The following is a 72,089-nucleotide window of genomic DNA, read 5'->3' on the forward strand; positions in this document are numbered from 1 at the left end:
TGACAGGGAAAGCCTCAACCCATTTACTGAAGGCACAAATGACCACAAGGACATATTTTAAACTATTGCACCGCTCCATCTCAATAAAATCAAAATGAATCACTTCAAACGGCACAGAAGGAGGCCCAAAGCTACCCCTTGGAGTTACCGTCGCCTTCCCCACATTGTGCTGTAGGCAAATCATGCAATTTTGGACATAATGCTGAGCAATTTTCGAAATCTTATCATTTACCCAGACTTTCTGTAACATTTTCGTAATCTGTTGAGCACACACATGTGTGGGACCGTGTGCCATAGTAAGCATCATGACTATGTAGGCATTAGGAAGTAACCATTTCCCTTCAACTGTGTCCACCCAACACCCGTCATCATCTAATTTCCCCAAGCCTTCAGCCCATTTCTTAGATTCTTCCATTGTGGCATCAGCTTGGATATCCCGCACAGACCCAATATCCTCGTCCATTACATAGACATCCCTAGTTTCTCTTAGAGCATACATTTCTGTGTGAAGATCTGTGGCAGTTTGTCTGGCTATCTGATCAGCGAAAGCATTCCCTTTTCCTACATCGTCTGTGATCTTGCGATGCGCTGCGCATTTCATGATCGCTAACTGACTAGGGAGCGCGAACTCCGTGAGCAATTGTACTATCAGGGGGCCATGCTAAATCTTGGTCCCATGTGAAGTTAGAAACCCTCTTTCTGACCAAAGTCTCCCAAAGTTGTGAGCCACCCCAAAAGCATACTGACTGTCAGTATATATATTCACTGTTAGCCCTTCGGAAAGCTCACAATCTCGGGTTAATGCTATAATCTCTGCGGCCTGCGCGGAGTTATGTGTAATTCGTTTGGTCTCTACGACCGTGCTCAATGTAGTGACTGCATAAGCAGCTGTGGATGTACCATCCGGAAGTTTGAAACAGGAGCCATCACGAAATAGCTCCCCTTGCGCATTGTCCAAAGGAGTGTCCTTAAGATCAATTCTGCCCTTCGTTTCTTGTTCAGTAGCATACAGGCAGTCATGTGACTCATCATCACCGCAAACAGTAGTTTGCGGGAAAGGTAGGAGTTCAGCCGGATTAAGAACACAACACCTCCTAATTTGTATGTGGGGAGCAAACAAAATTAATTCATATCTCGTCAATCGTGCGGAAGTGAGGTGTTGCGTTTGGGTTTTGTTCAATAGAACATCTACAGAGTGAGGCACCATCAGGGTTAAATCATGGCCTAGGACCATTCCCTCACTCTGTTTTACAGATGCGGCAGCAGCAGCGACAGCTCGCAAACATCTTGGCAAAGCGCATGCGACAGGATCAAGGGCGGAAGAGTAGTAACCGCACGGCCTATTCTTCCCTCCATGTTCCTGCATTAATACAGCAAAATCACATTCATGCACAAACAACACAAAGGCGTTGTTGTAATTTGGTGTACCCAAAACCGGTGCAGAGCATAATACAGTCTTGAGAAGCTCAAATGATTGTTGATGTTCCGATTTCCATGGCAATGGCGAAGAAATGCCCTTCTTTGTCAAATGTTTTATCACTAGTGAAAAGTTTGGGATCCATAACCTACAGTAAGAAGCCATACCTATTAAGGCTCTGACTTCCTTCTGTGTATTTGGGACAGACATGCCAGAAATGTGTTTTATTCTTTCAGGTGTCAATCTTCTTCTCTCCTTTGACAGGAGGTAGCCTAAATAGGCAACACTATTGAAACTTTTTAAGCAAAGCTTTGTGACCATGCTCAGCTAGATGGATGGGCAACAATACAGTGCCCTTTTTACAAGAGCTCTCAGAATCTGCTTCCAAAAGCAAGATGTCAACGTAATGAAGCAGCGTACAAGTAGGGGGTAATTCAAGAGTATCAAGCTGTTCTTTCAAGGCCCCACTGTAAATGCTAGGACTCTCGGTGTAACCTTGAGGTGCACGAGTAAATGTGAATGAGCGTCCTCCTAAGGTGAACGCGAACAAATATCTACTGTTCTTGTGTATAGGAATACTGAAGAAAGCATTCTTCAGGTCCACAACACTAAAGTAAGTAGCCATAGCTGGAATCATAGTTAATATTGTCGTCACATCAGGCACAATTGGAAATTGAGGAGCGACAACTCTATTAATGGCTCGCAAATCAATTATAAAACGAAAAGGAATAGCATTATCGCCTTTTTTGTACACAGGTAGGATCGGACTTTTGCACAAACTTCCTGTAATCTCCTCAATCACCCCATGTGCACAAAATCGGAAACAATGCTCTTCAAAGCTCGCTCACCTTCAACCGAGATCTTATACTGCGGAATACGTGGCAGCTTAATACCATGTTTCAAGACTATTCTAACAGGCTCAATCTGTAGAACACCGACATCATTGTCATCAGCCGCCCACAAACACTCCGGGACATTACTGAATTCTGGTGGCAAAGGTCTAGTCAAAAATTGTGAAACAGAAAACTGCTGTGGTGAAATCGTCAAACGCACTCCATCAGATGAACAATGAATTACTGCATTTAATTCCTTCAACCGATTCAACCCAACAAATTCTCTCCACAATTTGAAGTCAAAAGAAAGGGTCAATGGTCTGTAAAGGGACCCAAAGAAATAGGTACCGGCGAAGAAACCAGACAAATGACTGGTGTGCCAGAAAATGCTACGGAGACATTGGTTTGCCCTGAAAGTGGAATGTTTGGAACCCGAGAATGATCAATGGAGCACTTCTGTGCTCCAGTGTCTATCAAGAACTGATGTTTCCTATTTCCCACTACCATTTCAACGAAGGGACCTTTCTGACTAACGGCAATAGGTGTTGGTTCCAAACCCGGCTTCGGGCAATCCTAATGAAACAGAATATCATCAGAAGGAAGCTCCTCAGAGAGGTAAGCAGCAGAAGGGTGATCGAATATGTTTCTAGTATCCACACTGGAAGTCTGATTGTCCTGTGAAAAAGGTTGCTGAGGATCCTGCGAAAACTGACCTCTACCAGGGCCCCCCACCCCGGGGCGACCTCTGGGTCATCTACCCATACTCCCAAATGTGTTATTCGACCTCTGTCGAAGGACGGGCATTGTGCACACCAATGACCCTCCTGGCGACAATAGGCACACTGGTTAATGTTCACAGGACCCAAGGGCACATTCCCTTGTGGAACATACTGACCTCTAATCTGCGAACTACCCCCTCTGGGGCCTCTAACAATTTGTTGTAACAATACTTTAGTCTTTAAGTCTCCTTTTCTCTTTTCTACTCTATCTTTTTCGTTATTGACACGGTTCTCGTAGTACTGACCATGTGCACTACTTCTGATTGGGATTTCGCCTGCCAAGCGCTCTCGGAAGACATAATCTGTGACTGGATGTCAGGCAGCAGTCCACGCACAAATTTGTCAACAAATAACCTTTTCCCAGATTCTGTGCCTAAATACTGTCCACTGAAGTCCGAGAATACTTGTTCGAACCAATTAAAGAACTCGGTGGCACCCTCAGATTTTCCTTGGACACAGGCCGTAAGCTTGTCCCAAATAATTCTTTTTTCGGGAATTATAGTTTTTAATTTCGCAATGATTCTGTCAGGCAAAGTGAGTATCACCTGAGGCGGTCTCTCACCAGCTGGCCTTTCCCCGTTAAACCTAGTTATATTAGACCACGTATCTCCCAACCCAGGTGCATCATCTATTGTTCTAACCTGCTTCCACAAATCTACGGGCAGGAGTACAGGGAATAACAAGTCAATATCGCCTAGGGTGAACACTGAAGACTGCAAGACGGACTCTTTCTCTTTATAGAATCCTGTCGGATTATTCCTAATGTCGGGAATAGATTGCCTAATAGTGTTCACTTCCTGTTGTGAAAACGGGACGTGAACAAACTGTGATACATAATGTGCAGGAATGTCCACAGCAGCTATACCTGCTGCAGCATCAGCGGGAATCTCAACTTTTGGGACAAATGTCGGAGGTACCTCTCTCATAGGCAACTGAGATATAGGCAACTCCCAACGCTTACTAAGCAACAGAGCTAAGTCGAGTGCTAAAGCAGTTGAAGAAGTGTCAAGTGAAAAAGCTCTCTTATAAATACCCAGTAACTCTGTGGGACAACTAACCTTCTTCCTCACACATTCATCCTGCAGGTGCTCTACCATTACCTGAATCACCTTCCTCTGCATTTCTAGCGTATATTGACTATATGTGTCATATACCTCAACCGGAGTTATCGATAAATCCGAAATCCATCTAATCGCATCTCTTGTACAAATTTGTGCTTCCTCAGATGCCCATTTACGACACGGAAGAAATCGTTTCTGTACATACATACTCTCCTCTTCGTCATCCTCATTCAGTAACTTCTCCAATCTCTCCTATGCTCAAACAACCTCTCGACATGCTCATGTACTTTCTCCACAGTATCTCTTGATAGTGCTAAAGTATTCAGATCCCTCAGCCCTTGTGGGAGATCCACATTATTTAATTTACCCCACATTATGCACAAATTAATCCCTAAACCTTCAATAAAAACATTTTTCTCAGGAAAATTATCCATATTAGACAGTGTGGCAAAAACATTAGCTCAATCATCTCTCTCCATACAATGCTTAGCCCATGCAAACAAATCCCATCTGCCCCCAGGGGTCTCCATACCTGTGGCCCCATCCTTTGGGGCCTCGGGGTGGAGTGGGCCACTTACCTAGTAAGCAGTACCCCCTGTCCATGCATGAAAAACGGATCCCTGGTGGTCGAGTATCATTGCTGGCCATGTATCGAGTGCTCTGCGCCCGATCCATGACCAGCAATGCTTTCACAAAGGGTGTCGTTTGAAAGGGGAGAGTCCCCCCTTTCCAACAACACCTCACTTGATCTCTGGCTTTAAATACAGCCTGAGATCAAGGGCAAGGGAGAAGGGCACTCACCTTCTCTCTTCACTGCGGCAGCCGAAATGGCTGCCGCAGTGAAAATACTTTAACTTTCATGTCGGCGTGCATTACACACGCTGATGTGAAACTGAAGGTAATCCAGCCCCCGGGCAGTGAGGAGGGACCTCCTCCTCACATAGCCAGGGGGTTGGATTACTGTTTTGGGAAATCCCTGCTTTGCAGAGATCGCTCAAATCAAGGTGCCAAAAAGGACGAGCTATCTCGTCCTTGGCACCCGGGAGGGAATTCCAAGGATGAGATACCTCGTCCTTAGCACCTAAGAGTTTAATGTACTATTATCAATATCTGCTTTATCCGTAGTGAATGTGGAGAGATCTTTCCAGGAATCTAATAGATTAAAGGCATTTTTGTTCATGGTAAGTGAAATTGCTAGTATTAAAGTTGCCTCTAAAGATTCTAGCATTAAGCACTTCATATATAACGGTAAAAGATTGCTGCATACTATTGCCTTGAACAAAATTAAACCTAGTTCATGTTGAATAATGGTGATGGGGAAGCTTTTCGGCACTGGTGTTTCCAAAACAGATCCTCTAGGTAATCCCAAACAGGATGATTTTCAGGGAATTTTGATTGGGAACCATGCTTATTGTTGGTATAACTTTTTGTTTGTACTATATTAATAAGGGGAGATAGGAAAATGTACCATATTTACAAGGATTGCATTTTGTGTTTCATTTCAAGTTTGTATGGTATTTCAAATCTATTGTTGTTGATATTTAGCCCCAGGTTTTTGCACTCATGAATGATGGCAAGTGAGTTTGAGCCTATGGGCCACTTAAACTTGATGGTTTTGTTTATCAAACCCATGCTATACATTTTCAGAATGTTGGTTTTATCAGTGTTGATTGATAGTTTATTCTCCAATGCCTATATTTGAAGTGCACCAAGTTGCCTCTGTTGGCAAATTGGGGTTTGGTCAACCAGCACCAAATCATCAGCATAGAGAAGTCAAGCTATTGAATAAGGTCTTAATTTCGGCAGAAAGGCTCTGGCACTTCTGAGATGTGTGCGAATATCACTGATGTAGAAGTTAAACAAGGTGATGCAAGTATGCATCTTTGTTTGAGCCTGCGATATGTCTTGATAGGGTAGGACAATAGCCCTTCCTGATAAAGCTTGACTCAAATAGATGTGTCAGTGTAAAATAGTTGCAGGAAGTTCAATATATAAGTTGGGCAACCTGCTTTTATTAATTTTTGCCATAGTAAAGTGCAGGAAATTGAATCAATAGCTTGCTTGAAATCAATAAAAGCAAGATATATTGGTTGCTTAGAAGCAGTAGCTTGCTTGCAAAGGTTCTCCAGTTTCACTTCACTGCCATTCTCACGGTTGGATCTGAATACAATGCCCGAATTCTATTATTGGTGTTCTGCCCAAAACTGTACCAGTCTAGAAATGCATACAGAAATGCCCAATGGGCTCTGTCAAAGGCCTTCTCTGCATCCAAGGCGAGAAGCGTTGAATTGCCCCTTTTCCCCCTGAGCTGCATCCGTAAAATGCAAGGTCTTCGACAGCGTGTCCACTCCCTGTCTTCCCTTAATGTTAATGTTAATGTTAATGTTAATGTTAAATGTTAATGTTAAAGGACATTCGTAAAGCGTACTATCACGAACGGAGTGGTCCCCTGGTGCTCTGGCGGCTCTGAAAAAGGAGGGGAGGTTGAGTTAGTGGGACGAAGCAGGAAAAGTGCAAGAGAGCAGTGATGTGATGTTGACGGCCTCAGCCCGGTGGGTCCATTGGCTGGGCCTGGGATGTTTGCGGCCGGTAGTCATCGTGTACTGTTGTGCGAGTCTATGTGCCTTTTTGTTTTGTTGTTGCAATGTAGTGAAGTTTGAGCGGTTTGTTGTGCTGTAGGTTTGGTCGTGTTTGGTTTGGAGTTTGAGAGGTGTATGCAGAGGGGACATTGTTAGTGGAGTTGGTTAGTTGGCATCTCTATCCTGAATTGAAGCGCTAGGCTTGCGTAGTCTCCTATGATTCGGCTCTGTCCTGATCTGCGTCCATCTGACATTTCGAGGTTCCTTACTTCTCTGGCCCCCACTTCTATCCGGCTCGCTCATATCCCCCCCTGTCCTCCCTTCATACTCCTGTGGCCAGTGCACCTGTTGATGTCCAGAAGTCAGGCAGTGTAGTAAATTGCCAATATCTTGACAATTCCACAACACTGTGGTATCTTGGTGGTAACTAAGGGGCGGGTGGAGATGTTAGGTGGGATTGGCTGGGGTAGTTGACTCGGTCTCCGTGCGTGTCCCCTGTGTTCCAGTCTATCCGGTGTCACCCGTCCGGGTACGTACCGTGGGAGCTTCCTTGTCATTTCTGAGGCTGTCTGTGTCCTTTTCAGTTTAGTCATCCTTTTTCTCTTTTTTTCAGTTTGAGTCTGAGGTGTTGAAGAGCCATGTTTTTAGTGATTTCCTAAATTTTAGGTGATCTTCGGTGTTTCTTATTTCTTTTGGGATGTTGTTCCAGGTTTTTGCGGCTAGGTGGTAGAAGGAGGTGCCTCCAAGTTTTTCTTAAGATATGGTTTGAGTTCCAGGCGGACTTCGTTGCTTGATCGGAGGGGTCTCGTTGGTTTGTAGATTGTTATTTTGTTTTGTAGGAATTCTGATCCTTGTCCGCTGATTGCCCTGTGTGTTATGCACATTGTTTTGAAGGTGATGCAATGTTTTACTGGGAGCCAGTATAGTGTTTTTAGGGCTGGAGTGATGTGGTCTCTTCTGGATAGTTTGAGGAGTAGTCTTGCTTGGTAGTATTTCTTATGGCGGTGAAAAGTGAAATCTCCAATTGGATCATTTAACATATAGGGCACTTTAGGGGGTCAATGACAAGCAGCCAATCAACATGTTAAAATTATTTTAATTGTTCCATGGAGCTGCCTGTTTTTTTCCCAGCTGTTTTTGTTCAATACAACTTGTATTTTTCCTTACAACTCATACACTCAATTTTTGACTACTTTTGGATTACCTTGGAGGACTGCACCTTTACATTTGGAGGCCCCAGTGAGATCTCCAGTTCCCCGACGAGGCTGGTGGGTCGCTGCTGCACACCTTGTGGCCACGCCATGGCCTACAGAGACCAGATTGAGCGCAATAAACATAGAGGTTTTGCAGACGCCAAGTTTCCCGAATGTCTGCCTGATCTTGTGGGCTGACCGTGATCTGGATGGTGCACACAGTTGAGAGGGGAGACTCAGCATCAAGGGTACTCAGAGTTCTTAGTGCACAAAAGTGTACAAGTGCATGAAAATATAACATTGTGCATGTTTGTGTTGATTATTATATTGATTGTTAGAGTGGATTGAAGGGGATCTCCTCCATTGAAGGGAAAGACGGCACCATGTAGTATTGTAAGTGTTTTGATGATATATTGAAGGGAGCTCGTCCAATTGAGAGGAAAGAAGGCATCTTAAGTAGGATAGAATTGTGAATTGTATTGGGAACCCCTCTCAGGAGAGGAAAGACGGTGCTGTGCAGAGGTATAAATTGTGTTTTTGCCGGCCCAATGTGTGGGGCGAGAAGATATTATTGATGTACATAGGAGGTTCTAGGAGTATAGTGGATTTGCTGAAGTGTTGTAAGATTGTATTGTAGTTGTTAAGGTGATGTGTGTATAAGTGTGTTGGAGTGAGTGAGGATTGTTTTGGTTGGTGTGAGAAGTTGGAAATGTGCATGGTGATTGGAGCGTGAGGTGTGAGTGGTGGCACTATGAAGAGAAAAAAGCGTTTGAAAATTGGAGGTTTTCAAAATTGTTTTTGGGAATTGGGGGACTGTTGTAATACAATTGAAGTTTTTTCCAAATTGAGTTATTACAGTTCTGCAGAAGCATGAGGATTAACAACCCTGTTTGAACAGTGTTGGTGACCACGCAGCGGTTGGGGTTAATAGGTGTTATGGAAACTCTGTTTGAGCATTTATGCAGTAAATTTCCACAGTTTAGAGACAAAATAATAAAGTATGGCATGGAGTGGGTGAAAGACATTGCAGGAAACATTTTCAAATTGTAGCCCAGAGAGGGTATGCTTGAAAGGGAGATTGTAGAGAACATGTACTCATATTTATTGGCCACACACAATGGGAAAAAACCTGAAGAGTAGACAAAGCATATTAGAGTTGTGGAAAATGTTTGAAGTAGAGGAGGAATATCCCGCCAAAATGGCAGCCAACAGTAATGACAAGGTTACCGTACAATTAGCCTTGCCCCTTCATGGGTTCTATCCGACATTGCAATCCACTAGAGGCAACACCCCCTCCGTCATGTACCTCCAGCTGATGATCAAAAAGGGGAAACCAAGAGTATGACTACCTCAGCGGGCACCTTTAGTAACAGAAATTCCAAGTCTGGCTGTCCAGTAAAAAAGTGTAGCTATTCATGGATAGCAGAACTTTACCGGATCGCCCGACTACTGGTTTGTGGATGGGTCACATGGGTTGCCTCCAGGCACCCTACCGTCAGAAATAGCCCTCATTACTGATGCCTGCAATGACAACAGATCCCCTCATGGAGTCCCATAGGACTCCATGAATCGTGATTTACACCATCATTCTGGTACTTGGATTCCGGCTGCATTGCTATCAGAATGAGTGCTGGAAACAGTAAGAACATTTGCCGGTATCCTGGTGGCTCTACTGCCAAGATAAGGCAAGTTCACAATGAGGCCCATTGTTAGGAGCCCTTCAGGAATAGGGCAGGGCACACAACAACAAAAAGAGGATGTATTGAAAGAAACAGAGGGCCGCATGGGATCAGGAGGAGGAGGGGTATGCCACAATCAAACGGTCACTTGGATGACAGGGAAAATGATGTTCTAATTGAACAGTAAAACAAGTTCAGAAGTGGAACCCGCCACTTTAGAACAAGTGGATAGTGACTCGACAGATGATGATTGCCAAATAGAGGAGGACGGAGGGCAGGCGGAAGCAGGAGGAGAAATATTTTGGGCAAGTGATAGTGATAGGGAAAGGGCTAGAGATAGGGAGCGAGAGAGGAAATAGAGAGAGAGAGAGAGAGAGACAGAGAGAGAGAGAGAGAGGGGGGCAAGATTGGTCCAAGCAAGTTAGGAAGAGGCAACCAAGGATATCAGTATCAAGTAACACAAAGGGGGGCAGCACTTCACACCCTCAGAAGCAGTTTCCCCTATTGCTGAACAGTCGAGGGAGACCACAGTGTATAGCAAGGCCAAATATGGATAAAGACAACTTACTAAACAGCTTGCTGTCCCTTACAGCAGGGACAGGCAAATAGATCTACGCCATCAAGAAAGAGTCAGCAGGGGTTACCCTGGCTATTGGTGCTATGAAAAGCTTATTCACCTCTTTAAGGGGCAAGCAGGCAAACAGAATTTGGAAAGTGCTAAAACAAACTATCAGAAGGTATTCTGTTTTAAGTAAATGAACAAATAATTTCTAAAGATTAGAATGTGAATAAGGTTTAGCTTGATTATTTGTTTTTTATTGTGTTTTCATAATGTCATATGCAAAGCCACTTCACGGCTGTATGCATATTATTATTAAATACATTAATTTGGAAAAAGGCAGGATATGACGGGGTGATGTTGAGTGGTAATGCCCATGATGGCATGCCATTTAATAACTATCGAGCACATATATGCAAAGTGTCAAGGAATATCCTACTGGACATTCAGAAAAGCGCTAAAAACCTGGCTGTTCACCTAAGCCAACTGTAAGCAAGGCATGCTATCAACATTAAGACAGACACAAGTGACCACAGTTCAAGGGTGTTTATTGAACTTCCACAAAGGTTTGATAAATACATATCTAAAACTAAATCTAAAGGGGAGCAAGCTACGAACGTCAAAATAATAATAATGCAGACCTAGCGGTGTCTTGTCAAAATAAAAGTTCCTATACTAAAAATATCTATTGCCAATCCTTACCTGTAATTTACAAAAAATCTAGGGTTATGTTCCCAAAAAAAAGAAAGAAGTCTTCACAAAATGATAAGTCAGGATGTCTCGGACATTGGCCTCCACATTTTCAGCATGGGGCAAGGTGGGTCACTCGAGCAAAGCACACACTCTTGCTTCTGTGGCATGAGGATACAGTTAGTTTTTCACAGTTCAGGACCTTCTGTGTCCAAGTCTCTTTACTTCTCGCAAGTCTCTTGACTCAGAAGGCCTGGTGTACAAACGAGCAATAACATGCAAATGTTCCTTTTGTTTTCATGTGTTCAATTTGGGTATTCACCCTGGATCCCCCTCAGCAGGGCTCAGATCCCTTTCAAAACATTAGTTCAATGTTGAATCCCCCTCTTCTGGGCTCATATCCCTTTCAAACCAAAACGTTCAATGTTTGATCCCCCTCTTCTGGGTTCAGATCCCTTTTACTCACTCAATTAGTCTCCCTTAGCCGGGCTTGGACCAATTATGATGTCCATTAAACTATCGAAGACTTTCAAATGTGCTCAGGGATTGGCTTGACCCGCTGCATGACCACTTCGATCTTAATATTCCTTTTTCTCACACTCAGCATCAGTCGGATATCTGATAGAGACTTTCAAATGAGTGCCCACACAGCATCGGACCATGCTGTGTATGGTTTCTCTTCTTAGCCTCCCAAAGTTCATTTACAAAGTTCAGCTACTCCTTTTGTTTTCAAATGATTTGTGTTGCTCCTTACAAATGCCTAACATACTGTTCACTTCATAGAAGGTTGCCACTTTCAACCTTGGTTCAATAGACAAGCTGGTTTGATATCAGTCTCTGTGACTCACCGGCTGTGCTGTCCTTTCTGACGCTGCTTTGTTGTAGGAGCCAAGGACAGTACCAAGATGGTAATCGCTCCTCCATGCCTTGGTTATCGACACAGTAGAGCCCCGGGTACCTCATTTGTTGGAAGAGGTACATAGACAACATTTTGATTATTTGGGATGGCACCGGTTCTTCCTTTGATGAATTTGTGACATATGCAAACAATAACAAGTTTGCTATACCTTTGAAAGGACACTCTAATCCCACGACAATTACTTTCCTAGACTTAGAAATGTTTGTTCAACACAATATATTAGAGACTAGGACTTTTAGAAAGCCAAATGCTGTCAATGCTATTTTACATGCTAATAGCTGTCACCAAAAAGCAACCATCCTCAACATCCCAGAGGGTGAATTTTACAGAGCACGCAGAAATTGTTCTAGAAAGGAAGATTATGAAACAGAATGCATCCATTGACTAACCGCTTCAAACAAAGAGGCTACCCCGAAACTGCAGTATTACAAAATATTCACAAATCAACTGCAGTTAATTATTAGTTGCCAAGCCAGTCCCACAAACTCCAGGACCATGTAGTAGACCCATTTCTATCATTACTCAGTTCTCTTGAGATTCCTCAATCTTATACAAATTGGTAGCCAGACTTTGGCATTTGCTACATCTGGGCCAAGACCTTGCGCCTTATATCACAGAGAAACCCAAATTCACCTATACTAAAGCTAACACTTCGCGAAACCACCTCAGTCCCTCCTTTTTTGATGGCACACACACAAATAACCCTCCCACATGGTTGAAACAACCAGTTGGTTTCATAAATGTGGTATGTGCAACCAATGCCAATATGCTCCTGTCAATTGTCAAAAATGTACAGACAATTATGGAAGAAAATTCAAATTAAAAGATTTTATCAATTGCAAATCTAAATTTGTGGTGTATGCTATCATCTGCGTGTGTCACAAAATATTTATAGGCAGCACCATTAGGCAATTAAGAGTACGTATCTGAGAACATCTCCTGAGCCCCGGGAAACAGCACACAAACCTACCCTTGGCGCTCCATTGGCAAACTGAACACCAAATGGATAATCAAGCAGATATACACTTCATTGGTCTGATCAGAGCAAAGTGTGGTAAACGAGGAGGCAATATCAGCCTCAAACTTATACAACTTGAATCCAAATGCATTTGCGGTTTTTGCTGTACTAGCACAGGTCTTAACACAGACCATGAAATGCATGTATTCCTATAATAATGTGCACATCAATTATATAATTCAGAATTGAATATTGTGTATGTATATTTCAGATTTACTATAATGTGCTCAAGTATACTGTACATGTATAGGCACTTATGCTCATCATCTGTTTACGTATTTATCTTTTGCTCTACCATAGCCATTGTAATTAGCAATGTTATGAGTTCTTAACTTTCGCACTGCCCAAACATGCAACCCAATATCTATACAATTAGGACAGGTTTTTGCTCAAGATGTACTCCTATGTCTATTTTGGTTCATCACAATGTGTTCATGTACATTGCATACTAATATATTACCCATCTTCATTTTTTTGCTCCATCCGAGACTTTGAAATCAGCAACAATACAATTTTGTAACTTTCCCTTTTTGCCTTATCAGCCAACCACCAATCTAATCAATATGAAATGTTGGTATTCAACCCTAATGGATAATACCTTAACTATTTATTTGACCGGCTGCCTCCCCCGTATCTTATCTTCCACCCTAAATCTGGCATTATCAGCCAATTTCACTACAGTTAAGAGAGCATCCCATCTGGCCCCCCACAACCATTTCTATTCACACCCTATGCTAAATTACTGCAGCTCACAACTGCTATAAGTTTAATATACTAGCAGTTTTCCTTTACTCTCATTCTTTCTGCCTAAACATCACTCACTAGATACTTCTATTTCATTCTTCACTTGTATTTACATTAGTACGGTACAACGCATTACTAGATATGATTTTTGTTTACTTTTCTCGGGCGCTAGCTATGTCCTTGCGCGTGATGTCACGCGCACGTCTCGCGTCTGACGTCAGAGGGCTAGGTGCTCCTACTCATACTCTTTCCATCCAGCTTCCTGCTCAGACAGAATCCAGCCACATCTTATGCTGCATTGGGGGTTAATCCCCTAACATTGTCACATTGGATTATCCTCTTTACGCAGGTATGCCATTTTATACAAATCTCGTGCTGTTTTTGCACAGTTATATCATTAGCAGTCACATGGTCCGTTAATATAACAACCTCTATTTTAATATTTGTCATTGCAGACTCTTCTTAATGATATCCACTATATTTGGAGAGAATACTTATCCTTGTTACTGAACCCAAAGGGTAAGCGCATACCCGTTAATATAGCACACTCTACTACAATGGTGTACCTTATTCCCCTACCAGTTACTATCTTATGCTTGTTTGCATCTGCTTTTCCCACATAGGTTGATAACCCTATTATCTTTGAGACAACTTTTCCATTTACTCAGGACCATTGATATGTTTTTTGGCCCCCGCTGTTTGACTCTTCCAACTCATCACTCTATACTTTCTGTATCAGTATTGATCTTCTTCATCATAGCTCACGTCAGTGATTTATTTTTACATTGCTCTCTTTGGGCATTATGCCTGACTCTGGCAGCACATATTTATTCCTCTTCTAACCACGGGTGGCCCATGAGATGCTCCCACTGTTTAATACTTTACAAAAGCGCAATATGAGCAATCTTCTAATTTACTTTTATTTTTCACCACAATTATTTCACTACCATGGATGCATTATAACATCATCAATTGCTTACATCATTCTACGTGCAAATGAAACATGGTATGGCTACTTACCTGATATTATCTTTTAATAACGTTGCACCCATAATATGCAAATCTATGATGCTTGCATATTAATTGTCAAATATTGAAACAATTTATTTTTCTCTGTTGTTATTTAAAGGGATGGTCTAGTAAAAATGTTTATTTAAAAAATAGATAGGCCACATAAAAAAAAACTATACTAGCATCCTCCGTTTTAAAACTTCCTATGTAAAATTTTGAGCTATTCAAGCTCAAAATTCGAAAAAGCAAGCACAGGGGCGCAGCCATTTTGTGAAATGGAGGCCCTCATGTGCTGGCTTTTGCTTTTGCGGCACTAATGAAGGACAAGCCAGCCAGCTGTAGTAAACAAAGTCTACCGCTGGGTGGCTTTCCCTTCATTAGTGCCGGGACTCGGAGGACGCGGACTGGAGACCAGAGCAGGAAAGCTGCAGCTGAATCTCGGTAAGTGCTATTTATTTTTTTTACAAAAAATAAGCACTAGCTGCGTTTTTTTTTCTAAGTTTTCCGGGCTGGAGGAGCTCGGAAAACTTAGAAATAAAACCGCAGCTTTAAAAACGTATTTATTTTTGCGGTCGCTTTTGTAGCGACCGCAAACATAAATACAACGTTATTGTGTTGGAAAACGCTGCGGTTTTAAAACCGCAACGTTTTCCAACACAACCGCGTTGTGTCTGCCTGAATCAGCTTTACCACAATGCTGTTGCGTAATAGTGCTCTGCAAAGCACTATTACGCAACAGCAGTAGCCTCTATACCCACATCTGAACACCCTCCAAGCACATGCACAAAAAACAAACATGCACAAAAAACAAACATCGGCCCAGCCATGGGACAATAATTTGTTGCCCCAGAATGCAGTACCATATTGCCACTCTCAACTTTGCTCTGTCGTCAAACACTCCTCTGACATCTGCCGCCTCATGGAAGAATTTGACCTTGATGTCCTCGGTCTCACCGAGACATGATTCGAAGCCAGCTCTGTCATGAGCTTTTACACTCTCCTACTTGATGGCTACAAGATCCTTGACGCGCCCAAATTCAACTGTTCCGGCGGGGGTGTAGCTTTGATTTTACCAGAGTGGATTTCTGCCTATGTCATTCCTATGCAGTTCTACTCCTCTTTTGAATGCCCTGTCTGCAGGCTTTCTCTCTCCCTTGGCCACTCTCTTACCATGGCTACTATCTAATGGCCACCTGGTCAGATTACCTCCTTCCTCACTGAGTGAGCGGACGTCTCCTCCTCCATCCTGGCCTGAACCACTCAACTCCTCCTCCTTGGAGACTTCAACATCCACCTGGATGTTTTCTGTCCCTCCTTGGGCCTCTTTCTTGACCTCTGTAACTCTCTCTCTCTCTATTCTCCCCTCTGGCCTGACTCACTCTGCAGGACACACTCTGAATGGTCTGATCTCCTCAGACCTCCCCCTCTCTATCCATCTCACCACTCCTCCCTCCTGGTGTAATCACTACTTTCTCCTCTCCTCCCATTGCTCCCTCTGTACCCCTCAGGCCAAGCCAACTCCAGCACTGCCACCTACCTTCTCGGTCATCCGACCCATGAAGTGTGTGTCAGTTGAGGCTTTCGCCACCACTTTCTCTTCCCCTCCTCCACCTCTGGCTGACTCAAATCCTGACACAGCTCTTTCAATGCTCCACTCTTCTATCTCTGATACTCTCAATGTTCTTGCCCTGTCATGAGGATCCGCTTGAAGCCCAATGGCAAGTGTAACTCCTGGTACGATTCCGACCTCATCACTCTTATACACAAGTGCAGGGTGGCTGAGAGGAAATGGCTAGCATCTTGTACATCCTCTGACAAACTGGCCTGCTGCCTGCGCCAAAGGCAATACCGGTGCTCGGTATGCACTAAGAAGATAGCCCACATCCAAGCCCGGATCTCTGCGGCATCTAACAATTCGGCCAAACTCTTTAAAATCTGCAAGGAGCTGGCCAATCCTGCTAAAGTCTCTACCTCTCCTGCCCCCTCCCAGGCCCTCTCCTAAGTCCTGGATTTTCATTTCATCTCTAAAACTCTGGATATCCTGTCCACCCTCTCGTCTTCTCCTCCTCCTCACTCTACTCTCTCCTCTACCTCTAGCCCCCCTGTGGTCACCTCTCCTCATTCTTTCTCTTCCTTTCCTCTGTTTTCCCCTGACTAGGTTTCTAGACATGTTTGTTCAATGAAAGTGTCATCAAAACAGGTTCTTCCATGTTCTTTGAAAACCATCAAGGACCACATTGACACCCTCGCCCCTGCCCTGGCTGAATTCTGCAATCACTCCTTCATCACTGGAGCCATCCCTTCCCCCCTGAAGCACTGTCTTGGGTGCCCTCTTCTCAATTAACATCCTACCCGACTCCTTCTGCCCAGCTAACTATCACCTGATCTCCATCACTAATTTCCTTGTCAAACAGCTTAATCTTCACACTGAATTTGTTGGTTGTCTCCGTAACCATCATTCTGGCTTCAGAGCATCCAGAAGCATGTACACTGCTTTCCTGTACATCCGTGAAGACCTGCTCTATAACCTTGATTCTAATCTCCCCTCTGTCCTCTTACTCAATCTCTCTTCTGCCTTTGACACGGTCAACAAAGCCATCCTGCTCAACCGTCTCCGTGATAACTAGGGTATCACTGATCAGGCTCTGGCCTGGCTGACCCCTTTCCTCTCTGATCGACCCTCCCAGGTTCAACTTGGGTCCTTCCGTTCCTCTATCTCACTCTCTACCTGTGGTGTTCCCCAGGGGTGTAACCTTTCTCCCTGGCTCTTCAACCAATACCTGGCACCTTTGCCCACAACATTGCCACTCTCTGCTCCAGCTTTCAGTGCTATGCAGATGACACTTGTTTTCAGGCTCCCCTCTGCCACCTCTTCTCCTTCTCTCATCTCTGACTGTCTGCTATCCAGGAGTGGTGTGCCGCCAATGATCTATGCCTTAATGCCAGTAAAACAGAGATTCTACTCATCGGCACATCTGCAACCTCCTTTCCTGTCACACTCTGGCCGCCGGCTGCCCTTGGCCTTCTTCTTGCTACCACCTGTGAGGCTAAGAACCTCTGGTCACCTTCGACTCCACACTCTCATTTTTACTCACATATCTGACATCACTAAGAAGTCAAACTACCAACTGCACCTCTTCAGAGGTATTCTGCCTTTCCTCTCCTTCCACCAGAAGCTCACTGTTGTCTCTAGAGATCTGGTTCTTTCTAGACAGGACTACTGTAACAACCTCTTTTTAAATCTGCCTGCTTCTACTCTCCGCCCTCTGCAATTCCTCCAGAACAGAACTGCAAAACTTGTCCTTGGCCTCAAGCCCAGGGATCATATCTCTCCAGCACTGAAATTGCTTCCTTAAGTCCCAGTGGTTGCAAGGATTAAGGTCAAGACCCTCTGCATTGTCCACAAGGCCTTCTGGGGCCTGGGGCCTCAATACCTCCAAATCTTTCTTCGAAATACCTTCCTACTCGATCTCTTCGATACTCCAGCTCTAACTCCCTCAGGGTCAGATGCTTCTCCAAGAAATGAGTTGGTGGTAGATCTCTTTCATTGGCTGGTGCCTCCCTCTGGAACAGCCTCCCTGCCTCTCTGAAATGTGAGGAGAACCATCTCCAGTTTCGGAAGTACCTCAAGACCTTCCTCTTTGCTTCTGCCTTCTCTCTTCCTCTCCCCTGCTGATCTCCTGTCTGATACTGCACTGGTCACCTGGCTACCCTCTGATTTTGGGCCCAGATCTCTGCCCACCCGGTTGCAGACATGTACTGTCTCCAGGCAACCTTTGGACTTGGGTCTGTTCTGTAACACTACAGTCCCCTACCTGAACTTATTGAACACCTGCTGCCTGCCACCTGCTGGCCGCGCTTCTTGTTTTTGTTTTGATCCCATTTACAGCACTGCCCTCCTCCCCCTCCAATGGCACTTCACCCCTCCCCTACCCTGTCCCCTGCACTTGCACAATCTTAATGTCACTTGGCCTAGAAAGGTTGTTGTCTCTGTTTTCCCTTTGTTCCCCTTCCCTTGCCTCATTGCACCTTGTAACACTTGTGCATAGATGCGTTATAAATGACATATCATATCATATCATCATATATCATACGACATTACACAGGAACAAAAGTGTTCAGGGGAAGCCCTTTTCCATTCCCAGCGGCATCCTCTACCTCCAATTAGGACAGCCCACAGAGAGCTCTGACATGTCTTTAGGGAATAAAAAGAGAATGTTTTCCTAATAGGAAAGCTTCGTCCCCTGCACACTATCTGGAAGGCCACAGCCTAATGGTGATTAGAGAGTTAGGTGGTATGTAAGACAGGTTACCACCCTTATTTAGCAGAGATGAAAAGCCTTTTTAGGCATCTTAGATATATACGATTTTTCACCAATGAATTAAATTTGACAACTTGGAAGATAAATTCAAAAACAATACAATTTATTATTCATACAGAATATTTGGCCCAACGCGTTTCGAGTTCCAAAGACTCTTCATCAGGGGCAGGTTTTCTTTATCAATAACATTTCTATAAAGAAAAGAGAAATTTTTAATTTAAACAATATATTACATTTTTCTAATCAAGAAGCAACTTCAAAAAACAGCTGCATCATAGCCTGCATCATAGCAGCTTCCACCCGAAACATCTGAAGGAGAATCTCCCCTACAGCCAACTTTTGAGAGTGAAACGAATTACATCTGATACAGCCACATTGCAAATGGAATATGAAATCATGCGGAATCGATTCATTGAAAGAGGTTATCCAGGTGAAACCATACAGAAAGCCATAACAAGAACTGAATCACAGGAAAGAAAATAACTCCTAGTTAGCAACAGCAAACCAGATCCCAAAAACCTGATACATTCATTGAAATATTCTAGACAAAGTTTTCAGGTCAAAAGAATAATGCATAAAAACTGGGACCTGATTAAGTCAGATAAAACCCTACAAGAATTGTTTCCGGATCCTCCAATGATGGCATACAAACAGGGAAAAAACATGTGGGTCCAACTGATTAAAGCAGAAAGGCCAAAAAAAAGAAACCACTACAAACAAAATTCATCAAGCAAAAAGCAGGCACATACCCATGCCTCCTTTGCCAACATTGTAATAACATCATTAAAGGAGACTATGTACAACATCCCAATACAGGCAAACAAATCATCCTGAGACACTATGCTACATGTGACAGCATAAATGTTATCTATGCCATCCGTTACCCATGCAGAGTCTACTATATAGGAAAAACCAACAGAAAGGCCAAAGAAAGATGGACAGAGCTTAAGTCTTCCATTAGAACAAGGAATATCAAATCTCCTGTATTTAGACATTTCAGAGACCACAACCACAACATTTCACAAATGAAAAGGATTATATTGGAAGTACTGCACCCACTTCCAAGAGGGGGTGACCTACAAAAACAACTTTCACAAAGAGAGCTATTTTGGATCCAACGGCGTGACGCCATGACCCCATTAGGCATGAACGAAGACTATTACCTTGGACCATTCCTCTAAATTTTGAACAACTACAAAATAAAACTTATCGCTTTTATCTGGTTAACTATTTAGGCTATTATTGCTCCTTTGTTTTTAAATTCTCCCATCAAATACACCTTATCCTTACAGGGTTAACACAGGTTAGAACAAAAACCTCAATTAGTCCTACTCGATTGGGGGATTAGCCACATTGTCTATTGCCAATATTCTTGGGATTTATTCTCATGAGATTGCTTTTTAGATGCTTTTTACGAAGATTGTACACCCATGTAGTTGGGATAGTAATAACATAATGCTCTAAGATTGTCAAATAGGCTCAGAGTACGAGTCATTTGGATGTTGACCATGAAAAAAAATGAAAAATTGTTTATATCAAGATATCTAATTTGAAATATTCTTACGTACAGGCATTTACTTAGTGGTGACTCTAACTGTGACTGCATGATACTTTACTTATTATTGGGCAAGCACCCATATTTATGCAGGCAATTCTGCCGATTTGTAACAGCCCGCTTTAACATAACAGATCAACATGTGTACTTGATGTCAAGCGTTCAATATTAGATTCCAGCTAGATACTGGCTGCCAAGTGTACCCTATGCCATAACTGTTCTACTTACAATAGTATGCGTATGGGGAGACAAAGTTGTAAAGCAGGTACTAGAGGTGTGTGGTGTAAACACTCTCAGTAAAACATTAGGAGGGACCAAAAAAGGTTAAAAAAGCCAATATCAAATTTTAATAATCAACAGTCCGTCAAGATTAAAACATCAATTAAATAAATAGATCAAAAATGCAGACATTGTCAAGTCCCATGTAGAAAGCAGCAATAGGAAATACATAACCGGCTCTGAAGGCCAGATGAAAGTGGTGTTACATCAAAAATACGACCACTGAGGGTACTTTTCAACCTAAATAACAAGGTACCCTTCCAAATATGGATAAATGTGTCATAAATTATAATCTCTGTTTACAGTTCAGAGATACGTCTCGACATGTTTCTGTTCCTAGAGAGCAAGGTGTGGAACATTCATCAGGAGGGAGTACATTACAGTATATCCTATTTGACAATTATGATGAACAACAATAATGCCACTACATTATCATAGCACCTGCAAGAAATAAAAAACAGCAAACATCAAAGGTTAACTATTAAATAGTTATATACTTTGGAAAGTTCAAAATATGAACCGGGCAACTTATGAGGGAAGATAGTTACCTTATAGTGTGCCTGTGGGTGCTCTCTACTAACATTAGTAGGTATAGGGTGGTCAAAATCACGGCCCTAAAGAAGAGAGGGAAATAATACCCAAAGTATCAGCTATTACATAGCCTAGTAGTACAGAAAACAAAACAGCGAACAGTGTGAAAGAAGACCCCCACTATGCGAATAAGCATAAAAACGTGTCAACATTGGAAGGGGGAACCATAGCTGGTGATTCCCACATATAAAAAGGGTCATAGACACGACAGCGGTGGCTCAGCGGGACGTGCTACACAACAATGTAGGTAGTGTCAAAGTACAAACGGTGTAAGGACATCCGGACACGGCATATTAAAGATAACAATCCACTATGTCACAGTGCATCTGGAGGAGAAGCATGGAGTCGGTGTTTTACTAACAAGTTGGGCGAACAACACAGGGCAGGGAAACCTTGCTGTGAAAGCCGAGATAGTGATAAAGGTCGGGTGCGCCCATAACCCCATCAACGCCCGGAGGCATCCTACCTTGGTAAGACCACAGGGAGGTCATCAGGGGCAAATCCCAGGTATCCGCACTGTAGATGCAGTAAATATAACAAAGTAGTGCAGTCAGATAAGGGGAAATACGATCAAATTGCAACAACGGTCAATGAAGAAGAATCAATGTGAGGGCAGCACAGTGCTGATCGTCAATCGGCAAAGTGACTTACCCCGTACGGGAGAGTAAGTGGCAGAAAGGTGTATCGCCTTTGATGGTCTAAACAAAGTATCCACAAGTAGCGCGATGCGGCCGATGCAGGTTAGTAGTCAAGGAAACCACAAGTTAGTCCTACTATTATGTTCGTGTCTCTTAAGAAGAGTGCCTTGAGTGTGTGAAACCCGGGGGACATCTTAACAGGGAATGGAAGGGAAAGAAAGTGAGGAAGATAGAGGTACAGCCACCTCCAAGTCTGTAAAACATGCCTTAATCAGTAGGGGGAACAACAAAGACTCGAGAGGGTCTAAGAACATCAATATGGGCAAGAGCTATGTTGGGAAAACTAAAGGAGCACGAAATCTAAACCTTAGAGTTTCACGGTAGAATTGCCAACATTAACATCAAAAAATTGGTAATTAAATTGTAGCAATGAGTATACCGTTATTTACAAGGCCGCTATATATTATGCCAATCAATCGACTCGTTAAGTCCAGTAACATCACTGTGTAGGGTGAAAATCATCTTTTGTTCCATTTTCAACAGTTTCGTTTCGCGTGCTGTGTTATTTGATCCTTTCAAAACCAGTAGAACCGTCCAGGTAAAATCTTCATATTTGTGCTTCAAAAGGTTGAAGTGTTTGACAAGTGGAGCATTCTCAGTTCTGTTCTTCAGACAGCTCCGATGTTCCATTATGCGGGTTTTTACTTTTCTGATAGTCTTGCCAACATAGTGCAATCCACATCTACAGGTAATCATATATACAACAAAGTCAGTGTTGCAATTAGTTAGGTTCTTTTGGGTCCAGGGTTTTGAAAGGCCAACATCAACTTCTTTAGTTCTCGCAGTAAGTTTGCATACGCCACATGAGCCGCAAGGATAGTGTCCCGTGGCTTCTGGGAGACCCCAAAGGGAGGTTAGTTTGGGTTCAGAAATATTGACCGATTTCAATTTACTTTTACTAACTATATTGCCAATGGTGGTACTTCTTTTATAGGCGAATATAGGCAAAGGAATCGATTGAGTTGCGGTTCTGAAGATTTTCCAGTTTTTCTTTATGATGTTGGTGATTTCAAAACTCTGGTCCGTAAAAGTGTTCACACAGACAATGCGATCCTCTTTAGGTTTCTGAGGCTTGGGTTCCAACAACGCCCCTCGGTTATTGTTAAATGCCCTTTTGGCTGATCTTTTTATTAACTTTTTAGGATAGCCTCTCTGTCTAAGCTTCTTACTGAGTGTGGAAGCCTCTGCTTCATAAGTTTCTTTATCCGAACTATTCCTCTTAAGACGGAGAAATTGTCCAAAGGGGAGATTGTCGCGTAGATGTTTAATATGGTGGCTAGAGTAATCCAGGAGGGAGTTCTTATCAGTTGGTTTATGATAAGGTTTTATTTTTAAGACCCAGTTGAGGGGGTACATGGTTAAATCCAAAAAGTTAGTGGACTCATTACTAGAAGTCATCGTGAATTGTAGATGGGGGTTAAGACCGTTTAGCCAGGTGAAGAAATTGTTGGCGTCGTCCTGTGACCCCTTCCACACTACCAGGATATCGTCAATGTAGCGACTCCATTTAGTAATATTGTTAGCAAAAGGATTACTACTGTTGTAAATATGTGATTTCTCGAACGTTTCGACATAAAGGTTTGCCACGCTAGGAGCCATGGTGGCCCCCATAGCTGTGCCTTCAATTTGTTGATAAAATTTACCATTGAACTCGAAGTAGTTACGTTTCAAAGCGAGTTCTACACACCAGAAGATAAATGAGGTGGGTACTGGGTCATTATCCTCTCGGGTAAGTAGTATTTCTTCTATAGTATCAAGTGACATCGATTCTTCTTCATTGACCGTTGTTGCAATTTGATCGTATTTCCCCTTATCTGACTGCACTACTTTGTTATATTTACTGCCTCTACAGTGCGGATACCTGGGATTTGCCCCTGATGACCTCCCTGTGGTCTTACCAAGGTAGGATGCCTCCGGGCGTTGATGTGGTTATGGGCGCACCCGACCTTTATCACTATCTCGGCTTTCACAGCAAGGTTTCCCTGCCCCGTGTTGTTCGCCCAACTTGTTAGTAAAACACCGACTCCATGCTTCTCCTCCAGATGCACTGTGACATAGTGGATTGTTATCTTTAATATGCCGTGTCCGGATGTCCTTACACCATTTGTACTTTGACACTACCTACATTGTTGTGTAGCACGTCCCACTGAGCCACCGCTGTCGTGTCTATGACCCTTTTTATATGTGGGAATCACCAGCTATGGTTCCCCCTTCCAATGTTGACACGTTTTTACGCTTATTCGCATAGTGGGGGTCTTCTTTCACACTGTTCGCTGTTTTGTTTTCTGTACTACTAGGCTATGTAATAGCTGATACTTTGAGTATTTTTTCCCTCTCTTCTTTGGGGCCGTGATTTTGACCACCCTACACCTACTAATGTTAGTAGAGAGCACCCACAGGCACACTATAAGGTAACTATCTTCCCTTATAAATTGCCCGGTTCATATTTTGAACTTTCCAAAGTATATAACTATTTAATAGTTAACCTTTGATGTTTGCTGTTTTTTATTTCTTGCAGGTGCTATGATAATGTAGTGGCATTATTGTTGTTCATCATAATTGTCAAATAGGATATACTGTAATGTACTCCCTCCTGATGAATGTTCCACACCTTGCTCTCTAGGAACAGAAACATGTCGAGACTATCTCTGAACTGTAAACAGAGATTATAATTTATGACACATTTATCCATATTTGGAAGGGTACCTTGTTATTAAGGTTGAAAAGTACCCTCAGTGGTCGTATTTTTGATGTAACACCACTTTCATCTGGCCTTCAGAGCCGGTTATGTATTTCCTATTGCTGCTTTCTACATGGGACTTGACAATGTCTGTATTTTTGATCTATTTATTTAATTGATGTTTTAATCTTGACGGACTGTTGATTATTAAAATTTGATATTGGCTTTTTTAACCTTTTTTGGTCCCTCCTAATGTTTTACTGAGAGTGTTTACACCACACACCTCTAGTACCTGCTTTACAACTTTGTCTCCCCATACGCATATCACTTTCCTCCCGGATATAGACAAAGTATACACTGCTAATTGTGATTAGACAGTAGTATACCGGGTTTCCTCTCCTTGTAAATAACTACTTACAATAGTGCCATCTCACTCCTCCACGAGTGACATACACATTCATAAATAAACCTTGATGACGTAGCTCGCACATGCGCGAATGATGTCACATAGTCAGAATAATTAGCAAATGCGGCACGTATTTTTTCCATTCAATCGTAGTAGTTTTCATAAATTCACGAGCTACGTAACACACAGAGGTATGATACCATCCTTCTCTGTTAGCTACACCTTAATATGACACACATTTTCTTGCTTCCATAACAATACTACAGCGTTGCTTGCGCGTGCGCGAACAACGTCACATACCCAAAAGAATGACAGGGATGTCACTCGCGCATGCGCGAGTTACGTCAGACGGTACAAACGTACATAAAGACACTTGTGGTTCCAAAATGGCAGACGCCTCCCCAGCCTTTGTCTGACTGAAAGCCGCTCCGCATTGGGATCTAGAAAATAGAAACAGAAGTAAGTTTATTTGACATAACCTACCTATAACTTGCACTTTTCTTTTGTATAGAAGTAAAATATCATACTCAACTATTCTCTCCTGCGCTACATAGCCTAATTTGCATTATGGCCAAAAACTTTGCTAGAAAATTTGTAACTACTCAATACTTACCTCCACCACCTTGGCTCCATAGCGTATCCTCCTTGGAAACAGACTGTTTACGTATATTTTTCTCCAACGGGCTTTACACCAGATAGGATATTCAGTGGCATCTGACTAGTTACTCCAACTACTGGATTACTATAAAGACCCATTACTTGTAAGTGTTTTTCACTTGTACTAAGGCTTGACAACTAGCAACAAATATTATTTGTATTTAGATAGCAATTCTCTCTTTTTGTAACTATAGTTATCCAGACCAGGACTCTCCCCTGGTCAAGAATAAGTGAAAAGCTTTGAGACATTACCACAAGACAAATACCATCTATGGCCATACAAGACATTCCATCTTCTTTGGCTATTTTTAATGGGGTAAGATTTTATAACAGCTTATTATATATATAAGAAGATCCCTATGTGACAATGGAACTTTATCTCTGGTGCTTACATTCTCTACTAACCTTTTGTTTTAGATTAATAAGGCGTATGTCATCTAAATTCTTCAGCCTTGAGTGGTGCAAATAGTTAAAAAGCACCAGTGAGTTAAATAATTAGGATTGTGAGATTTCTTTCCTGATTGATACAGATTAGGAAGCCAAACTCTGCACAATCTATCAAAACAAATACACTCAAATGGTATGTTATCCTTGTTCATGAGAAATTCTAAATTATGATGTCCATAAGAACTAGGTATTGCACACTTTAAGTCTATGCATTGGGTGTCATCATGTAAGTCTGAGATGTCTTCAAATTTGAGTTGTTTTTTGAAGTTGCTTCTTGATTAGAAAAATGTAATATATTGTTTAAATTAAAAATGTTTCTTTTCTTTATAGAAATGTTATTGATAAAGAAAACATGCCCCTGATGAAGAGTCTTTGCAACTCGAAACGTGTTGGGCCAACTATTCTGTATGAATAATAAATTGTATTGTTTTTGAATTTATCTTCCAAGTTGTCAAATTTAATTCATTGATGAAAATCCGAATATATCTAAGATGCCTAAAAAGGCTTTTCATCTCTGCTAAATAAGGGTGGTAACCTGTCTTACATACCACCTAACTCTCTAATCACCATTAGGCTGTGGCCTTCCAGATAGTGTGCAGGGGACGAAGCTTTCCTATTAGGAAAACATTCTCTTTTTGTCCTTTATCTCCAGCCTAGGTAACAAGGCTGAGCACCTCTCCCCCGCACCTTTACTTTGCTCAACACTGGTTACAATCTATTGATAAAATATATATGACTAATACGCAATAAGATTATCCAAAACAGGGTGTGCTCAGTGTGTTGTCCACTTTTTCATGTCTTTAGGGAATCACAGGGCTTTAGTAGGGAACTGCGCTCTAGTGGACCATTGAAGAATGTTTCAGTCTTTCAGCCTAAGACAGTAACCCAAGTTTCGGGTTTCACTTCTAAACTCCATTCCACCTCACCTCTTTAACTCATTCTCTGAGAATTTTGAAAGACATCCAGTCTGAGTTAGCTCAAATGGTCACAACAGCAATCAATGCATCTTTTTGCACTGGTTACATTCCACCATCTTTGTAGTATGCCCTTATACGCTGCTCCTCTGAACAAATTTGTCCCTGCCATTTTTCGGCCAATATCCCTTCTGAAGTTTCTTATGAAGATGCTTCATGCAATTGTCACTCTGAATATTAGAGACTTTTTGGAAAAAGAGTCTGTACTCGATCATCATTAGTCTGGTTTCGGGCCTTGTATGAGTAGAGAATTGGTACTGTTGGCAGTTACTGGCAATTTGACCAGGCTAGTTGATTGGTCTCCAATAGCAGTATTGAGACTTCTAGACCTGTCAGCAGCATTTGACACTATTGACTTGACCTCCTTTCCCAACGCCTACAGGACAGTGTGATTTCTAGTTTGTCCCTGAATTGGTGAAAGTATTCTCTTTCCAACCATTCACAGGTGCTCTACCTCCCCCCTTTAAGGTGGAAGAGGTTCATTTAGGGTGGGACAGCTCTCAGTTTTTCCGCCCTATTAACAATTGTAGTCAATATTTTCATAAAACCTCTGATGGCCATCATTCATTCTTTTGGCTGCTTCTACTACTCACACGCAGACGATACACACATTTTTCGTATTGATCAAGACCCTACTGAATCAGTCTCATGTCTCAGAAACTGTCTATCCGCAAATAGCCATTGGATCAACCATCATTGGATTAAGTTAAATCGGGATAAGATCGAGGATTTGGTAATTGCCGTTTCTCTGCTAAATATCTTTGGACCCCGGTTTTATTTGTAGCAGAATTTGGCCCTCTACCTTCCTGTTGACAATAGAGTTAAATGTAAAACTCTTTGCCTCATACAACAGGCTTTCTATGGCAAAGTGGATGTGTACCTCCAGGAAAGGCTCTGTAAATGGAAACCCTTGCATGCTCTCCATTCTGCTGATAGTCTCCTCCTGATTGTACAGAAAATTCAAAAGAGCATGGTGGGCAGGTTTGCCTTTTTGGTGGCTGTGCCGAAGCTTTGGAACAGTCTTCCGGTGGCCCTTAGAGTAAATGAATGTCATCTGAGTTTTAGGAAGTCACTTTTATGTTTCCATTCAGTGAATAACTTTGCTGTTGTGTATTCCTTTTCTCTGTTGATTGCTTCCTCTTTTTTATCTTTCTACTTGCTCAGTGCACCCTTCTTGGTTCATAGTTTGCATTATACAAGGGTACCCAAAGAGACAGGGCCGAGATTACGAGAAGGTTTATAGAGGTGGATAGAGGAGGATAGATACAGTGGTGCCTTATCGTGGACAGAACTGTGAACCAGGAGAAGACATTTAAATCTGTCCCTGTTTTGCATCATCAGCCATCCAGCCTGGTGAAGGTATGAGGAAGTAGGGGTGAAGTGAGGCAGTTCAAAGAGTCCTGGTAGCAAAGTTAATTATCTTGTTTACTGTGTCACAGTTTGTTGGAGAGAGCAGTCTCACTACCATTTAACCCTGCAATGCTGGAAAATTGGTAATTGGCCTGGGATCCTTTAAGGAACTACTTCATCAACTGCCTTCAATCGTGAAGCGTTGTGAAGTGTGGCAAAGTGTATTTACTGTGTTTAGCTGTGGGCAGGTGGGGTGGACTCCCTTCTCGTGCTTAACTTGCTATCTAGGGCATGCACATGGACTCCACTCCTTTCATTGGTTTGCCTGCCCAGACATACATTACAGCTTCTAACACCACCGCTGTGAGTAGTTTGTCTCATATTACCTATTTTGCTTATATTGACTTGCGTTGGTGCCACTATGAAAACCAGTAAACAACGTAAATATACCTTAGGTAGCTCAACAAGAAGTGGGGGCAAGCACATTTGCAGTCTAAACACAGTTGACTGCGTCTCTGAACTCCCAAAGCCAAAACAAGCAAGCTGGCCACTCCCAATGAGAAACAACCTAAAATCTCTGGTTTTCCTTTTGCTCCAAAAAATGGGCCGGAATGTGGTACTGTTTTCATTGAGCTGCCTGCAATCTCTATTTATCTCACTCAGGAGTTTGTTATAGAAAAATCCTAGTATTATAAATAGGGCAAAGCACTGTCCGAAATAACTCTTCTCTCAAAAGAGGGAGTAACCTTTTCTGTACTGTCTGGTTCACAATAGAAGTATATATATATAAAGAAAAGGAAAGACTGGGCTGGAACCTTTCAGAAATAATTTAGCCTTTCTCAGACCTCACCAGTGTGTGTACAGGAGTACTTAGGACACGGCCGGTGTTCGAGAAGTATTTAAAAGCTCCCTGGTGGTGTTTTTCTGCTTTGTAAGTGTCTGAGGTTTTTGGCCAGTGGAGGCCAGCTCATTTATTTATCAATTACAATCCTATCAATGAGGGCATTGCTTTGCATTTTTGCAGTTTCGGAGGAAATCATGTGTCGTAAACAGTTTTGAAAGATACTCATGGAATGATAGTTACGTTGTGGAGACCATTTTGACCCACATATCAAAAACTTTGCTATTCCGGGTTGGATAGCCCCTGATGCATGTCCCAGTAATTATTCGTATAGGGACTGAAACATGTTGGGCTGACTATGTAACCACATAATGTGGACTATTATACATTTGTTTCGGAGACCAAGTGTGGATGTGTCAAATTGTACAAGTGTATTTTTCCTTTATGTATTGTACCATGAATGTGTAGTGTGTAGTGGGTTTTATGTAGTTCTACAATGTTTTTTACATTTATTGTGTAATACATTGAATTTTCTGGTTTGTGATTGTATTACTAGACTTACTTTAAGTAGGTGTTTGTTAGGTTTTAGTAGTCAAAACATTTTGAGTCACCGTGATTGTGAGGTTTAATTACTGTGGAAAAATCATGCCTTGGCTCCTTCGCCACTGATAACAACAATTCTCTGTTTAATTTGTGTTTGGGCCTCCAGAGGGACTCACTAGGCGGTTTGTCAGCACCCACAAACAGCACTCTTGTCTTTGACAACATTATAGGCTCCAAACTAACAGCTAGTCCGGACCTTCAAAGGTTGATCTCTTCATTGGATTCTTCAGATTCATTTAGTGACAATGAGAGTGTCTTACTATCTGAGTTTGCATCTTTATGAAACCTTCCAATGACCTGCCTTCCCCACTTCTGTGAATAATGTCATGGCCAAATGCGTCATTCAAATTATGTTCTGGAATTGCTGAAGAACAGCGCAAATTAAAGTATATATTGGCCAAAGTAGTTGATGTTATCCTGGACTGCCAAAATAAAACTCCACAAGATGGCATTGCACCTGTGGCTGCAATGGTGGCTGATGAAGTCATTACAATCACAGCTTCTACTTCTGTACCTCTTAGTTTGCCTTAGTGCAAAGATTTCCATCAAGTGACTAACCAAAATGGTCTTTCAGGCGACACCTCTTTATCTGCAATTGATTTAATATCTTATTCTCCTGCAGAGGAAATTGTTCTCCTAAGTCTCGTAGGAGGAAGCTCACAAAGCATGCTCTAAAGCATGTCAGGGAGCGGCCAGGAGTCACATTTGGTTCTACTACGACCGACATGCTGCAACCAAAACTTTCTTTCATCTGTAATTCCACTTTAACAACGAAAACATAAATTATGAAAGATCAAGGAAATGGCACAGTGTGACAGGCTTTGTTGCATAGCCCTTTGGACAAATGGTTGACTTCTAATGAGTCTCCCCGTGTAGAGACAAAGCCTGGATTATGCATAACAGGGAACACTGAAGTACCTTATACCATCACAGAATAAAATGCTTCTTTTGATACTATTAGTCAAAATTCTACCCACCCCTTGTAGCCTAAATCTTTTAATGCTGAGTCAGTTCCATCTATCTGCTAATCTTATAAATAATCCCACCATTTTCTCTGTAATCAATATACCTTCACCTAAGACTCATGGAGGCCCGCTGCCCATTGGTAAATGGGTCAAATTGATTATTCCTCCATATGATAGTCCATTCCTAAACCTTACTTTTATAATGGATTTGTGGCCTCAAATACCATGTCTTGTCAACATTAGTTCAAATGACATGTTACATATTGAATTACTAACTGTTGATAGTCGATCTAATTGGGTTTTAATTTACTTTATATCACCAGCTCTTGCATTATTGCTATGTTCCCGTACTATTACATTATATGATATAGGTTTGGAACTCACTGTTTGTAGGAAATCTATCACCAAAACTACCAGTAGCATTGGTTCCAATTCCATGACTGCAAAACTTGTATCTGCCATTGCTCCTGAAGTTTCAGCCTCGGAAATATCTAGTCTTAGGGCCTCTTTCGTGTTCTCTAAGCCACCTACATTGCCTCATCAAGAAACGATTCAGTGGTTTCCCGATATGCTAAGGGTGAATGGCAATTTGCTTACTACTAATTTGAAACACAGAACACCAGAGGGTACAGGTCTTTCCTAAAGCATCCTGAGGGCCTCCCTCATATACATAACAGTGAGATATTTCTATTGCATGAAACATGGCTTGCAGATTGTTTTCAGCTTGAGTTGTATCAAATATAATGTCGTAAAGCCACTCGGTGAGCTAGAGGACATCCCAAGGGTGGATTTGCTATTGGAGCTTGATCCCATCTTCACATAAAAACCTATTCCCCAAGTCCCTTATGTATTACTTGCTGTGGTCTCTTTTCCAGAGAATGAATACCAGCCTATATTGATACTAAATGTATACATGCCTGCAGCTTTCGCAAAGGCACTCCACAACATACTTTCTCCCTCACAGTTGTCCTCCCTCTCCCTTTATCGACCTCTTCATCCCCCACAACCTAGCCCCTCCGGGACTCACCCTGCTGCTGAGACTTTAACTCCAGAGAGACCACGAATAACGAGACCATGCCGTCCACACACATTAGACAAAGAAAAAGAATGCTGCAGCTGAAGTACAACAAAGCATATGGTACTTATACCTTACAGAACGTCTATGCACACAGGCCTCAGCAACTGCCATCCATCCATGCACCGTAGAATACAGCTATGGCTATGCCATTCCGTTCTAGCAGTGCACATAGCCGTCCACATTGTAAACCCTGACTTACCTCAAAACCTCTGCCACTTGTGGGATGTTTTTATCCATGCATCCAAGCCCTACCTCAAAACTGTGCAGTAGTGACATGGAAAACATCATGACGGCCAGAGCTTCCCAGAAAATGTACAGGGAAATGCATGAAGAATAGGCTGCCACTCTTTTTGCCGATGTTATGGGCACAGAAGGGCACTGCCTAAAACCACCATTGGACTACCCACACAGTAGTCTGAAACCATTGGGAATGGCAATGCTGATTGCCAAAAGCAACCTAGAATTGTGGGGAATTCATTTTCTTAAATCCCAAAAAGGGGTGCAGTACCAGTACTCACCACTATCAGAAAGACGGTGTTTTAAAACCACCAGATTTTGTTTAAAACTGAATAAATGAACCCAAGGCAAGCCAAAGAAAGATTTACTGAGAGGTGGATACAATCTAAAGTTATATTCTGAAGTGACTTGAAGGTTTATAACAAGACTGGCTGAGCTGTGGATGTCAGCAGTTTAAGTAAATTTGGACTGAAAGACACTAAAAATCTAAATGTTTAAAAGAAATGAGTGACCTACTTTTGAGTGTCACATAGGTTGCAATTGTTTAAATGTCATAGTTTTAAACTTAGAATCAGCATTCTAGCTGCATATGTAAACATTGTCTTGGCTTAAACTGGGTAACAAAAAGTGACATTAGCTGGGGCCTGGCTTAAGGAACTGAATTCTGCCCACCAGCTACCCCCGACAGGAGTTGAGACTTGCACAACAGCTGTGTTCCCAGGCCTAGCTGCCCTTTTGCTGCTCCCACCAAAAGGGATATGACACTTCCCTGATTGAATTACCTGGGCTCTGCAGGAAATTGAACAAAGCCCTGTCCTGACACAGGCAAATGTTTTACTATGGGGGCCGTAAAAAGTGGCTTCCTCTTGAAAGAAAGGGGAGGAGCACTGCCTTTGAGAGCAAGCTGGCTTGGCAGAACTGGAAAAACCAGAAATTCAACCTTGTGCTGGGGAGAACCACACCCCTGTAGCCAGAATATGGTTTTAGAAAAAGATGAATAACTCATAGTACGGACCTGTCATAATTATTTAAATGATACCATAATTCTTCTGATTTTTCTGCCCACATTTTAAGAGGTTTTTAGAACCGGTGGCATGATCTGGGGGCAAGCTAGCAGTTAAGAGGGTATTACTTAAAATGTATGCATGTTAAAAATCTGACACTTCATCAATTTATGTCCATACTCCTTGCGCACATGTGTGTAAATTTGGGTTAATGTCCGATATTGCGAAACCAGTTAAAAAGTGCAAATGTCGCCATTTCTGAATGCAAGCTCCCAGGAAGAGCAGATTTGGACAGGGTATACCTCCTGTGATATGTGATGGGTGCATGTAATTTTAAACAAATGTGTACCTGTGCAAATATGTCTTTTGGGTCAAAATATAGATTGTGTGTAATTTGACAGGGGTGGGTTCTCTGTACCATAAACAGACATCATCATGATGACACTTCATTTCATTCCCCCAATCAAGGGGAAGAGTATGAAGTGGCCAATGACAAGTGGAGAGGGGTAGAGCCTAGTGATGCTGCACACACACCCATTTTCAAAACACATAAAAGCAGACAGTCAGGACAGATAGGGACATTCAATTCCATTTGCTGCAACGCGCTCTGCCGGACCATACCACATCCAGAGATCCAGACTTCAAATCCATCAATCTCCAGAATCCAGAGAGGCTAGACCAGCAGAGCAGAGCTGACCCAGACCACTGTTAGCAGAACCAGAGAGCTGACCCAGATCACTGTGAAGTGCAGAGACCAGACCAGAGTCCAGTCTAAAACCTGACCAGATCCGTGGCGAGGCCCATTTAATTCAAGAATATAGTGTGAGTACCTAGCAGAACTGTGCAGAACCAATCTCTTAGTTAAAATAATATAATTCGATATATTTTAATCTAAGTAGAACTGCCTCCTAACTGTCACCTGTCATTTTCTAGTTGCTAGCTGTCACTTGTCTTTTTGAACTTTAAAATTTCAAATCTGAAAAACGACCTTTACCATATCGCTCATATCTCCGTGACCGTTCGTCCTAGAGACTTGCAGTAACTTTCATCTGGAAGCTGAGATCCTAGGCTGTCCTAGGACCCCAAAATGATAGTGCTAGTCCTTGTAGTTCCTCTGTAATCGCGAAATACGCACTCACGAATTTGCCGCGATTTGCACATTTCTCAACATGTGAAAACAGCAGTTTTCTTGCTTTCAGTTGCCAAAAACTCGTTTAACCTGCTTGTTACTCCTAGATCCTTGCTAAAGTGAGCCTGGACTAATATTAACTTGATACCACTCACCCTGAACCTCTAGAGGGAATTAAAAGCATTTTAGCGTATTTTTCACTTCATTGCCAGCACATATAAAAGCTTTTTGGGCCTGTGTTGTAAACTTCTGTAGTCTAAGATGCTGGGGTGAACTGAATTACATTTGATTGCATTTCTGAGAACTGTGTGCTTCCTTCCATTTCCTTGCATTGCATAAAAGGGGGGAGGGGATTGCCAGAGAAAAGTGATTACATTGTTTTGTTGAAATCATATTGAGTATTTTCTGTATTGCATTTCATTCAACATTACATCCATCTGAACTTATATAAAGCATTCTCTACCACCTTATTCTTCTGTTCCTATTCACAAGTGTGCTAGTGCCAGGCTATCCATTATTGATTACTGCTCAGATTCAGTGTGATATCCAATTTTTAATTTATAATAAAGTGTGATATATATATATATATATATATATATATATATATATATATATATATATATATATATATATATATATATATATATATATATATTGTTTAAATGATCAAATAAACCTTTAAACTTGCAAAACAGAACTACTTCTTGGCTCAGTGGGATTCCAAGAGAGGGGTGTTATATAGGGGTAGTCATCCAGAACGCATGAACTGGACATAAAGATATATCAATAAGGGTTTCCATTCAGTATCCCAGACTAGGCATTGACTTAGCTGTAGTGTTGAATTGAATCCTCTTACAAATTGGGGGCTCGTGCCGGACGTTTGGATTAGATTTATCACTTGTGCAGATTAATAAAGCGTGCCAGCTGACCAGATACACATATCCGGTCGGATCACACGCTGTGTTACGCTGTAAAGCACTCCTCAAAGGAACGCTCTAAGGAAAAGGTCTGTTTTGCAAAAATAAAATACAAACTTCTGTAAGTCAGGAAGGAACTCAAATTCCAGAATGACGACCTTGGTAGATATGAAAATAGCCAGAGAGCACTTCTTACATAAGCTATTTGTGAGAGGTGAGTGGACTCATCAGGACCAGATGGTCTGGTTGCAAGCAATCGCACCCCAGATCACGGAAACAGGGTCAGATTCATGGAGAGAAAAGGGTCCCCTACATGTGGCCCTGAGTGAACTATACATGGCTCCTAAAGCTAAGGATGAACAAGACAAGATGGTTAGGATAGCCGCATACCTGTACCTATATATGGGAGACATGCAGGATAAATGTACTGAAAGCCAAGATCTGGCGAATAAGCGACAGATGGCGTTGGAGAAGGTCCAATCTGACCTGGTCTCTTCTGAGCAGAGGCTGCAGGGGAGCCAGGAGTCAGAAAATGAGAGTAGACAGCACATCATTAAAATAAAGAGGGATATGGCCATCCTTCAACAGGAAAAGGCTGACCAGGATACCAGATTTCTGGCCTTGCAGAAGGAGTACCAAGAAGGTTTGGACTCCCTACTGCAGAGCCAGAAAAAGCTGGAGCAACAGTTAGACTTCAATAGGGCATGTGCTGAGCAGGTAGTCACCCTGAAAAGCCACCTAGATAGGGAGAAGGCAGAGAGCAGTAAACTGATTTTGAAAGACCTGGATACCCAGGCAGAATTTGACCAGGAGCGCCAGAGAGCTGGTGCCTTCCAAAGGCAAAGGGACGACCTGGCGGCACAGATGCAGGCTCTTAGTCAGGAAAGGGATGCCTTAGGCCAGGAAGTCTGCCACTTGAAGGGGAAAATGGAAGAGAATCACCTGGCCCTCCAGGGACTGGGTGACCTCCAAAAAGAACACCATAACTTGTTAGAGCACACCAGGAAGGTGGAGGATGCTCTGGCAGGAAAGGAGTGGGCCAATAGGGACACAGCTCAGGAGGTAACCCTCCTGCAGCAAAGACTGGCCCAGTGCTCCAGGACCAATCAGGAAACGCAGAGAGTGAATGAGGCTCTCTGCCAGCACAATGATAGGCTCCAACAACAGGTAGCGATGCAGGAGAGACTGATAGAGTCTAGTAAGGCCTTAACTGAGCAACTGAAGGCGCAGGCTCTTGCATTGCAACAGGGAGCAGGGCGGATAGAGATGAGGTTCGCTGGGAAAGAGAAACTCCTGAGCATAACCCCAGGAGCCCTAGTACCAGAGGCCTTTATTTCTCTCAGTCCCTGGACTCTGCCACCTCCATGTCCCCTGGCGCACATGAGCACAGGGCCACAGGGATGGCAGATTACTATCCAGCCAGAAGCATGGGGCTCATAGGCCAGTACCAGCCAGGAATGGATGGGCGGGCATCCGGGTATGGGCACCTTCAGTGATACACAAAATTGCAACCTTGCCAATCAGGGCTTTAGATGACAGCATTAGCCGCTGAAAGCCAATAGTGTATTCAAAGTATGTGCTAAAAATGCTGACAGTAGTCTGTTGTAGCACTTCCATTATGCAGTAGTGAGCTACAAGGAATATGCAGGCCTAGTATGAGTGATAGGTCACATTATGCATTGTTGATAGACAGGCAGGACGAAGGCCCCAGCTCTGTAAGCTAATGGACATTTTTGGAGTGTTTGGAACATTATGGCACCTATATAGCGCTTAGATAGCCAGTCTTAAGCGCTATGAACACTAAGCTATGAGTGCATGCCTTTTAGAGCTTGCAGATGGGGTTAATACATCCCTGCTTCCCTTAGAATATTCTGCCTCACTAACGGTAGCCCTGCATGGCCCCAAGCTAATCTCCTTTTCTCTGGGAAGGAACTGATAAGACATTCCTGAGCTTTCGCGCAGATGGGAGCCAGGGAGGGGCTCAGAAGAAGGAGCAGTGGAAATTAACAGAGTTGGGTTTTTTCCATGAGCCAGCCTATATTTTGTACAGGGAAAGTTCTGGAACTGTGCGTCATGGACGGGCAGCACAAGATTATAAAATATGCATGCTCACATGACTCGGGTGGGAGATCGTCCTGTGGACTTGGTTCGAGCAAGATCAAGTGCCCGGAATTGGGGCTCTGACGGCACCCGGCAGCGCTGTCCTATGAGCGGGGCTTGTTACAGCCAGCTTATGAAGGTCAGGTTCTCCCAGTGCTGATTGAAGGGGCGTAAGACTGTGTTTCTCTATGTTTCTCTATGTTTATTTAAGTTCCATGTTTCTCTATATTTTGCATTTCTCTAAGTTTTATGCTTTGTAATCTTCTCTAACTTGAATCCCAAATGTATATGAAATTCACTGCTTAGAATAAAATACTAAAACTTATTGAAGGTGTCATTTGTCACTAGCATGAGATCACTGCTCAGCACAATAGAACCTGTATTTTGGGCTGAATTGGGTATTTTTTGCTCTCAAAGGGCTGGCCCCGAGGAAGATTTTGCCCATATCAAGACATTTGGTGGCAGGGGTGGGATTTGTGAAGAGCAGTGCCTTGCTGTGAAATGACAAATTGTGTGAGAGAACACAGTGTAGAGTGAGGAGCAGGCTGTCGCATTTCCTTGGTGGTCTCACTGCAGCTCTGAGACTTCAAAAGACAGCAATGTTGTGTCGGCTTGCCGTGGCCGATAGCTTGTGTGGTTAAGACTCCCTTCAGTAAATCAGTCGTGACTGATTTATTGCTTGGGAATGGAGCCAGGGCGTACAAGGCGATAAACAAGCGGGAAATGGCTTTGTTTAAAGCGCTCCGATGAATGGTCAAGAAAGATGTATGTTCAATTAGGAAAGAATTTTATCATGCGGTTTCCCCAGTTTAAAGTTGTAATTTGAAATGCAAAGTGAGACGGAGTTCTCATCTCTATTCTGTCATGAGGGCAGGAAAAATAGTTGCGAGGAGTTGACATGCAAATTGTGAATAGTAATTTAATCATTGATTCAGCCCCAGTGTGCTAGCGAGTGGGGGGCTGTAATTTTCAGAGGCGAAGGTTCGCTTTTTAATGTATGCTTTTGAAGTGTTGACATTCCTGAAGATAACGTGGGGAATGAGCCGTGCTTAGGAGAAAGAGTAACATCTGTGCTGAGAGCCTAAAGGGTTTGTTTTTCTTTTGGCAACTGTAAATTCCATGTGCTGGTGGCGAATTCTGTTCAAAGGAAACACACTAAAATGGTTATATTGCATTTTAAGCTGTGCCATGCTTATAATGGGTGAGAGACTCACTTAAAAAAGAAAGTGAGTGAATGTTATTTGGATTTTCGATTTTTGTGTATTGATTTGAAATTGCAGAATCAGTTTGCAATGGTTTGGGGGGAAAAACAATTTATATTTTTCTAAATTGCCTCTAAATTGCCCCTGGAGTATGTTTTGACTGTTCCCACGCTATGCCATGGATTTGTACTGTTGCCTTATAAGTGATGCATGTTTGGAAATAGTGACCTGTTGACTGTGGTACATGGTGAAAAATGTTGTTGACACATTTAACAGCCCACAAGCAATATAGAGTGTGGGTTGCTCTTGCAGAAAAACCGTGTAGGGAGCTGCACTAAACATGGCATTTTTTAAATGCACTGAAATAAGTGGTTATATTCTGGCAATGGTACAACAGAATGAAAAATCTGTGTGTGATAAGATAGCACAAAGATTTAGTGGGTTGCGGGTTCTTTTGAAAGATCGCACATTGCATTGGAGTGAGCTCGTGAAGCCAAACTACAAGGTTACAAGAAAAAAAAAACGTATGCTTTTAAATGGGACACTAATCAGTTTAAAACAGGCTAAAAAGACGCTTTGATATTTTGCAAAATTACATGGAGTAGAATCTGATGAGAAGAGAAAGTGCCTCTTTTGAAAATAAGAGTCTTGCTGTGTGTGCAGAGCTTGTGCCTTAAACTTGCACTGTCTTGGGCGAGGTGCGCGAAAAAAAAAAAACTGTTGGAGGAAGGCAGACAAAAAGCAGAATACTGCGCTCCTGTTTAATGAAATGGTGCTTCAGATATGAGAGCTTTTCTGAGTTGCTGGAACAGTGCAAGAAAGAGTTAATCTGGATGAACTGTCTGAAACGAGTGCCTTTCCATTTAAGAGTTATAGGCAAAGAGATAAGCTTGCTGCGCTAAAGATAAACATTGACATTCCTGCATTCCATCCCCTGTGAGAGACACCGTCATTGTGAGCAAAAAAAAAAAACTGAGGAGAGGGGGTGCAAAGACAGAAATGCTGATGTATGCATGCTTTCTAACGGCATGCAATAACAGAGCTGATCAGAAGTAAAGAATTTGCCCAGTAACACTGGAAGGAAAACAAAGGCTGCATGCAGGATGGCAGACGGGCACATCACATCTGAACATTTGGGGAACCTGTGCATCTGTGAATGTGCTAAGAAAAGACAGCTGCCCATTTCAAGAGACATTGCTATGCAAACTGCATTCCCATGCACCATGTGATGTGATGTGAAGTGAAGCGACATTGCTGTGTAAGCTGCATCCCAGTGCTCCATGTGATGTGAACTGAAGTAAAGCGCTGTGCACTGGAGAAGAAACCTCTAGGCGCTTTGAAAAGTGAGAATACACAGTTTAAAAATGCAAGCTACATTGCCAGGGCTGGAGTAACTGACAAAGACATTATGGCATTCCAGATGGAAGCAAAACTGACAAAAGCGCTTAGCCGTTTTGCAAGAGACACCATGCAGAGCGGGGCTTTGGAGTACAACATGAACACTGCACATTAGCCATGATCCAGAAGCCTCACGGCTTAGTGCAAGAATGAATGATTTGTTGAAGCAACAAAAGAAACTGACTTAGACTATCGCGCTCAAAGGGGTGGGCCAAGAAATCAGCAAACACCCTTTGAAAAAAAAAAATGACAAGTGAAAATCCAGAGGCTTGAAAGACACTAGCTGTATGGAGAAAAATAAACAAAGCTGCTTGTGCAACTGCAGGCGGTATTGGACTGAAAGACTTTACCATTGAAAAATGGAGTGATGCCAGCAGGGCAAACTAAATCAAGATCATGAGACACTGGAAGCAAGTTGGCGCCTGGCATTCGTGAACGCTTTGGTGAAAAAGAAAAGCATTGTGCGACCTGGGTACTTATTATATGGCTTTTGTAAAAGCACAGATCAGTCTGAGGTACCATTGACCAACTATGATCGCATTGCACAAATGAGTTTGTGATTAGGCAGTTACACCCCGTATGGTTGAGTGTAAATAAGCCCCCAGAAACATGCAGAAGGGTGATAAATAATTGCAGTAGCAATGATAAAGTGTGTAGTTACCTGATGAGACGTCTGAAGATGGGGGTGGTATTATGGGAAGGGGTGGATAACGCTGATATTGATGAAGAATGACATTGTACTTTTGATGAAATCCTAACATTTCTGTTTGTATTTTGCCTAGGCAAAAAATCAAAATGCATTTCACCATTTACAGAAGTAGATGTGTGCAATTTGTGGGTGCCACTGATCAGTCAAGCAAACTGTGCTCAGAGAAAGCGAGTCAACTTTAAACGTGTCCTGCACCGCACTCAATGCTGCTAACATGCATGACGTATGAGGACATTTGTTCTGCAACCTGCGAAAGGTGTCCAACAGAGTAATAACTTTTGCTGAACTGGCACGGTGCAGACTTGGCTAATTATCAAATATTTGATGCTACACATTCAAATGATTCAGTTGCTGGAAATAACTTAATTGACATGTCTTGCCTTTCTTGTTTAAAGGACTATGGACAATGAGTTGTGGACTGTGACATCATGCACCACAAACAGCTGTGCGACACAGCACTTGAATGCTAACACATTGAAAAATGTTTTTTAAATGCACTTTTTGAGATGAATCTGAAAAAACGAAATTGTTTTGCTCTTCCAACTGAATTGCTTTAACCAGAGATGTTTTGCTTTTTGAAAAAAAAAAAACTTCTACGTTGCACGTAGGCAGGAAAATGAGTTATGAATTTTTGGGGCAGCAGGATTATGCAAGCAGGAGCGTAATTTATTTTGAGATAAAATGAGTGCGCACATCAAAGTCACCTGTGCGTAGGTTAAGATCCTTAATTGAAGTAATGCTGCCAAGTGTGTGAGCTCTAATTTGAGATGGTAACCTTTGAAACACTGGATACTTTTACAGCCAGCTTAAGGCAGGTAAATGAAACCATGACTGACTTGATGTTTGATTTTATGACACAGTGTGTGACACGGTTTTTGTTAAACCAACCAGTTTCATGTTTTTGTGGGGACAGCTGTCTCCAGCACACTAATGCAAAGAGTCACCTTTTGATTGTAGACATTTGGAATAATTCTTTGGAAAAGCGCTACAAATGAGTATCCACATGGAATTGCTAGCGTACTGGCCTGACACATTGTCGGACATCTTTTGTCACTGAATGGATACAACTATTTGTTTAATTTGTTTAATGTGATGATGTTTTTCTGACCAAGAACTGCAGCGAGTGTTCTCGCCAAGATTTTATGGACTATAACTTGACAAAATGCATTTTACACAATGGTGTGATGTAACAGCCACTGCCGGATGGTAGTATGGTGTTTGTGGTAAAAACTAATATTGTATATGGTAGATATCCCACTTGAAGAAAGGTATTCTCCAAGTCACAATAGGTAGACACTGTGAACATGTTAGATTTTCCAGTGGTAAGGCAACATGTAAATTGTAGGCTGGTAATGCACACTTCCATTATTACAGTGATACACTTAGACATAGATTTATCATGAGGCAATGTTTCCTTAGTACTACCAAGCTGCTACAAATGGAGTCCATTTCTATGGCCCATCACTAGAGTGCGCGTAGCTAGGGAGCTAGATTCATTAATTGCAGGAGCTTTATATGCTTGTGACATAGAAACTGTGCACAATAAGCTAGCCACTATGGGTTCTGATGCCAGCTCTGCTATATAAATTCTGGCCTAGTGGGGCCTATTGATACGCCCAACACTGCTACAAGTATTGGCAACCACTGAAGATGGCAGAATTTTAGGTATAGGTATGAAGACATTTTTTCTGCCATAGGGCAGGTCAACAAGACTGCTAAATACACACGATGCATTGTATGGCAAACATTGTTTAATCAGCAGGTGTTGGCTTTTTACTGAGTGGGGGCGACCATCCTCCACACACTGGCACGCAGAGCTACAGTTACTAGCATACATATGGATTAAATTGCTTGCTTTTGATTGCATGAATAACACATGCCATGCTTGATGTAAATTAGTAGAATTGTTTTTATATAGATAACCTGGTGCCCATGGGTTCACCTTGTTCACGAAATTAGATGGTTTCTGGTTGGGTTCCACATACATGGGGGAAGTGTCTAATCACACAGCCCATAGTCACGTTTGAATGCCCTGGGATCAGGGGGGAGGGTAGGCCCTTAGAGTTAAAGGCTGCCAGGCTTTAGAATTGGTAACCATACATAAATGCAATAGTGCATTGTAGATTAGACTACACCAGATTGCCTTGACATTCTAACTGCATGCTGCTTTTTAACTGACAATCAGTTATACAATAATTATTTAGGTATTGTTGTGTAGGCCAGGTTTTGGCTAGAGTAAATGTCCATGTTCACTTTGTGTAGGTATTTTTGTGTAGGCCAGGTTTTGGCAAGGGTATATGTCACTGTTCACTTTGTGTACATTTTTGTTTAGGTAGTGTTTTACCTTGCATGCCACGCTGACTAACCGCTAGAAGATAGTTTGCTTAAACCTCTTGCAAAGCCCCAAGGTCTTTATCACTGCACTAAATACTATATTGATGTGTATTAGTCAGCATTTGTCGCACACACGTTGAATAGGAGTGGAATGTAGTGATACACAAAATTGCAACCTTGCCAATCAGGGCTTTAGATGACAGCATTAGCCGCTGAAAGCCAATAGTATATTCAAAGTATGTGCTAAAAATGCTGACAGTAGTGTGTTGTAGCACTTCCATTATGCAGTAGTGAGCTACAAGGAATATGCAGGCCTAGTATGAGTGATAGGTCACATTATGCATTGTTGATAGACAGGCAGGGCGAAGGCCCCAGCTCTGTAAGCTAATGGACATTTTTGGAGTGTTTGGAACATTATGGCACCTATATAGCGCTTAGATAGCCAGTCATAAGCGCTATGAACACTAAGCTATGAGTGCATGCCTTTTAGAGCTTGCAGATGGGGTTAATACATCCCTGCTTCCCTTAGAATATTCTGCCTCACTAACGGTAGCCCTGCATGGCCCCAAGCTAATCTCCTTTTCTCTGGGAAGGCACTGATAAGACATTCCTGAGCTTTCACGCAGATGGGAGCCAGGGAGGGGATCAGAAGAAGGAGCAGTGGAAATTAACAGAGTTGGGTTTTTTCCATGAGCCATCCTATATTTTGCACAGGGAAAGTTCTGGAACTGTGCGTCATGGACTGGCAGCACAAGATTATAAAATATGCATGGTCACATGACTAGGGTGGGAGATCGTTCTGTGGACTTGGTTCGAGAAAGATCAAGTGCCCGGAATTGGGGCTCTGACGGCACCCGCAGCGCTGTCCTCTGAGCGGGGCTTGTTACAACTAGCTTATGAGGGCCAGGTTCTCCCAGTGCTGATTGAAGGGGCGTAAGACTGTGTTTCTCTATGTTTCTCTATGTTTATTTAAGTTCCATGTTTCTCTATATTTTGCATTTCTCTAAGTTTTATGCTTTGTAATCTTCTCTAACTTGAATCCCAAATGTATATGAAATTCACTGCTTAGAATAAAATACTAAAACTTATTGAAGGTGTCATTTGTCACTAGCATGAGATCACTGCTCAGCACAATAGAACCTGTATTTTGGGCTGAATTGGGTATTTTTTGCTCTCAAAGGGCTGGCCCCGAGGAAGATTTTGCCCATATCAAGACAGCACCCAAGCACAGTGCAATTTGATGGGGAACCCCAGGAGAGTAGGCCCATTAAGGGCATCCTGAAAACCTCTGCCCAGTTAGGTCAGTGGTGGGGGTACCCATCAAATCCTGGCAGCAAGGAGGGATCTGAAGACTCCTCTGAGCGGTACAGGACACAGGTAACCAGGTCCACACATTCTGCCAGCCCTTCCCAGGCTCACAGAATCCGGGAAAACCTGGAAGAACAGACGGGAACCTCTGGGAGCAGTGCCTCTGAGTCAGAAGATGAATGGACAAGGGTTACCCGAACCAAAAAGGCCAATAAGGCAAAAAGGACCTTGATTAAGGACCCATTGAAACAGATTAAGGCAATCAGGAGTGTCATCACGCCTTATCATAAGAACGCCAAGTACTCTGTTCGGGAACACTTGGAGCTCTATGAGCAAATGATGGAGACTTTTCATTTGAAGGACAGCCAAAGCTGTATCCAATATGTAAAGTGGACATTCTCCCCAGAGTACTCCAGTTTCTTTGCAGGGCTGGAGGACCAAAATCATTCCAGGTGGTCCACCTATAGGGCGGCCATATTAAAACATTTTTCTGTTCACAGAAATCCCCAAGAGGCTCGCAAGGCAGCCTACAATTTGTAGTGTGGGGAGGATCAGGCCCCACAAGAGTTTGTGCAAGAACTGAAACGTGCCTTTGCGCAGACCACCAGAAGGGTGCGCACAGACAGCGGAGAATTTGTTAATACTTTTTTCCATGCCTTGCCCAAATACATAATGACCCAGCTCGTGAGAGATTTTCATGAGAAAAGATCTTTAGAATGGGTCATTGAACAAGCCACCCGCATCTACGAGGTGCAGAAACCGGTGGAAAACAAAAACCAGCCCAAAAACCCCAAAACTAACAGCACCCCTGCTGCTGCCAAGGTGGCAGAGGTAAAGGTCACCCCCGTTTTAGAGTTGGAGATGGGGGGCCTAAAAACCTACCTGCACCTAATAATGCTAGGCCCAGAAGGTCCTCGGGCCAGTCACAGACAACGAGCCAGGGAGGCAGCCCCACAAATGGGGTCCCTCGCTCTCCTGATTATGTAAGCCCCCATTACAAGGGAAACAGACCCATCCTGGGTTATGTGTGGACTCCTCCAGCCCAAGGGGGGGATCCAGCCAAGCACCTAACCCAGAGAACTTCCCTCCCAACTTCCCACAGGAGGGCAGAAATTCTCCAAATCCTGGGCAGAACTTCTTCCCCAGGTATCCACCCAACTTCCAGCCCCAAAATCCTCCACCCTTTTTTCCCCAATTCCCCGAGCCCAGACAACCGAATCCGGGAAAGGGTAGGCCAAGGGTGGAGGGGTATCCAAATCTTCCCAACCACGGGTACTACCAAAGAAGGGATAGCTACCCTTCCCGGGATCAGCCCAGGGGAGAAAACAGGGCCCCGTATCAGCCTGAGCAGGTTTCCCAGTTAGAGCGCCAGGTTCAAAACATGGCGCGGGATCTGGGTCACATACTGAGGGCTCAGCAGAACCCTCAGATCGGCATGCCGGCGCAGAACGCACCCAACTCTGGACCTGGTGCCCCAGAACAATGACGGGGGCAGCACCCCGATAACTCACCGGTTCCCAGGGAGGAGGCACAAGGGGAAGGGGGGTGTAAAGCCTTGGAGGAAGCTTCCTTCCTCTCTTGTAAACAGCCCCTGGAAACCCAGGAACTGGAAACAAAATCTCTTGCCCCTGAAAGTCTGCCTCCTAAGGAGCAGAGGAGGGGTAGGAGAAACAAAAGACCCAAAAAGACTCAGTTTGAGGAGGAGGTACAGATATTCCAATTTGAGGGAGAGGGATCCTCAGAGGATCCTGGGAAAAGGATCTTCTCCTTCAGAGATGGGGGAACTCCTCCCAAAGAAAAATGGGTCCCAAGGGATTCCAATCCAGACTGGGGAGATATGGAGACTGAGCTACCACCGCCCATCATCTCATCCCAGAACCCACAATACCAAAATCCCCTGGTTCAAACCCATCCTGATGACTGCCTCCAAAAAGGGGGGGGCGGCCCAGAACCGGAGCCAGGGGAACCCACAATGGCTCTGATCTCCAGTTGCCAACTTTTTCTTTCAGATTCCCAAGGCTCTCCACAGAATTCTGCCCAAATCTCTTTGCTAGCGATGTCCAAAACTAGAAATTTAGCCCACCAGTTGTCCAAAAATGTGCATTATCTGTGCCCCCTTGAGGAGAAGGAGGGAAGATACTATGCCCCGGTAAAGGGGCAGGGTACAATTTTGGCACTGGTGGACACGGATCTCAAGCTACCCTTCTGTCCAGAAGGTCCTTTGATGAACTGAATGCAGGAAGGGGAGGGAATTACCAAATTCCTCTCACCTCCCTTCCTGGACAACTGCAGAACTTTGTCGGGAAGGAAATTCCCGTTGAGGGGACTGCAGACTTGGACATTAAGATCGGGCGACACAAGGTGAAACACCCGGTCATAGTAGTGACTCCAGAGGGCACCCCTTGTTTACTGGGGAATGACCTCCTGAGGAGGTTGTCACCCTTAATAGATTGCGTAAACAAGGTCCTCTGGACCCAGACTAGCCGACCAATAAAATTAAAACAGAGTGTCAACCATGTTAGTTTAAACGGCACATGCCACATGGTTGAACAAAAATCTGACCAAGTAGAATTCCACTTCCAGAATAACCAAATTCCAGATGTGACAGTAATAGCAGTAGGACAACAGACTGGTGATGGAGGGTCCTCTCTATTTCTGAAAATCAACCTTCCTTCCAGTCTAAAGTAGTACTCCACGCTGGAAGGAAACACTCTGAGATTCTCTACTAATCCACAATCAGAAACTCCCACTCCTATAGTCCAGAAAGATGCGAAATCAGCTCAGAGCCTGGCTGATATTCAGCAAATTGGAGAGCAGTTGTTCATCCCTGTCCAATTAAATGATGGGAAGGACTCTGTTCTCGCTCGAGTGTGTGTGAACAACGGTAAGAGCTTCATCAGCGAAGCCATGTTCCGCCAACTCCCAAAAGATCCAGCCATTCCCACATTCAAACTGATAGACAAATGGGAAATGGACCTGGAAGCACCTAATTCCAAACATCGCCTGCCAAGCAGGTGTATGCTCAAAATCTCCATTGGCAACAAGAGCATAGTCCACAATTGTTGGGTCGTGCGAGACGTCACTGCCGCTTTTTACTTAGGCAGTGACATTCTCAATCGCTTTGCCATTAGTTTGGACCTAATAAACTTCAAAGCTTGGTCCCGATTAGCGGATAATCCCATGGGCTTTGATGATCCAGAAAAAGCATTTAGGTCAGCTCAATTGCTACCTTATGCAGTTGAAATTCAGATCAAAGAGGAAGTCACCATCCCAGAAAGGACCCGACAATTCTCCCTGGAAGTGAAAGTTAAAAGAGCACAATATTTGCAAAGCCCTGATGCTTACATACATCTAAACGCTTCTCTCCAACAGCAAGGGTTGGGGGTAAACCCAACACCATTAGTCAACATAGAACATGACACCATTCTAATAGAGGTGGATAACAGCGACTTAAAGAGTATTACTCTAGCCGCAGGCACCATTATTGGAATGGCGGTTGATGACCGACATTTTTCCATAGATTTAGGTAATGAACTGTTAGGGCCAATCCCCAAGGACTGCTTTGACAGTGACAGTGATGACAATACAACACCAGACAGGATTTTTACCCGGCATGGGGGGAACTTCCTGGTGTACACTTCTAGCCCTTATGGTAAGGAAGATGTGACTTGTGACTTCAGGAGGGATGAGGTGATTTTCCAGGTCCATGAGGGCTGCCTTTCCCACCTGAAGCCTCCGGTCCAAATCAGCACTCTGACCAGGGACTTCTCCACCCAGCTGGAGGAGGCCACTGAAATAGCCAAACCAGAAGTCTTTCCAGGCTTCAGGCAGATGGTGGAAGAGAGAGTCAACCTAGCTGACGCCTGTGTGACTCTGGAACAGAAGCAAAAGTTGAAACAAGTTTTCTTGGATTTCCAAGATCTCTTTGCGGTAGACTCATATGACTGTGGTCGCACTGACATCCACACAACAACAATCCCCACAGACCCGGGCATGACTCCTGTGTTTGTGAAGCAATATCGCTTGCCTCTCGCATCAATGGAGTCCCTTACTGAAATAATTAAGAACCTTGAGTCCCGGGGAATAATCCGTCCAGTCCACAGCACCTTCAATAATCCGGTGCTGGGAATATTGAAGCCAAACGGCCAGTGGAGACTCTGCGCCAACCTTAGGGAGCTCAACAAACGGGTCCATACTTCCCGATGGCCTCTGCCCTACATTGACCAAGGGCTGGCCCAGATCCAGGGGTCACAGGTATTCACTGCAATAGACCTGACCAATGGATACTGGACCGTGCCTGTCAGCAGGGAGGACCAATACAAACTGGCTTTTAACTTTGGGGGCCAGCAGTACACATGGACCCGGACTCCCTTCGGATACCTCAACTCCGGCAATGAATTCAACATTTTCCTACATAAGGCGATGCCCGACCTGGGTGCCAGGGGTAACCTGGCTTATGTAGATGATGTCCTCATCAAAAGTTCATCTGTGGAGGAACACATAGCAGAGATCCGTCATGTTCTGACGCAGTTGAGGGCCGCCGGAGCAAAACTTTCCTTTCAGAAAGCACAGTGGTGTAGAACCTGTGTTAATTTCTTGGGGCATGAGATTACTCCTCAGGGTCTCTGTCCCCAGGAAAAGAAAGTGGAAGCACTTCAGAAACTGAAAGACCCCACAACTCTGCGGGAGCTAAGGAGCCTCCTTGGACTGACTAATTACAGCAGAAAGTTCATTGAGGGCTACGCAGAAATCACCAGACCCTTGATTCATCTCCTGAAGGGGGGGTCAAGTGGGAATGGGGTCCAGAACAAGCCGAGGTGGTAAAACAACTCAAGAGAAGCCTCTCACAAGCGCCTTGCCTAGCTTACCCTGTCAGAAACAAGGAGTTCTTCCTGGAGACGGGGTTCTCTAATACGTGCTTGACGGCGGTATTATACCAAAAGCATGACAAGGTCAATAAAGTAATCTCCTATGCGAGCAAAACTTTATCCTCTGTGGAGGAAAAATTCAACGATTGTGAGAAGGCACTCCTGGCAACGGTGTGGGAATTGAAGAATTACCGCCCGTTTATCCAGGGGGATAACATCATAGTGGAGACTCCACACCAGCCTCTGCAATATCTCCAAAGTGACAGAATCCGGGCCGGAAATGTGAGTAATTCCCGAATTACTTCCTGGATTCTGTCAATGCAAGGCTTTCCTGTGGACGTCAGATATGGCCAAAACAAGAAGAGTCCCCTCGCGCAAGGTCTGGCTGACTTGCATGATTGTGCCAGAGAAAACTGTCTCGAGGACGAAAGTCTAAAAATCAAGGACAACACGGAGGCATACCTTAATTCCCCACACAAAGTCTTTGAAGAAGACAAGTGTGAGGGAATGCCCACTGTGTATGTGGATGGATGCTCTTACCATGTTGACAACGACGGGGAGAAAGAACTGGTGGCCGGCGTTGGGAATGCATGGATGTATGAGTCCCCAGAACCCTCTGCTGGATACAAAATTGGTCCCCGAAGTAGTCAGGTGGCAGAATTGATGGCTGTGCATCAGGCCATCCTCACTGCTGTCCAGCATCAACTCCACGAACTGGTCATAATCACAGATTCGGATTATGTACGGAACGGGTTCGTGGAGCACCTGGTTAATTGGAAAACCAGAGGCATGTTATGTGCTAACAACAAACCCTTGAAACATGGGAAGTTGATCCAAAACATTGATGATCTGGTCACCTCGAATGAGATGACCATCTATTGGAAAAAGATCAAGGGTCATTCCAAAGTAGAGGAACCAGACAAAACTGTTAATGACTTAGCTGATCAGCTGGCCAAAACCGGGGCCATCCAAGGGGATCTAATTGAGATTGAGTCCCTGTTGGGGGAGATCCAGGTCACTGCTATCACTAGGTCCCAGACAAATGCTCACAGCGACCTTTCAATTGCACAATGGAGTAAGGAGACCCCTGATGCTGATTTGATTACCGCTCAGAAAGGGGATCCAATAATTGGTCAATTTTACCAGCACCTTGAGGACCCCGAGAACTTTCCCCTGACGGATACCGATTACAATGGGAAAGAGGACCTAAGAGTGTTGATGAAATGTCCAAAAATGTTCCGAATCCAAGACGGTTTGCTGGTAAGGAAATCCAAAGCTGGCCACGATCAGTGGGTGGTTCCTACATCATTCCGAAGCCTGATGTTAAGTCACGCCCATGATGCGGCCACCGCCGGTCATAGGGGGTTTCACACAACATTGGAAATCTTAAGAGAGGTTGCATACTGGCCACACATGGGGCAGGACCTCGACCAATACTTGAAGGGGTGTCTTGTGTGTGCACAATTTCAGCCATCATCCCTCACACACCGTGCGCCTCTCCAAAAGAGGGGGATGACCCTGCCATGGTCAGATTAACAAATCGACTTCGTAGGCCCCGTGATTCGCTCTGCTAGGGGAATAAGTACATGTTGACTGTGACATGCTTGTTTACCAAGTGGGTGGAATGTCTCCCAGCCCCAAATTGCAATGCAGAAACAGCAGGTGCCCTGATGATTAACCACATCTTTTCCCGTTTTGGTCTACCTCAAAGGATTGAGTCAGACAGGGGTAGCCACTTCACCAATGAAGTAATGACAAAGATGTGGGAGTTACTGGGGGTCAAAAGGAAGTTGCATATTGCTTACCGGCCAGCTTCTTCTGGGGCAGTTGAGAGATATAACCGAACCATTGTGAGCATATTAAAGAAGTTTGTGGCAGATTCTGGGCCAAGTTGGGATATCCGATTACCTCTGGTCCTAATAGCCATCAGATCTACCCCTTCATCTGCAACCAAAATGTCACCATTTGAGTTGATGACTGGGCGCAAGATGGTGCTTCCTCAGCATTTGCTCTACAGGACCCAAGAGCAGACACTAATAAATGCCTCCACAACTCATGAGTATGTGGAGAATTTAAGGAAACACCTTCAACATGCTTTTGCTTATGCTCAGCGGAATCTAGAAAGATCAGCTGATAGCATGAAGACCCACTATGACCTGAAGACTTCCAGGAAGGAATATCAGGTGGGGGACCGGGTCTATCTATACAATTTCCAAAGGAACCAGGCCAAACAGCGAAAATGTTTGCCTACATGGAAGGGACCCTGTGAGATTATAGACAAAATCTCCCCTGTGGCCTACAAGATCTGCATCCCCAAAGGCGGTTTGGCAGAGGGGGAAGACAAGTGGGTCCACATAAACCAGTTGAAGTGTTGCCATCCCAGGCACACTCTGCAACAACTGGAGGAATCCTCTGGAATCCTAGAGGGTACTGTCTCAGATTAATTCAGTTCTAACTTAAAATATCCTACATATCGCCTATCAAATTCTGTGTTTCTCAAGTTTATGTGTTCCTGTCTCTTAATTTAAAAAAATGTGCATGTGCATATCTGTTGAGTTCTAAAATTCATATGCCACCCCACTATATCAATGGTGGGTGAAAAAGGTCCATGAATAGGTATTGCCGCTCTTCCTTTGTCGTCCTAGGAGAAAGAAAACCTGGAGACGGGCCAAGGAGGACGATCCGGTGACCGGGAGCAGAGACGCAAAAGGGGCCCAGGGTACCGCCCAATATTCCCATCAGGACCGGCGAGGAGAACCGATCGATCCGACCGGATGGAGGAAAAGATACTGAACTGTGCCATCTATTGGAAGAAGATGAGGAAACATCCCAGGTCTTGCGAGTCCCATCAGTGAAACAGAATGGCCATCGCAAGTTGGGGGCTTGTGGGATGTTTTTATCCATGCATCCAAGCCCTACCTCAAAACTGTGCAGTACTGACATGGAAAACATCATGACGGCCAGAGCTTCCCAGAAAATGTAGAGGGAAATGCATGAAGAATAGGCTGCCACTCTTTTTGCCGATGTAATGGGCACAGAAGGGCACTGCCTAAAACCACCATTGGACTACCCACACAGTAGTCTGAAACCATTGGGAATGACAATGCTGATTGCCAAAAGCAACCTAGAATTGTGGGGAATTCATGTTCTTAAATCCCAAAAAGGGGTGCAGTACCAGTACTCACCACTATCAGAAAGCCGGCGTTTTAAAACCACCAGATTTTGTTTAAAACTGTATAAATGAACCCAAGTCAAGCCAAAGAAAGATTTACTGAGAGGTGGATACAATCTAAAGTTATATTCTGAAGTGACTTGAAGGTTTATAACAAGACTGGCTGAGCTGTGGATTTCAGCAGTTTAAGTAAATTTGGACTGAAAGACACTAAAAATCTAAATGTTTAAAAGAAATGAGTGACCTACTTTTGAGTGTCACATAGGTTGCAATTGTTTAAATGTCATAGTTTTAAACTTAGAATCAGCATTCTAGCTGCACATGTTAACATTGTCTTGACTTAAACTGGGTAACAAAAAGTGACATTAGCTGGGGCCTGGCTCAAGGAACTGAATTCTGCCCACCAGCTACCCCCGACAGGAGTTGAGACTTGCACAACAGCTGTGTTCCCAGGCCTAGCTGCCCTTTTGCTGCTCCCGCCAAAAGGGATATGACACTTCACTGATTGAATAACCTGGGCTCTGCAGGAAATTGAACAAAGCCCTGTCCTGACTCAGGCAAATGTTTTATTATGGGGGCCGTAAAAAGTGGCTTCCTCCTGAAAGAAAGGGGAGGAGCACTGCCTGTGAGAGCAAGCTGGCTTGGCAGAACTGGAAAAACCAGAAATTCAACCTTGTGCTGGGGGGAAAACACACCCCTGTAGCCAGAATATGGTTTTAGAAAAAGATGAATAACTCATAGTACGGACCTGTCATAATTATTTAAATGATACCATAATTCTTCTGATTTTTCTGCCCACATTTTAAGAGGTTTTTAGAACCGGTGGCATGATCTGGGGGCAAGCTAGCAGTTAAGAGGGTATTACTTAAAATGTATGCATGTTAAAAATCTGACACTTCATCAATTAATGTCCATACTCCTTGCGCACATGTGTGTACATTTGGGTTAATGTCCGATATTGCGAAACCAGTTAAAAAGTGCAAATGTCACCATTTCTGAATGCAAGCTCCCAGGAAGAGCAGATTTGGACAGGGTATACCTCCTGTGATATGTGATGGGTGCATGTAATTTTAAACAAATGTGTACCTGTGCAAATATGTCTTTTGGGTCAAAATATAGATTGTGTGTAATTTGACAGGGGTGGGTTCTCTGTACCATAAACAGACCTCATCATGATGACACTTCATTTCATTCCCCCAATCAAGGGGAAGAGTATGAAGTGGCCAATGACAAGTGGAGATGGGTAGAGCCTAGTGATGCTGCACACACACCCATTTTCAAAACACATAAAAGCAGACAGTCAGGACAGATAGGGACATTCAATTCCATGTGCTGCAACGCGCTCTGCCGGACCATACCACATCCAGAGATCCAGACTTCAAATCCATCAATCTCCAGAATCCAGAGAGGCTAGACCAGCAGAGCAGAGCTGACCCAGACCACTGTTAGCAGAACCAGAGAGCTGACCCAGATCACTGTGAAGTGCAGAGACCAGACCAGAGTCCAGTCTAAAACCTGACCAGATCCGTGGCGAGGCCCATTTAATTCAAGAATATAGTGTGAGAACCTAGCAGAACTGTGCATAACCAATCTCTTAGTTAAAATAATATAATTCAATCTATTTTAATCTAAGTAGAACTGCCTCCTAACTGTCACCTGTCATTTTCTAGTTGCTAGCTGTCACTTGTCTCTTTGAACTTTAAAATTTCAAATCTGAAAAACAACCTTTACCATATCGCTCATATCTCCGTGACCGTTTGTCGTAGAGACTTGCAGTAACTTTCATCTGGAAGCTGATATCCTAGGCTGTCCTAGGACCCCAAAACGATAGTGCTAGTCCTTGTAGTCCCTCTGTAATCGCGAAAAACGCACTTGCGAATTTGCCGCGATTTTCAAATTTCTCAACGTGTGAAAACAGCAGTTTTCTTGCTTTCAGTTGCCAAAAATTTGTTTAACCTGCTACTTACTCCTAGATCCTTGCTAAAGTGATCCTGGACTAATATTAACTTGATACCACTCACCCTGAACCTCTAGAGGGAATTAAAAGCATTTTAGCGTATTTTTCACTTCATTGCCAGCACATATAAAAGCATTTTGGGCCTGTGTTGTAAACTTCTGTAGTCTAAGCTGCTGGGGTGAACTGAATTACATTTGATTGCATTTCTGAGAACTGTGTGCTTTCCTTCCATTTCCTTGCATTGCATAAAAGGGGGGAGGGGATTGCCAGAGAAAAGTGATTACATTGTTTTGTTGAAATCATATTGAGTATTTTCTGTATTGCATTTCATTCAACATTACATCCATCTGAACGTATATAAAGCATTCTCTACCACCTTATTCTTCTGTTCCTATTCACAAGTGTGCTAGTGCCAGGCTATCCATTATTGATTACTGCTCAGATTCAGTGTGATATCCAATTTTTAATTTATAATAAAGTGTGATATATATATATATATATATATATATATATATATATATATATATATATATATATATATATATATAGTTTAAATTATCAAATAAACCTTTAAACTTGCAAAACAGAACTACTTCTTGGCTCAGTGGGATTCCAAGAGAGGGGTGTTATATAGGGGTAGTCATCCAGAACGCATGAACTGGACATAAAGATATATCAATAAGGGTTTCCATTCAGTATCCCAGACTAGGCATTGACTTAGCTGTAGTGTTGAATTGAATCCTCTTACACACTAGCATAAAGCGTCTACCAACGAAAATAAAAAAATGGTATAGCTGGGCACACATCAAATCATCAGCAATAGCACTCTTTCCTAAACCACCAACAGCACCCACCTACATGCCTGACCCCTGGGCCGCTTGAGCCTAGTCAGTCACCAAAGCTCTAAGCCGTATAAAATGCACACAAGCATCTCTTAATCTAAACTCTTAGAACCTCCTACACATTGACTGTGTTCACTGAGGAATTCCAACCACAAAGTACATTGAGGTTATACAAATGGTGAAAGAGAGCTATATAAATAACAAATACAATACAATACCATTCCACCATAAATAACATAGCAGAGGCAGAGTTTTCACTGGTGCCGAATCCAGGCACCATTTTGTGTAAAATGTCCACCAGAGCATTGCACCTCACAGTAATAGATCTAAAGAATGCATTCTTCTCAATGCATTCCACCCAGACTCACAGTATCTCATCACATTTACCTACTGTTGGACAAGGTTCCAACACACTAATTGACCACAAGTGTACTGCAAATCCCCAATTGTTTTCAACAGTGTCCTACAAATGGATTTAGGTAACTTGCATATGCCTAGAGCAGTGATTCAATACATTGATGATCTCTTAGTGTGCAGCACCACAGAAGGGCAGTGTAGGGAGAATTCAGTAGCACTGCTGAAAATATTGGCTGACAAGGGGTTCATGTTTTACAGGGAGAAATTGCATTACTGGCAAAAGGAAGTTGTGTATTTTGGATGAATAATATCCTTGGATGGGATAAGGGTTACCGCAGAAAGGGCGGTTGCCAAACACAACTCATCACAACCATGCACAGCAAAAGAAATGCAGCCATTTCTGGGACTGTGCAATTACTACAGGAACTGGACCTTTGAGTATCCCACCAACATCAAGCCCCTGCTCCAGAGCTTGAAGGAAGCACAGAAATCAAAGGGGTCCATAAATTGGACAGCAGAAATGATTGATTCATTCCAAGAATTAAAGAATGCCCTCAGATATGCACCTGTTTAAGTAACTCCAGATTATACGAAAATGTTTCTTCCTTTCTCCCATTCTAACGGTTAGGTGATGATGGCTGTTCTCATCCAGAACAAATCACAAGGACACAACAAATCGCAAGGACACAAGCCATTGGCTTATTATAGTGGACATTTAGGCCCATTATGCAGGGGTCTTTTCCATGTGAACAAGCGCTTACAGCAGCAACGTTTGCAATACAGAAATCATCCATGATCACTATGGGATTTCCAGTGACGCACTACATGGAGCATACAGTATTTGTGAACTTGGACTAACCCAAATCTACCGTCACTATTCAACGAGCTTCGGGGTTTGAGTTAACACTGTACAATCATTCCATTAACATAATAAGATGCCACGTTGTTAACCCAGCTACATTTCTCGTGGCGCCATTGCAGGAAAGAGACTATGTACACAATTGTAGTACCTATCAGGACACATTTGACAATTTCAATACGGTTCAAGAAGATCCCTTAGAGCAGTGGTCTATAAACTTTTTTGACCTGGGCCTCCATGAGCAAAATTTGGGCAGGCCGGGCCCCCCAGAAATGCCAAATGGACATTATGTACAAATGACTATGAACTAGTGTGCGCCATCAGCGCACACTACTCCCAGTATAGTCCCTGGGCTACCCCACCTGCTCCCATCACAGTCGCTGGGCTCCCTCATCCCACTCCTGATCCTGGGCTCTCCCCACCCTGCTCCCACCACTATACCAGTGCTCCTGCCCATGCTGCTTCGACCACAGTCTCTGGGCTCCCGCCACCCTGTTCCCAACCGAGTACGAGGGACAGTGGGAGTTGGTGAATTTTTTAAGTGGAAAGGCATACATAATTCCCCCAAAAATTCCATAGCGTCTGAGCACAGTGAGGGAGCCCAAACCAATCAAGGAGGGTTTGGGGTTTTCCCACTGTGAATATTTTTAAAATAATGGGTTAAAATGTTGCATTTTGCAGCAGTCTTTGAAAAACAAAGGGTAAAAAGCCAAATAGTTTGCAATTGGCACTGGGGGGGGCCAAGGAAGAAAGCATGGTATTTTTGACTGGACAGCTATGATAGATATTCAGTAAAACAAAATACCATCTCTGTCCCCTGGGCTGCACAGCACCTCACAAGGAAAGCCGAATTTGGCACATGGGTAGGGGGATTGTGCAACTAAGGCATTTTGCCTTTGTTGTACAACCCTCCTCCCCCCCTCTACACCCTGCTTGCCAAAATCAGCTAGACAGACCAAAATACACACACACATACACCAATCACTCTATCATTCATACAAGCACCCATAACCATAAACTCACTCATAACACCAGCATGCACGCATCCATACACATCAAACTCTTACTACACCTTCATTCTTATAGCACAATGCTAGATTCTTCAGAGGTATTACGGGCATTGGTCCAGCTTCATTGTCTACCCAGGTGAGCAATTTGGCACTTACATCCCATTCTTTCAGGCACTTGTCATTTTCTCTTTGCACTGTGTTCACTGGTGATTGCACTAGGGTGTGTGCTTTGCTTCCTACTACTCCATCTTTCCAACCTGCCTCTGTGTATACTTGGCCACACAAAAGCATATGTGCTATTTTCCAACAATCTGGTCCTCCTCCTGTTTCTTTCACCCCCCTCTACGGGCATGGTAACTTCGTTAGTGTTATTGTTTGTGTCTCTCCTTTCGCCGGGCCAGCAGTTATATATCATATAGCTTGGTCTAACTAACAATCATTGTTTATCATGTCAACAGTCTTTATGTAGCTGTTTTCATAAGGAAATTCATTTTGAGACATCCATATCAATGTTGCTCTCTTCCCTTGGAATCTTCCTCGGGTTGTAAACATGGATAGGTACATGAGGTATTGTGCTTTTGCTGCTGGTATTTCGGTTGGTATGAACGTTCAGGAGGCACTCATGGCATAGGGGATTAGTGGACAGACATAGCAGCTTTCCCCAGAGTTTTCCTCACCTACTTTGGTCATGTGTTTATACCACATGTTATTAGACACTCGAGCAGTGTCGGTGAGATATAGGTCCACCCCCCTCATGTCTGTGTCAGCACTGCCCTTACCTCTCCTTACAGTGCTTACAATGCTCTCCTGTCCACCTGACATGGTCGTTTCACCTGCTGTGGTTGGAGGAATGTTAGTAGAGGACACAGCAGTTTCACTAGACACAAGAGATATTTGCCAAAAGATAAATGCAAGAACCCCACTTGGGAATAAAAGACACAACAAGATAAGCATATTTTTAATTATTTCTCCCATTTACCTGTGCTGCTGAATTCTTGTACAGCTTGATAATATCAGTTGCCTGCCTGAAATGGGCTAAAACTACCTTGTTAGATTAGTGTTGTATTAGATTTAAGCCCTGTGGAGCATATAGCCAGATATTGCAAATATTAATAGCTGTTCCAAAGCAGTTATAATTCTAGCGTCTCTGAGTACTGTGAGGACAGATTTGTTACCTCGTTCGAGTGTGGGTAGGTTTGGGCAAAATATGCTATAAAAATATGACAGTGCACACTAGGAGGACATGCCCAGAATCTGTTAGACCTTCTAACGAAGTGGACAAATTGGCTCAGAAAAATATCAAGTTGTGAATCATTGGGCAGCATGAACACGTATGCAATAACACAGTCACACCTTATTGAGGAATGTGTGTAGAGATAAAAAAAACAAACAGACAGTGTATCCTCACTCTGGATGTGTAGGAAGTCCTTGCCTTAACTCTGCTGCCTGTGAGTGAATAACCATTCGGTGTCCTCTACTCGGCAGTGCTGGGTTCCAAATTATCTCCATGCTCCTCTTGCTGACAATCGTTGGCCCTGTCGATCTCATTGCCAGGTGAGGCCACAGCTTTGAAGAGCTTGATGTTGTTCATGTGATTCCAAATGTTTTTCTCCTCGAGCTTCACTGGTCTCTCAGTCACTGCTTTTACATTGTAGAGACCCATGAATCTAGGTACATCCCAGAGATGAACAAAGTTACGGAGGAGGAATCTGTCACCAGCAAATACAGGCGGTTGCTCAAGCTACTCTTCTGTGTTGTTGACCCTGTCTCTTTACCCGTTGTCTTCAGGGCCTCCCTGGTGTTGTTGTATCTGATGAGAGATAAAAGAGGAACTAGCAATCAAGGAAGTAACATAATGATACATTTCTTGACCCAAAACATTTGCGCCCGAGTGGGAGGAGCCATGGGAAGTTGCATGCGCCGTCCTGTAACCACCTTGTGTGGGTTTAAATGGTGGTCGACCCAGGCATGTTGCGCAATGTGAACAGGGCCAGAGGCAGAAAATTTAGTCAATTCTGGTTGGTACCTATTTAGTTTTGGCTATTGATTCCTTCAAGAGGCCCTTGAGGCGTTCACACACCCTGTTTGCTTGTGGATGCTTAGCACAGGAAAATGTGTGTTGGATGCCCAGCAATGTTGTGATGTTTTGGAACATATCAGTGGCAAAGTGTGGGCTGTGGTCAGACTGCAGGACCTCACACATGCCCCATTGTAGTAATACTTCCTGGACCAGAAATGTTGCTGCTCTAAGGGCATCAGGATGAGAACAGGGGCCGAGCTCAATCCACCGAGAGAATGCACATAGAACCACTATCATGTAGTGGTACCCTGGCAGACTTGGATCATGTCGACATAGTCGAAGTGGAGGTGTTGGAATGGACTAACTTTGTGAGGTATGGCTCCTCACAAAACTCTCAATGTATGTCCTGCAGTAAACTGCTCGCAAACCAAGCAGTTGCTCATAACTTCGGTGACGTGTTCCATCAAGTTAGGACAGAATCATGTTCCTCCAATATTGTCAGCAAGCACCTCCTTCCCTGTATCTTTTGGATAATGTAGCTGTCCCAGTGCTGTGTGCAACAATGGGGATCTGTTGGAGTTACTGTACATCACCTCCTAACCCACAGGTCCTTTTCCTCCCTGGGTACAGCTCCCTGCAGGTTCATTATTTGTGTTGCTGGTAATAAATTGTACCCTTCCTTGAGTATCAATGTCTTTGCATAATCACGGGCATGTGACAAGGCTTCCATCTCTAGGAGCTCTCCAAAATATGTGGCACCCTTTGCTTCTAAGTCTGCTGCTTCATTCCACCATGAAACAGGGCCCCTCAGGTGTGTGCTTGGCATTTCACTATTGCTAGTTGCTCGGGATACTTTATGATGTCCACTAGTTTGCCCAATAGCAGTGCATACTGCACTGGTGACCCGTCAGCCCACCTAAAACTTCTCCTCATCCATCGTGACAGTCTTGAATGTACTATGGATGGCGTGCCGCCGAAGTGAGGACTCCAAGTGATACGGCTGTTTGGCTGGGGCGGATGGGCAGCGAAGGAGCTTGTGTTTCTGTGGATACTTGGACTTTTAGACTGTCTGCTGGACCTGTATGTGTAAGAGGAAGCACTCCTGTATGTAAGCAGGCAAAACCAGCGTGAACTTTATTGTTATTGAAGCAGACTTTGTGTGATTGCCTAATGCAGCTGTTAAGTTTCCTGCAGTGTAAGTTTCATGCCGTGTTTGGTTCCTGTCGTGTAGGACTGGAAACTACTCAAGTAGTACTGACGGGGACTTTGTTCTCTCTTTGGTCACAGGTCATATGTCTCACGTTACGGTCTGCAGTAGGCCGTGCCCACCCAACGCCCATTTAGCATTATCATTGTGTCCAGTGCGCACCCGTGCGCGCGCACCCGAAGTGAGGACTCCAAGTGATACGGCTGTTTGGCTGTTCGGGTGTGGCGGGGAGCAGAGTGCAAGAGCACAGGTGGGCTGTGAGCAATCAAATATTATCTTTTAGTTTATCCTCACTGATTTAAAGGGGATTTGAATTGATATGAGGAGGAATAAGATGCCGGCTATTAGAAAGGAACATGGGGCTGACTTTTTCCATGCGGTGAGCACTCTCAGGGTTAGCCTGGCGTGGGCAGCGGCTCTTCCTTTATCCATACCGGGGCTGAGGAGGAGGAGGAGCTGCTGCAGTGAGCATAGGACTGCTCTGTAGAAATGAAAAATGCTGAGAAAGAGATTGATCTTTCTCAACCTCTCTTCGGGGAAGATGTGATTCTTGACTTTACTAAGGAGGGGGGTCAAATGCCTGATTTTAATGAGGGGCTGATCCAGCCTGCAGACACCCCTTCTTTTTTTTATTTCTGATTACACACCAAAGGATATGGTATATGATTTTGAATTAGCTGGGGGCGATGAGATTGCTAATAACGGAGGCCTACTCACCATGGTGGGATCTTTAATCAAGCTATGTTGTCAGAAATAAGAAAACAAACTGAAGTACTTACTACAATTGCCAAAAATATTGATGATCTGCCCTCCCGTTTGAAGGAAGGTTTTCTTCCTAAAATACATGAGACATGTGAGGATATGTTGAAGGGGCTAAGGGAGGGTGCCTGGCTGGAGAGGGGGAGAAAAAGTAAAGATATTGTACAGGGTCAAGGAAAGCCACTGACATCTGTAGCCAAGGCTGCTTTAAAAGAAATTAATTGCAAAGAAAAAGGGATGGGGCAGCAGGGGATCCCAGGGAAAGTGGAAACAATGGAAAAAGTAGAAGAGAGGAAACAGGGTGCTCAGGCTCAGGTCGTTCAGCCCAAAAAAAATTAACAACAAGCAAATAAATTAAATAATAAAAAGAAAAAAACAAAAGAACAGGTATCAACATTCCACATAGTTTGGTTACTATAACATCAAATGAGAGTACTGGAATAAATCCAAGGGATTTTCAGGAGCCAATTACCAACAGACCTGTTGAGTAACCTAACCCTACACCCTCAGAAAGTGGAAACAATATTGAAGAGTTGTTAAAAGCAGTTCAGGGTATAGGGTTTGTAAACCAGCATCATAAAGACAATGGGATTTCTGATAAAACAATAAACGATAAGGCTGAACCGTAAGGCCAAAGGGGTTTTCATGAGCCTACGACCAACAGCTCCGTTGACAAACTAACTCCCGGGCCCTTAGAATCCGAAAATAAAATTGAAGATTTGCTAAAAATGGTTCAGGGTATTATTCTTGAAAATCAACATCTTAAAGATAAAGAGTTTTCTGAAAATACTAAAAAGGACAAGGTTGAATCAAAAGAGGTTACTTCGGTTAAAACAAATTTAGACACCCGATTTACAGAGGGTGGGGAAGAAGGGGAGTTGAGGGAATGGGCACAGAGTAATTGGATACATGAGGTACGTAAACCAATTTACCCGGAGTTACCTGGTTTGATATTGCGTTCATTGTTTAACGAAAATAGGGACCAACCATTAAACAGGCCCTACATTTTATCTCTGTTTGCATCAATCCCGTTGCTGAGCTTAATTTCTACAGCTGATATACACTTGGTTGATTATATTCACATGCACAGACTGGACTTTGTGAGGCTAGTGATACTATCTAAATTGGTTAGATCGTTACTCATGGAAGAGGCTGAAACATTGCAACAAAGAAGCTTTGACCTCTTTCCCTTTAAACCTCAGACAACACATCCTGAGGTAAAAGGGATCGCGAGGTATGGCACAACCGGGAGTGGGTATGGGGAAAAAATTGAACCTGCTAGCCTCATAAAAGATGATTGGTTGGAAAAACAAATTTGGAGATGGCTGGCCATTACCCTGCGTGATTCAATCAATTCCTTGAAACAGATGGGGAAATCACTTTAGCACAGGATAATAATTTGAAAATATAATGCTAGAATACAAGAGGTTGGTACCATCTCCTGAAGAATGAGAAGCTTATGAATGATTTGCTAGAGTTTGATTCTTTTTTATTCTTCTCCCTGAAACCTGGGCAACAACAAAGTATGTGCAGAAAAAGGACAGAGAGGCCGCCCTAAGGGTGGTCTTATTACAGCTGTAAAAGAAAAAGCTGTGTGTGGGGAAAACGGGGAGTTGGCACAACCTACAGTTCTTTTTACTTACAACTTTTAAGTTAAAAAGAGGGGAGGAGGTACTATTGTTGTTGATAGTGAATGTGTATTGGAATGCAAACGTGTTTACTGACTCTAATCTTGAAAGCGAGCTATCCCGATTGGGAATGATTATCGATGAATGGCTCAACGACAATTCTAGGGGGCAAATCATAATTGCAGGTGATTTTAACGCTGATTGCTTGGTGGACAAGATGGTTGGGGATGATTAATATACGAATAGGGCATGTTCAAACACTAGGGGTGGAAATGCAAAGAAAAGGGGCGCCTTATGGCTACATTTTGGGGATCTGTGGGGTTTGGAACCGATTCACAATGAGCATCCTACTTGGAGGGCAAGGGGCTGCACTTCTACAATTGATTACATTTTTCTTTCGACCACCTCCACCTCCGCGGCAGCCTGTGCTGCCTCCTGTCCCTGGTCTTGCACTGCACCACTAGCACCAGTGGAATCCACACCTCCAGACCCCGTCACTGTTGCTTGCACGGCCTCCTCCTCCACCAAACCCCCCACTAACCTGGATGACTCCATGCCATCTTCCCCCATTGGGGTCCCAGCTGCCCCTTCTGCTGTCGAGGAGTCCAACTCCAACCTCCGCCTCTTGGACCTCCCCCCGGAAGCTGCGGCCTGGGACGTGGCACCGGACTCCTCACTCCCTGACGAGATCACAACCTGGGAGGGGAGCCGGGCCTTGCGTCTCCGGCTGGCGGTGCGATCCCCGCCGCAGTGCTCCACAGCACCTTCTCCGCCCTCTTCATCAGTTGATGCTGCAGACAGGGAGAAATAAAACACAGGCGTCAGGGCATTGTACAATGGACACATACACACATGACAGTTGTACATGAGTGGCATTGGCAAACCTCAGACATGGCATCACAATCGCCAACACACATGTCATTTCAATTTGCACACATGAGCCATACCACAGCCATATCACAACTGCCAGCACCATCCATACACATACAACAGCATGAGCAGGCAAAGGTGAGCCAGACATCACATGCAACACAGGGAGTGCACTACACATGCACATACACCACCACACTTGCATGCATGTGTACACCTCTGCCAACTGTCGCAGTGTTCAGATGGGCATCCATGTCACATCTGCCAATCAGGCTTCCACATCCCGCTGTCACATGCATCCATGTTGCATCACTATTTCACCCTTGTCAAATACACACACATGCACATGTACACAGTGCTGATACATGCAGCTGAAAACAACATACATGCGTGACATCACGAACATGCCTACTTACATACACATTCATCCAAACATGTGTGCCCACACAACTGCATTTGGCATGCAAGCCTACACACATAAGCACCATCCATGTCTCACACATGACAGCCCTCGCATGTGTTAGCCCCACGGCCCCGTACACCCTCACCCATACTCGGCTCCATACAAACAGATGTGCAACCTGCACACTACTGGCACATCACCACATGCACAGCTTACAATCATGATGCATGTACACTTACCGCTCGACTCCAGACGGGTCTGCCTCTCAAGGACCTGGACGTGGAGCGCTGCGGGTATGCGTTCCAGGACCCTCATCTGATCTTCGACAAGTGGCCCGGGCGCCCCTTATCTTTCGCTGCCTTCAAGAGGCACCGGGCCTTGTTGAGGGTCCTGGACCTGAAGTCCTCCCAGCGCTTCTTGACATGTTGGAAGTCGCGGACTGCCACCCCCTCCACGTTGATGGCAGTCACGATGTCCGTCCAGATCCGAGTCCGTCCTTCCTTGTCGGCGCGGGAACTTCCGAAGAGGGCATCATACTGCCCCAGGACTTGCTCCACCAGGACACCAACTTCGGTGGCAGTGAAGCTGGTGCCCCTCTGCCTCTCTGGCCGGGGGTTGCCAGTGGTGCCAGATGTTGCAGTGCCCGATATGACAACCCCAGAGGCAGGAGTGGGTGGGCAACTGGGTCCTGGGACTGGGCTGTGGAGTGATGGAATCCCAGTCGGGAGTCTTCGGTTCCAGCAGGGGTGGCCACAGCAACAGCACCACTGGCTGATGTGCAGGCAGCAAATGGCAGGGCACGTGGGCAGCAGGCAGTCAGGCAGCAGCAGATGGCAGGTGGGAGCGTGCTCAGGGTTCTGGTGGGCAGTAATTCGGCCTTCTGGGCAGGAGTGTGGTCTTCCGTGTGCTTATGCGTGGCCAGCTTGATACGGATTGATTTGGCACGTGAAAATTCTGCACGTCAGCATGTAATTCAAGGAAAGGCCCTTAGCGCGTAAGCGCGTCTGCACGCATATGCAATTTCATTGGACAGAAGGCCCTTCAAGCCAAGCGCCTCTGTGACGTGACGCGCGCAGGCATGCATGGGCGTTTCAGGGTGCATGAAAAACTGCACATCCGCGTGTAATCCGAGGAAAGGGCCCATGCGTGTAAGTGACGTGGCACGCGCAGGCGTTTCCCTCAGCACAGGTTAAAGGTGAGCGGGGCCAGCAGTTCGCTGTACGTGCCTTTCGTGGAGACCGACGTGTGTTGCTGCTTCCTGTTGTTTCGCGCGCCATCACAACTTCACAGCTATCAAGGACGTATCTCTTCTTTTGGCGGGGGTATTGGCTATGCGTGTTTTTCTGCATCGCGCTAGTCAGACGGTGAGTCGCACACGCTATTTTTCCCACTGCGGGTGCCCCTGTGTATCGCACCCATTTTCGATGTCATAGTAGCCTGCGTGTCCCATGCGTATGCGTTATTCGTGTTACTGGGTGCCACCGTGTACTGCGGGAGGTTGATTCCACACACGTAGGCTGCAGGGTTGCGTGCACGGTTTTACTGCAGTTTTGGGCTGCCTGAGCGTTGCGTGACCCGTCACTACATCACTGGGGTCACATACAGCCTTGCAGGTGCAGGGGGGCTGTTAACATCTTGCTTCCCACCCCCTTTACCCCAATTGCCCAGGTCAATTGTGGTGTACACCTCCCATTGGCACTACTCCATCTGTGCCGGCACTACTACATCTGTGCCATGGTTGGGAGGACACCAAAGGTGAGGGGCACCTCAGCTGGGCGTACTCCTCGTGGCGGGCGTGGTCGGAGACGTGGCCGTGGTGACCAGAGAGTAGGGGGACTCCAGGGTGTCCAGGGCAGCCACGGAGGGGGAAGAGGCAGGGGTGCGCCACTTGAACACAATGTTGTGCCATGTGTCGGTGCAGTCATGCCACCACCCCCTATGGTTCCGGGGGATGCAGCTTCTGCATCTGGCACTGGCGCCCGTGTGACCCGGCAGTCCGTTCCATCGACTGCCACGGGCTCAAGGGTAGTGATAGCTGCAGGTGCAGCTGTGGACACAGCCACCCAGGCTCAGGGTCTGCCAGCGCAGGCTGCGTTGGCACTTGAGGAGCCCTTGGTAGATTTCCAACAGGCCAGGAGGGAAACCATAGGGGCAGGCAGGGCTGCTCAGACCAAGACACGTGTCCCTGGGGCAGTTATGTCATCTGCTGCCCCGAAGAGCCGGGTGTTGGCAAGTGCAGGGGCAGATGCACCCAACAACACCCCGGTTGTGAGTCTGCCAACCAGGTTCGTTGCGGTCAATGACCCTGCCACAGCTGATGTTGCTGCGCAGGGTCCATTAGAGGGCACCCAGATGCCACTGACACAAGTCAGGCCTTTGGACATCCCTCCACCTGCCACTCCCTTGGCTCAATCCACCGAACCCACTGGCCATACTGGTCAGGGCGGCATTAGCCAGCCAGGGTCTGCACCACAGTCCAAGATGAGGACGGTTGCACCTGCAGCAGAGGCTGGGACCCCACACACAGCCATGACCTCCTGCACGTCGAAGGAAGAAACCTTTCTGCAAGCAGGAACTGGACTTTCTCGTGGGCTACGTGCGGGGCCACAGCCGTGACATGCTAGTGGGTGCCAATAGTCAGACTACGGCTGCTCAATGTGACACCCACAGGAAGCATGTTGCGGAACATGTCAGTTCATTCAGCCATGAGGGGCGCACGGCGCAAGAGTGCAAAAAGCGTTGGAATGACATCAAACGCAGCACTAAGGCTAAGCGTGCCTCTAATTACAACTTGACTCTGGTGACTGGCGGTGGGCCTGCACCAGAGGAGGAAGAGCTCACTCCGCATGAGGCACTCGTTGCAGAGTTCATACCACCTGAATTGGTCAAAGGAGTGGGAGAGATGCTGGCCTTTGATGCCCAGTCCAGTGAGTTTTGATGCGTGTTTGTTGAGGACGTGTGTGTTTCACTTGTGGGATGTGTTGTGCATGATTGCCACTACATGTGACGTGTACATGGTTCTGATGTGTAAGTAATGCAATGCTTCCGTGATGCATGTCTGCTCTGCTGGATGGTGGACATGTGGAGCAGACGGGGACTGTCCGCATCATCACTATTGCACCCTACTGACATGCTGGTTACAAGTATGCCCCTCCGGTCCATGTTCCAGCTCACTGGCCCTTCTGCATGTGGCGTGGGATGACCTTCCTCTCAGCCCAGGCACAATGTCATTGCATGACTGACGTGCATGTCTCCTCTGCCTGCATGCGGAGACTCCATGTAGGCATGCTCCCTTGCCCCTCCTCCGCCACTCTGCACCCCAGTTCCACCTTTGCACTGGTCTGCTTCAATCTTGCCAATGTGTACTTTCCTGTTCCTGCGTCCTGTGTAGATGCTAACTTCCAGCATGCAATCTGCCAGACATATGCCGTGTGGTACAGCCTTACTACTTGATGCAGGGTATCTCACTTGTACTGTGCATAGGTCAGATGCCCATTCATGCTCCATGTGCATTGCACGCATGCCCCTATGTGTCCTTGACTGGATGATCACTGTAATACAAGTCCTGGGTGACATACATTGCATGGCATCTCATCAGCCTTCCCATGTCAACTGTGGGTCAGTTCTGCGTTGCACACATGTTTAGGGTCTGACAATCTGTGTGGCTCATAGGCCTCAGCCTGTTCAATGGCCAATGACTCTGTCCAACTGTTGTTGTGTCTTCTTCACATGTGGACGGCCTCCAGAGTTTTCATCATGTGTCCTGCTTACTGTCCCATCATCATTTGCAGTGTTGTCACTTGAATCACATTAAGCTGTTGATGCCAGTCAACACTGCCTGTCAATACACAGGTGTATGGTCAGCCTTTTGATACCATGCTAGGCATCCCTGCTTTTGTACATGGGTGGAGAGGTGCTTGGCTTCTAGATATGGTACACATTTAATGCACAATGACCGTGATGCCTGAATTTGACCTTGCACTGCCTTCACATTTCCTGACACACACCATGGAGTCCTTGTACATGTAGGTAGTGAGTGGCGTACACATTTTCTGCACTGCATAGACCCACTTCCATGGAAACTGCCACCTTTCAACAGGTCTGATCACAGAAGCAATTCAAAGTTGACCCAGCATGCATGCCAGGTTATATGTTGTGTGTCACATGTCTGCCTGATGCATTTGTTGTCGGTGTGTGTGTGTGTTGTGTGCTTCTGACATGTGTAGCAACCTTTTTTCTTTCTATTTTTCAGGTGATGACGCAATGGAGGCAGAGGATGGTGTTGTCATGCCAGACACAGGGTTGTTACCACTACATCAACCCGGCACAAGTGGGGGTCGTAGGGTGGTAGGCCACGAAAACCCCCAAGTGCTACAGTCCATCTTGTCTCTGGCTGCCTATGAGTCCAGCCTTGATGACGACTCTGACGTCCATGTTGAGTTGGGTGAGCATCAAGTCCATGTGTAAGGGGTGAGTGATTCTGATGTGGACACTCCTCTGTCCGTGACACCTGCACTGAGGGATCAGACAGTCTTGGTTCCTCTGCCTGTGGTGGATCGGGACGCAGGGTCACCCTCCACACCAGTCACTGATGTGCCTGGCACATCACGTCGACGGGGGCATGTAGTCGTGCAGCCGCGGGCGGTGCCAACACAGCGAGGACCCCCGGCCCTTGGGTCCCGACATTGTGGAAACAGAGAAATTGATATGAGGCCGGGAAGCCCAAAGGAAACACACTGACACAGGTTACAAAGAACATACAAAGTGCTTTATTCAAAAGCTACAACAATTACCAAAAGTCAATTGACAAACGGATAGCTATTCAGCTCTCAGAATAACAGAACGAACTTTCAACGGTAGTTCGCTGCATTAGTGTGAGAGACCATACATTGGGATACTCAGGTTTTTATACTTTTTATCCAGCTCTGGCCAACCCCCTCGCGGGTTAACCATTCTTAGAACCAGGCCTAGAGTTTGTTGCCAGGTCGATCCCATAATGTATGCATCTTGATCAGTTCCGCTGATACAGTTGTTCATTTACACATAGGTCAGGGATAGGACATGGTCTCAGTTCGCGACCCCAACAAGTGGCCTGCAGGCATATTACTTATTCATGTGTGCGGAGGTCACAACGGCCAGAATCCCACTCGGAATGTCATTCGGCCTCCATTTTGATGTTCAGGGTGACTTCCACACTACAAGAGAACCTAAAATGGCAGCTAAATCCAAGATGGCGATTTACACAGTACATTAAGGTCAAGACCTTGCCGCGGAATCTATTTACACAATGTTTTAGACAACTTGGCGTAGGCCAACACACATTCAAACAATGCGATAGGAGGTATAATATTATTTCGATTCCAACAACATGACTGCCAATTCAAAACGGCAGGGGGCAGCAATGGAGAACATAGCTGAGAGCATGGAGCGTGTGGCCCGATCTGTGCTCCCCCCAGCTAGGCAGGTGCTTCTCCAGCAGCAGGCGGCACGGTCCACGGCCCGCTCGCTCAGGCTGGGCATGGCGGCCTCAGACAGGGCACCCCAGGCTGAAATGTCATCTCTGCATCAAGCAATTGCTGCTCACACAGAGGCGCACATGGATGCCCAGAGGGAGGAGTATGCTTCCCTCAAATCCACTCTGGGTGTCCTTATGATGTCTCAAAGGCAGCGGGCAGAGGAGAGGTTTGCACAGCTTGAGCGTACCATCTCGGCTGAGCTACAGATTTGCCGGGAGGTGCAGCGGTTGTCCAGCCAGGCCTTGCAGGAGGAACTCCGTGTTACACGTGCTACCTTGCAAGAGGAAGAACGTGTATCACGTGAGGTTCTGCATGCAGACCTACATCGCATCGCCACACAGAACCAGGCTCACCCGTCCGGCAGACTTGCTGCCGACGAGGGGCAAGCTGCAGCTAGGCGTGGCCAGGCTACTGTGCCACGTCCTCCTTTCCAGGATGAGCCAGACTCGGACGACCATCTATCTCCCACATAGGTTGGGCTGTGCAGGAGTTGAGCCCATGGAGGTTTTTTTTTTGGCTCAGCATCATCGCATGTGGGTGTTGAGCAGCAGCCTGTACCTCCCCCCTCCTGGGTGCCTCCCCTCCCCCCGGGTCGTATGTGGCCATTTTTTATTTTTCTTTTAGTTTAGTTAGTTAAGTTTCTGTTTGATAGTTAGTTTAATTAGGTAATGTAGGTTTTTCATAGTTAGTATAATTAGTTAATATAGTTTAAAATTGCTTGTCTATTGTGCTTTCATGTGACGGTGCGGTGCTTATTGGCTTTTGAAGGCATCCACTGTCTGTTCCAGCTGGGCCCTTCAGGCTTGTCTTGTGTATGTGTTTGCTGCTTGGGGTCCTTGACTCACATATGCCACTCCTGCCTCACTTATCCATGGGCTCGCAAGGATGTTTCGGTGTGACAGCCTATTACACAAGGGCTTTGGACTGTCATATCTGTGGCATGTCTGGTGCTGTGTGACTTGTGTTGACACCCCTAGTGGGGATGATTGCGGTGTTATTGTCCACTGTTCAGCTTTTGCTAGATGGGGTGTTTCATGATTAATGTGTACATTCATTGCTATGCATTGTGTAGTATGTATCTTATCTTTACTGTACACGTGCTTGTTGCAATTCATGCCGTAGATAGTGTGTTCTACACTTTGGATGTGAAAGACGGACTGATGCTGTGATTTCTGATGTAAGTCTCTGACATGGTCCAGTAATGAGATGCCTGAAGAGACACACACAGATGACTTTAAAGGATTAATCATGTGTTTCATGCCCTTTCTGCAGGGGGTTTGAGCCTCCAGAGCACCTTTGCCAGCAGACATGGCCCATTGGACATCTGAATTCTGGACACGTTTGTTGGTGCCCACATGCACATGTGTGCACAAGCAGAGGCACAGGGATTGCAGACCTATATCCTAGAACTGCTGACGTGTTCCAAGGAACTCCAGGCAAGGTGAGCAGCACAGGGGGGCCACAACACAGCAAACCTTGCACCAGGCGAGTTGCACATGCAGGCTTAGTTACAGCACTGAGGGTGAGCTTGGACGAATATTGGTGTTGAAGCACACAATGCAGCTCAGATGTGTTGGTGGACTGATGGCTGTTGATTGTAAGGTTGTCTGGGACACCTGCAGGGGCAGTGGCACATACCCTCCGGTACACCAAGGTCCATTGAGGCACTTGTATCAACCATGTAGCCTTCCGAGACATGGAAAGGGGCAGCTCACAGGGACATACAGCAAGGGACATACTCTGGTGTAGTGTATTTCATGTCCATGTACATTTTGATACATGCACTGCCTACTTTGTTTCGGTCATGATGGAACACGACTTGTTCTGAAGTCATGCCTTGCTATATGGGTCTGTCTGCTTACCCAGGGAACATTGCATTTTGTGTGAATTGTGACATATTGGTCTTCCATTTGCCACGCACCCACCGGCGGCTGACTTACTGCATTGACTGTGTATGACCCATCACAGGGGTAATGTTACATATGGGTATGAAGCATCTACACCAGATTGTCTGTTTGTAGAGTAGTTTGTTGCTATGGGGCATGTTTGGTGGTGTGTTTTTGTGTTATGGCCACGGACAGATTATTAACTGTGGCTCTCCTTGCAGCATTTCAGTGCTCCTGTAACCGGACCTGAGAGTGCGCAGGCAGGAGGCCAGCACTCAAAACCAGAGCTAAGTGTCTTGTTGTTTTTCTTTCAAGCTTTTCTGCATAGGCTTGCTGGGGGGTGCACTAATGCATGGATGAATGTGTAATTCAATTTGTTATGTTTGTTTTCCCCTAATCACCCGGAGTCCTATCCAGTTTTAAAACCTGTACCCTCTACCCAGTGTTCCTGCTTCCCGTACCTATCCAC

Source organism: Ambystoma mexicanum, chromosome 11 (genome assembly GCF_040938575.1).
Source record: "Ambystoma mexicanum isolate Mex_15411 chromosome 11, UKY_AmexF1_1, whole genome shotgun sequence".
NCBI lineage: Eukaryota > Metazoa > Chordata > Amphibia > Caudata > Ambystomatidae > Ambystoma > Ambystoma mexicanum.